The 72089-nt window shown below is 34.8% G+C and overlaps 2 protein-coding genes and 1 pseudogene across 2 annotated transcripts; 1 reads left to right on the plus strand and 2 right to left on the minus strand.

The window, feature by feature from the left end:
* Window positions 1-16575: 16575 nt before the first annotated feature.
* Window positions 16576-21044, plus strand: LOC120165077 (agamous-like MADS-box protein AGL65). Its single transcript, XM_039174663.1, has 12 exons — window positions 16576-16716; window positions 17447-17632; window positions 18142-18201; window positions 18294-18312; window positions 18434-18498; window positions 18610-18625; window positions 18720-18781; window positions 19439-19535; window positions 19669-19716; window positions 19784-19911; window positions 20130-20508; window positions 20922-21044. Exons 2-12 carry the CDS (start codon window positions 17448-17450, stop codon window positions 20955-20957), a joined length of 1095 nt encoding a protein of 364 aa, XP_039030594.1. The 5' UTR covers window positions 16576-16716; window position 17447; the 3' UTR covers window positions 20958-21044.
* Window positions 21045-21356: 312 nt separating this feature from the next.
* Window positions 21357-22534, minus strand: LOC120165078 (chlorophyll a-b binding protein 4, chloroplastic). The gene is made up of 3 exons (XM_039174664.1): window positions 22289-22534; window positions 21777-22192; window positions 21357-21601 (listed from the first exon to the last, which is right to left on the minus strand). Exons 1-3 carry the CDS (start codon window positions 22495-22497, stop codon window positions 21465-21467), a joined length of 762 nt encoding a protein of 253 aa, XP_039030595.1. The 5' UTR covers window positions 22498-22534; the 3' UTR covers window positions 21357-21464.
* A 503-nt stretch (window positions 22535-23037) lies between these two features.
* On the minus strand, window positions 23038-40268 carry LOC120165050 (annotated as a pseudogene).
* Window positions 40269-72089: the final 31821 nt, after the last annotated feature.

The following is a 72089-nucleotide window of genomic DNA, read 5'->3' on the forward strand; positions in this document are numbered from 1 at the left end:
AATTCGTAACTTATCATATATTTTACTAAGTATTATTTATTTAAATTTACATGAACATTGGAACGTCGTGTTACACCATGGACTGAAAAAAAGATAACGAAACGTGTTGTGAAGTCAACGTCATGGAGAGTTGAACCATGTTCAAACACTTTGTTTGAAGTATTGGATAATAACTTAAATGGGCTTGTCGATCTAATTGTAAAAACGTGTAGTTGTATGAAATGGCAAACATCGGGTTATCTGTGTGGCCATGTTATAAAAGTTGCTCTTCATCTAAACCAAGATGATTCAAGCGAATACGCTATGGATTGCTACACTACAGAAGTATATCGACAGACTTATGCCGAGATTGTCTACCCTATTCCACATCCTTCTGAGTGGGACATACCGGATGACTTACAAACAGTTTTGCCACCAGTCATGGACAGCAGGCTACCTGGCCGACCAAAATATCACGATCGTATACCATCTAAGGGTGAAGAGAAGAGGATATCGACATGTAGTCGGTGCAAGGAAAGTGGTCATACAAGGTTGACCTGTGGATCACCAGTGCCATCACAATCATCTTTTCCTCTACCAAAATATGGATCCTCATCAAAATCCAAAGCTCATATGGTGCCAAGAAAAAGGAAATCAAAATCACAATCAAAATCCCAATCACAACCGACTTCACCTTTTGGGACTTATTAACTTAGGTGATTTTTAAATGCAAATGTTGTATTATGTGTATTTTATGTGTGAATGCATACATTTTCAGTTAGACATTCATTAGTAACTTGAGTTTGAACATTGCTATGATCTGTTAAGTTGTTATCACTTAATAGATTGTTGTTTGTTATCAAATTGAAGGTGTTTTCCTTGAATTCTTAACGCGAAAGTCAAATTCACGTTGCGATTTTTTGTTGCGATTGTTGCGAAAGTTAAATTCGCAATGCGAAAATCAAAATCGCAAACCGAAAATCGCAATGTGAATTTTACTTTCGCGTTGCGAATTTGACTATCGCAACGTTGCAAATTTGACTATCACAACGAGAAAATCGCAACACAAATTTGACTTTCGCATTGCGAAAGTATACCTTCAATAGTCTTTTTTGCCTTCAACATAATGCAAATTAAATTTAAACAAATCAACTTTTACAAATCAATGAAACAAGCAAAAAATAATTCTTATTTCCTCATCAATTAAACAAATCAACTTTTACAAAGAGAACAAATCAATGTAAACTTCAATTAAACAAGGAAAAAAAGTGTACCCCAGATAGTTGTTTATGCACAAATACATCAATTTCATGCAGCTCATGTCAGGAATAACCTGCAGAAACCAAACATTTACTCAAACAACACTTTCTACACATTTAAAACAAACAAACAACAAATTATTGAATTCTAGGTACTTAACCAAACATTTTCAAACCAAAAAAGAGTATATGTGTTAACAACACTTGCTCAAACTTACTGCACCTCTATCTCTATCTGTGGGAGGTAGAAGGTGTTTACTTCCTGTCGTCAAACGCTCCAAGCACATACATACAAGAGGACTACAATCCCCTCTGGCTGCCTCTGTTTGTTGTGGCGCTGTATCATCTCTGATCATTATAACTTTGAACTTTTTTGGCTTCTTGTTTCCAAAATTAGTCCAATAATCAATCACGTCCAAGTATTTCACCAAATGAGCACTCCATCACTTACAAATAATATCTCTCAAATCAGACAATGGAATGTAATTCAACATGTTGTCATATACCATTATCTTCAGGTATGGGAGCTGAAGCTCAACGAGAAGCCAATGACGAAGTTCCAAAACAGGGATAAACACCTGCAATCATAAATAATTGCGCACATCAAATAAATTTTATGAAAACCTTTAAAATATTCAAAAAATAAATACAAACCTTATCGACCTCCCACTACGCAGGATAAAGTTTAGCTTTTCCATTACCCAACATATATGAAGCATCTCTCGGATCCTTCAAGTGAGCTACGTGAAAAGACATCGACATAATATTCCATCGAGTATTTCTTATTTTCCTCAATTTCCTTATTATTAGAAGACGTGACACCCATGCATCAATATGATGTTTTATAAAAAAAATACATATATTAGTGAATTTATTAATAAATTTAAAAAAAATTAATCAAAATGCAATATAAGAAGAATATAAGACTTACCACCCCTTCGAGATAGCCATTATCTTCAACCCCTAATAAAATACCCCACCAAGACCGATCAAGAAACAAATGCATAACATCGTCGAGTTTGCATAGGTCAGAATAACACCCCTTGCTCCGCTCATGTATATAAAAATCAACTGCAGTCTTAGCCCAAAGGGTATTATCCGTATTTGTGTCCGGTAATGTTCTCCTCTCCTGCTGAGGAATGGTACTGGCCGGTAACACATACGAAAGCCAACTCCTATCCATCATATCGGGCATGGGAGGGAGTTTATCAATATGTCGACATATGACGCCATATGAATTGGGCTCTTGAACAGCAGGCGGGACCTCTTGAACGATGACAGGGCCCTCTTGAATGGTGGGAAGGGCCTCTTCGATGATGAGAAGGGCCTCTTGAATGATAGGAGACGCCTCTTGAACGATGACAGGTGCATTGGGCTTTTTCTTACGGAGACTTGGCACTAGTGGGGTGAACGGAGATGTAATGGCACATGCACAACGTCTGATGCGTGAACCCCGTCATGCAAGAAAAACCCGACATAAAGCATCTACCTTATCGGGCCGCTGAAAATAAATTAATACATAAATCAGTAAATAAATAAATAAATAATGCCGAAAAAAGGTTATTTGCATTTTTAAACAAATTTACCTCATTGCGTAGAGTATGAACCTCATTCTGAAATGATGAAACAATCTCGCGTAGAGCGGCAACCTCATCATGTAAAGTAGATACCTCACCAAGTTGCGCACCATTGTCATCGCGTAAAAAATCCATCTCACCACGTAAAGATCGAACCTCATCACACCATGCATCATTGTCTTCACGTAAAGTAACGACCTCATGACGCAAAGCACCGACCTCATCACGTAACTCCCGTAGCTCATCTCGTGGAGGTGGAGAACATGGAGATAAATTTCATGGCCTCTTTGCCGATCGCCTATCATGAGGTGATGCTGGAGAAGAGGCTAGATGATGTGATGGAATAGGTGATAGTGGAGGTGGAGAAGAGGCTCAATCAGGTGATGGCTACGGGTGTCGAGCTGTAGAATCGGCCCGATCAGGTGATGGCTCTCGAAGTGAGGGGTGCTCATCATCCGTCCCATCAAAAAACTGCTTACTAGCTTGCCACCAATCAGTGGCAAGCTCAGCCTCTGAGGGTGTCAACCTCTGTAATGGATAGTTGGCCTCCTAACAATATAAAAGCTCAAACAAAGTTAAACGTGTACTAGTAATACCTTGTTTATATATGGTAGTATTTGTATGCTAACTTACATCATTCATCGTCGTATATGGTAGTAACTCTTCCCAATCCAACATTCGGATCCTCTTCCAGGTAATAGCCCTAGGAATATCATTTGATTTTTTTATCGCATATGTTCGGATGCTGGGGAAAGCCTCAAATATCCAAATCTACAAACAATATAATATACAAACATCAGTAATTGTTAAATAATTTATTATAAATTTGAAAACATTATATAGAAATTCTTACCTTAAAGGCCCAAATAAAGCCTGCCAAAGTATATTTAGAACCATCTCCCCGCAAACCTTTTCGGTCCTCAAAGGCAGACGACAACTTCTTCCAGGTAGCTTTCCATAGATATGAACCCCATGGAAACAGGTTCCATGCATTTAGGTCCTCTACCAATAATATTAGGTCCTCAGAAATAGGTTGTCTGCCCTCTTTGCCTAAAAAGTCGGCATACAAAAGTAATAAATGGCATACTCGGACAACATCAAAGTCATACATCTGAGTAAAACCATTTTTAACAAATAATCTCTTCAAGTCGTCGACGTGTAAACTCAGCTTCGACTTTGCCAGCTCAGGAAAAACCCGAGATAACCATGATGGGCGGGAGATATGTCTAATGTACCGGGTTACTTCATCATGTCCGAAGCGTAGACCACTGATTAAGCAAAACTCCTCCCACCCAAAACAAGTATACGACGGAGGAAAATGAAACCATATCTCTTCATCACCACGTTGTATCCTCTCGGGTAGCTCGTTAGTCATGGTATGAAGAAACAAATGTGTTAACATAGCATCTCCACCCGGATGTTGTACTTTCAGCCATGGCTCGAAGCAAGTATCCTCAAACAATTTTCTTTGTAGAGGTGTAAGCGTCGACGCAATTTTAGTGGCTAGGCTTAATTTATTCCTCAAGGTCAATTGAGCCGAAAAAAATTTCTACAAAAACAATAAACATACTAAGTTAGATATACCAAAAACTACAAATTATACACTATAAACAGACATGATATTAAACAGTGAAAACAAAGCCAAATATGTTTCAAACTAGCACGATATTCACCCAAGTCATTATTTAATCATTGTTCACAAATGCATCAGATAACATTCCAGAAGTAAGCACCTATATAAACATTTAAAAGGACAACATATAGGTTTAGTGCAGGTTCAAGGATTACATAAAGAGTAGTAGTGCAGGTTCCAGAATTGAAACTTAAATTCGCAACACTGTGAAGTTAGTATTTGTCTTTGTTTTTTTGTTGAAGTAATGCAATTCATTCAAGTTTCAATTTGCAGAATAAGAGTAGTTTCTGAAACTTAAATTCGCAACGCGAAAATGAAAATCGCAACTCGAAACTAAAATCGTGTTGCGATTTTCATTTTCGCGTTGCGATTTTCGTGTTGCGATTTTCATTTTCGTGTTGCAAATTTTAGTTTCAAAAACTATTTTTCTACAAATTGAAACTTGAATGAATTGCATCTCTTCAACAAAAAGACAAAACAAAGACAAATACTAACTTCACAGGGCAGTATTGGCAGCAACCGAATGAATCTATATATAAACATCGTATAAGGGTTGTTTATTTGCCTGCAAAAATCATTTGTTAATCATGAAGAGTTTAGCCTTACTTGCTTGGGCCCTACTCTTCTGTGCTACTTCTCTATGTTCTTGGCCTAATATTGCTTTTGATTCTGCAGCAGAAGCATCAGCAATCCTCAAATGGAAAGCCAGCCTTCAAAAACATTTTGTTATGCTTTCCTGGAATACTTCCTCAAGACATCCGAATGCGAAAACGAGTCCTTGTGCTTGGTTCGGAATCCATTGCAACCGTGCTGATAGTGTTAGGAGGATTAATCTCACTGGCTATGGTGTAAAAGGTATGCTCCATTCATTTCCATTCTCCTCTTTGCCTAATCTTGCAGAGTTGGACCTTAGCACCAATGAGTTTTATGGCATAATCCCACCACAAATCGGTCAGCTCTCCAAACTCACCTACCTTGATTTATCATATAACATGTTCACTGGACAAATCCCACCTCAGATTGGCCACCTTATACATCTTGAGACCCTCCACCTTGCTGGGAATCAATTGAACGGATCGATTCCTCGAGAAACCGGTCGTCTCAAATCCTTCACCGAGCTTGCCTTGTGTGGCAACCATCTAAATGGTTCCATTCCTGCTTCTCTTGGTGAATTAAGCCAACTTGTTTCCTTGCTGGTAGAATACCATCTGAGATTGGAGACTCACATCAGATAGGAATTCTTGATCTTTCTTCAAATCATTTATTTGGGGAGATCCCAAAGGAAATTGCAAAGTTGACTTCCTTACTTCATCTTGATTTGAATGGGAATCAACTTTCTGGTAGTGTACCCTTGGAACTAGGACTTGTGTCCAACCTTTTGTATCTTGACTTGTCCGAAAACCGATTGAGCAACTCGATCCCTGAAACTATAGGGAACCTGTCCATGTTATTCCACTTGAATCTGTCCTTTAACCACTTTAGCCAAAGAATTCCAATTCAAGTAGGCAAGTTAGCTGGGCTGGTTTTTCTAGATTTGAGTAACACCGTGCTTTCAGGGGAGATTCCGACGCAGTTTCAAAGTCTGCAGAGCTTGATGGTGCTAAACCTGTCTTACAACAATGTACTCTATCGACATTTCATACAATCAGCTGCATGGTCCCATTCCCACCACCCAAGCATTTCGAAATGCTTCGATAGAAGCATTTCGAGGGAACAAAGTTTTATGTGGCAATGCTAGCGGATTACCACCTTGCACGACGTTATCTAACAAGGGTCACAATAACAAAACACTTTATGTAGTCATGTTCCCTCTTTTATTGGTTTCTAGTCTCTCGATTTCATCAATTGCTTTTGTCATAACCATTTTTTTAGGTGGGACAATTAAATGTTGTTTTAAAAACAGTTACGACTTTTAATTTTGGAAAATGGATGATTTGGAATTAATTTGGATAAAATTGAAAAGAGTCGCCATCAACCTTTGGGTTAGGTAGGTTGAATACCTAAAAATGTTTTTTAAAAATAATTTTAAGAAAAATCATTTTTAAGACAAAAGTTGGTCTGTGTTTACCAAATATTCGATTAAAATGGGTTCGGAAGTCGGTTACACGTGGGGAATGATTAGCACCCCCACAACGCCCAAAATTGGTACTATTTTGTTTATACAATGTCATAATGGTGGAAATCCTGAATTAAATATCAAGTTAAAATATGATCCATTTATTACAATTTAATTAATTTACTATCCTCCGTCGAGAAAGTTATTTCAATTATTTCTCATTCGTAAAAAAAATATTCCTTCTCAGTGATAAAACGCGAATCGAATATAAATTAAAAATTGACATTTTACATAAATTAAATTGCTATATAAAAATACATATAAAAGTTTTAATTAGTAAAATAAATTAAATTGAAAAATATATATATATAATAATATATACGCATACTTATATAGAAATAGATCTAGTGCAAATAAGATAATTTTTATTTTATATGTGTATATATATTTATGTATAATATAATAAACCTTAATATGCATAAATATATAAAAGTTTACGCATGTAAGTAATGAGAAGATAAAAGTATAAAATATATTGAACATTATATAATTAATTAAAAACATTATATATATGCTTAGAAATATAACATGGGCTAAAACGAATAATAAAAACAAAACAATATATTCAAAATATGAACAACACAAAAACAAGAGAAAATATATGAAATGGATCAGAATAAAAACAGTAAGAAATCAAAGGCTCAGAACGAAACAATTCAAATTTGATTTAATGACCAAACAACAAAGTTACAAGAGTAACAAGAATCTAAAAACGTAGTTTCCCCTTTTTACCAAAGCAAGGCAATTCTCCAATAGCCAAAATTGTATCGCGTGGGGCTTATAAAAAATCATTTTTTAAGGATTTTACTTCAACCCCTCAAAATAGAAAAAGCGAGAGTTCCAGAGAACTCTTTCAAATCCCCAAACAACCATTGTTACCCCTTTAGTAAAATACCAACATCATCAAAGGATTTTTTTAAGTAAACGCTGCGATTTTGAATAGTTACCTTTGAAGACCGAAAATCTTCTTTCGAGATCGAGATTTTGAAGAAAAGGTAAATCTCTCTCATTTTTAATGGTTTTTGTTTTGTATTCTGGGGATGATTTTTTTTAGTTCGAACGCTATTGTTCTGCTTTTTTTCGAATGCTCCTGTTTGAATCTCCTCTCTCTTATTTGTTCGAGACCCCCTTTGTTTGAATCACGTCTTCCCTCCTTTTTTGCTCGATTCCTCTTCAATTTTATTGTTGAAATCTTCACCTAATCTCCATGGATGCATCTTCATTTTCTTTGTGTTTGGTAAGATATTGACGGGTTTAGGTATGATTTATGGATTTTCTTTTGACTTTGATACAATTTTTATTTGTTTTGTTGTTCGGTTGGCCGACATAATTGATGATGACATTTCAAATTGCTCGAAGGTGACTCGCCTTGGTGACTCGTCGGTGGAGAGGCTTGGTACTGTTGCTGATCTGGGTGTGTTGGGTTGCTGGATTTTGGGACTGGGCCTTTGGATAACTCTTTGTAACTTAGGCCTGAAAAAATGTAATTAATTAGTAATGAGATTAATAATAATAATAATATAGATAATAAAATACTAATATAATTAATAACGTTTTTTCGAGACCCGAATAAAAATGGGTGTTTACAGCTGCCCCTATTTGCACATTCTTGTGTTAACAAGAATAGGGAAAAGACGAAAAAACAACTAATTTTTGTCCAGTTCTCTTTTTTGGTTTTGAGATTTGTTGTTTGATTTGGGAGATAACACGGCTCATACGTACTGAAGAGTTCTGGTCGTCTAAGGGTGATAAGACTCCTACATAATAAGGAAATTTAGTCATGGGATGACACTACTCATACGTGATGAAGAGTTCTCTGCCATCTTTAGGAAGGGTGATAACTCGGTTCCTACGTGATGAGGACGTCTGGTTATCTAGGTTGACATAGCTCCTACATAATGAGGAACTCTAGTCGGGTGACACGGCTCATACGTGATGAAGAGTTCTGGTTATGAAGGATTGATACGGCTCCTACATAATGAGGAGATCAGGTCGGGTGATGACACGGTTCCTACGTGATGAGGACAGTTGAACGTCACTGCTTATACTATGATGAATCTTGGTTATCCAGAGTTGACACGGCTCCCACGTGATGAGGAGATCTGGTCATAGCTGATGATGATTGATTCAATGAAGATATAGGTCTTGAAGATCCTGTAAAAAATATCATATGCCATGATTTCATGCCCTAAAGATGATCTAAATGTATGTGAGTTGTCATGAATATTTAAAGGGTTATGCATAAATCGAGACTAGAAATTGAGTTCTCTCGTGCTCTTTGATCGAAACACATGAAGTTTCTGCCCTTTCCCATGTTTAGGTTATGACTTTGAATTACTTTCTTAACCTCTCGTTCATGAACTTGAATTCTATGATCCACACCGAGAATGTTTATCTTGCTTTGTTAAATCTTTGGCCACTAGTTTATTTTCTGAGAAATTCAATCAAAATGAATGACTTCTCTTGTTGTTCTTCTTCAAATTGGGACTTCTTTGCTTGGGAAAGGTAAGATTAGGTTAAAACTGATTTACTCAATTTAACCTTTCTTTCTCAATGATCATATTTTTGTATGTACTCTCCGATACACACCTGTTTTGAAATCCTCATACTCTGACACTTTTTAGTGTAAAGCATAATAAACAATGTTGTTATTGATCACTGTTTTGGTGATTCTATATAATGAATCAATCTCAAAAAATTCATTTAAAAGAGGCAATGAAAAAATATAATCCTTTAGAATAAGAAACAAGTAAACATTACAGGAAGAACAAAGGAACAAATACAAGATTAGGTTAAAACTGATTTACTCAATTTAACCTTTCTTTCTCAATGATCATATTTTTGTATGTACTCTCCGATAAACACCTGTTTTGAAATCCCCATACTCTGACACTTTTTAGTGTAAAGCATAATAAACAATGTTGTTATTGATCACTGTTTTGGTGATTCTATATAATGAATAAATCTTAAAAAATTCATTTAAAAGAGGCAATGAAAAAATATAATCCTTTAGAATAAGAAACAAGTAAACATTACAGGAAGAACAAAGGAACAAATACAGTGGATATCAAATGTTGAATCACTATATTTCCTTATCCAAATCTTTCTTGAAAGTTGACATGTGTCTCGAAGATTCAAATCGTATAAAAGATGTGTGAGTATGAGAATCTTTCCCTGAACTGTTAGGCTTTCGAGGGAATCTGTCATATCAAATCTTGAATATTCGAGCCGTCCATTATGGATTTTCAACTCGAATCCTCTTTCGGTTTCAAGACACCCATTTTAGGTTTTTATCTTGAACCCTCATTTTTTATTCTTTTTTCTCTTTTCTTTTCTTATTCTTCAAGTGTAATATCGCTTGACTGAATCAGAATTCACAGGATTAGGCATATCTTCTCCATCCATTTCAGTCAAAACCAAAGCTCCTCCTGAAAAGGCTTTTTCTACAATATAAGGACCTACCCAGTTTGGTATCCACTTCCCACGAAAGTCTTTTTGCATAGGGAGGATCTTTTTTAACACTAAATCACCTTCATGAAATTCTCGTTCATGAAATTCTCGAGGCCTGACCTTCTTGTCATAAGCTCGCATCATTCTTTTCTGGTACATTTGTCCATGAAAAATATCTTTCAGCCTTTTCTCCTCAATCAAATTTAATTGATCAAATCTACTTTGTACCCAATCAGCCTCATCAAGTTTTAATTCCATCAATACTCTCAGAGAAGGGATTTCCACCTCAACAAGTAAAACTGCTTCCATCCCATATACCAAAGAGAATGGTGTTGCCCCAGTAGATGTACGAACAGATGTGCGATAAGCAAGCAACGCAAAAGGTAACTTTTCATGCCAATCTTTATATGTTTCAGTTGCTTTTGTGATGATCTTCTTGATATTTTTATTCACTGCTTCTACTGCCCCATTCATTTTCAGGCGGTAAGGAGCCGAGTTGTGATGTTTGATCTTTAACTTTGTGCAGACTTCCTTCATTAAATCATTATTCAGGTTCAACACATTATATGTGATGATCCTTTCTAGTATTCCATATCTACAAATGATTTCTCTTTTTAAGAATCTACAAACTGCTTCTTTTGTGACATTAGCATATGAGGCAGGTTCAACCCTCTTGGTAAAGTAGTCAATGTCCACTAAGATAAAACAATGTCCATTTGAAGCCTTCGGTGAAATTGCCCTAATGACATCGATGCCCCACATTGAAAATGGCCACGGCGCAGTCATTACATGGAGTAGTGAAGGAGGAACGTGTATTTGATTATCATGGATTTGAAATTTATGACACCTTCGAGCAAATCTGATGCAATCTCCTTCTATAGTAGACCAATAATATCCAAACCTCATGATCTGTCTAGCCATTGTGAATCCATTAGCATGTGTTCCATAAACCCCTTCATGAACTTCTTCAAGTATTCTCTTGGCCTCAATTCTATCCACACATCTCAAAAGCAATTGATCTTTGCTTTTTTTGTACAAAATTTCTCCATCGAGGACATACCCCATTGCCAATCTTCTCAAAGTTCATTTATCATTTTCAGTTGCATCAGCATGGTAAGCACGTTATTTTACATACTGGAAAATATCGTAATACTATGGAAGACCATCTTCCTCTTCTTCCTCAATGTTGCAATAATGAGCCGGTACTTCTCTTATACTCATTCGAATGGGCATCATTCGAGATTGATTATCAGCCTTAAACATGGCTGCCAACGTAGCCAAAGCATTTTCCATTTGATTTTCCTCACGGGGAAGATGTGTGAAAGAAATTTCTTCAAACTCTTTGATCAACTCCATCACCAGGTTCTTGTATTCCATCAATTTAGAGTCTCTAGTCATCCATTCCCCGTGGAGTTGATAAATAACTAGAGCAGAATCGCTAAATACTTCCAGGCTTTTAATTTTGCGTTCAATTGCATCTTTAATACCCAGGATACATGCTTCATATTCTGCCATGTTGTTTGTGCATTCAAAGGCAAGCCTACTAGTAAAAGGATAATGATCTCCTTCTGGTGAAACTAGTATTGCCCCAATTCCATGCCCCACAGCATTCGAGGCACCATCAAAGTTCATTTTCCAGGTTTTATGTTTCGGAGCATCTTCTTCCGCAGTGAATATACTCATTAAGTCCTCATTTGGGAAATCAAATTTTACTGGCTTATAGTCTTCTAATGCTCTGCTTGCTAGGAAATCAGTAATAACACTTCCTTTCACCACTTTTTGATTCATATAGACTATATCAAATTCAGACATCAACATTTGCCATCTTGCCATCCTTCCAGTTAAAGCTGTTGATTCCATCAGGTATTTTAGTGGATCCAACCTTGATATCAACCAGGTGGTGTGATACAACAAATATTGTCTCAACCTCTTAGTAGTCCATACTAAGGCACAACACAGCTTTTCAATCGAGGAATATAGAGTCTCACAGTCAGTGAATTTCTTACTAAGATAGTAAATAGCTCGTTCTCTTCTTCCAGTCTCATCATGTTGTGCCAATACACATCCCATTGACTTCTCAAAGACAGTCAAGTGATTGGTGACATTAATACTGGGGCATTAGTCAAATAACTCTTAATTTTGTCAAAACATTCTTGGCAACTATCATCCCACTCTCCTGGGTTTTGATTTTTCAGTAAATGGAAAATTGGATCACATTTCTCAGTTAACTGAGAGATTAATCTAGTAATATAATTTAATCTCCCTAGAAACCCTCGTACTTCTTTCTGCGTTATAGGGGCTGATAGTTCTAATATTGCTTTGACTTTATCAGGATCTATCTCTATCCCATTTTCACTGACTACAAATCCAAATAATTTCCCTGAAGTAGCTCCAAAAGTGCACTTGGTTGGGTTAAGTTTAAGCTGATATTTTCTCAACCTCAAGAAAAACTTCCTTAAGACCTTCATATGTTCTTTCTCAGTTTGTGATTTGTCAATCATATCATCCACATATACTTCTATCTCTTTGTGCATCATATCATGGAACAAAGTAACCATGGCTCTTTTATATGTTGCCCCGGTATTTTTAAGTCCAAAGGGCATCACCTTGTAACAAAAGGTGCCCCATATCGTCACGAACGTTGTCTTCTCCATGTCTTCAGGATCCATCTTAATTTGATTGTACCCTGAGAAACCATCCATGAAGGAGAAAAGAGCATGACCAGCCGTATTGTCAACCAAAGTGTCGATATGTAGGAGTGGAAAATTATCTTTAGGGCTCGCTCGATTGAGATCCCGGTAGTCAACACACATCCGAACTTTGCCATCTTTCTTTGGGACTGGCACTATGTTTGCTACCCATTCAGGGTATTTGGCCACTTATAAGAAACCAGCATCAAACTATTTTTTTACTTCTTCTTTTATCTTTAATAGCATATCTGGCCTCATCCTTCGAAGTTTTTGTTGAACAGTCTTACATTCTGATTTTATCGGTAGCTTGTGTACCACAATGTCAGTATCCAATCCATGCATATCCTGATAAGACCAAGCAAACACATCTTTGCATTCTATTAGAAGGCTTATAAGATATTCTCTCGTTTCTTGTGATAGCGAAGTGCCAATTTTGACCTCATTTCTATCCTCTTTTGTTCCCAAATTTATTGTTTCAGTTTTCTCTTTATGGGGCAGTATTTGTCTATCTTCTTGCTCCATCATTCTAACAAGTTCAGAGTTTAACTCACATTCCTCATCATCTTTATAACCCTAAGATTCTTCAAGACATATGTCATTTTCAAAATTAATTTATGGTTTGGGAATATCATTATTCGAACAGTTGATATATGAGGACCTGCGAATGGAAAAAATATATTTGGCTATGGACAAAACTTTTATTTACTATTTACCAAAAGAATAAGTATCAATAAATAATTAAGAATTTAAATAATTGAATGCAATATTTTCTATGAAGATAAAACACCATTTTATTAAAACCATGACAAATAACAACAGTCCCATTATATTTGGGTTAAAAGACATATTTTTTATTTATGCATTACTCTGAAAAGTGCTTATAGAACACAGGGAGTTCTTCAAAAGTATAGTTGCTTTCCACATAATCAAGAGGACATGGACGAATTGATGTCAATGAGCATTCTCCAATAGAATCATCTGTGATGGCATTGATGCTCAGGCAAAAATTAGTAATGGTACCGATACCATAGGCAAAAATTAGGTTAAATCATCTGAGAAGTATCAATACTGATTCAATCAGTATCGGTACCTAATGAAGTGGTATCAATACCATGGTGAAGGTATCGGTACCGGGTAACATCGAACCTAATTTTGGTATCTATACCATAGTAAGGGTATCGATACCATAGTATAGAGGTATCGATACCGATAGTAAGGGTATTGATACTGGACCACATCGAATCTAATTTTGGTACTAATACTGGTAGGGGGTATCGATACCATAGTAGGGTAGTATCGATACCATAGTAGGGGTATCGATACCTGAGGGCCAGAAATTTCAATTTGTGTTGATATTGTTGTAGAAAAGTTAATAATCAATATTTTGATTAATGTTTAAGTTATAATTGTTAGGAAATACACTAACAATTGATATTACTCATGTATTTAATGAATGTGGGATAGATCGAAATCAAGTTCCTGAGTCGAGTAAGACAAAAAGGCAAGGGCCAAGTTCCGCAGTAATCATCTTCACTTTTGGACTTTGAACAAGGAAAGTCAGGTGAGTACATTTATTGTATGTAATTTAAATGAATATGATTAGAAATTATTTAGAATGATATATTTATATGTTAATGTATATTTTACTGAAATTATCATGTGTTATGGAATATATGAAATTGATGTGTGAATGAGGTTTTAGAGTATGAACTGCTCTAAAATAAATATAAAAGAATAATGCATATGAGTGCATTATTGGCATAAAAGGATGCCATATCTGAAATGTATATGGGTACATTGTCAGCATAAAAGTATAATGCATATGGGTGTATTAGTGGCATGGAAGGATGCCAGAGTTGAAATGCATATGGGTGCATTATGAACAGAAAAGTATACTATAGTTGAAATGCATATGGGTTCATTATCAACAGAAACGTATGCTAGAGTTGAAATGTATATGAGTACATTATCAACATAAAAGTATACTATGGTTGAGATGTATATGGGTACATTATCAACATAACAGTATACTATAGTTGAAATGTATATAGGTGCTTTATTAACAGAAAAGATGTTATAGTTTAAAATGCATAATGATGTATTATAAACATAAATGGAGGTTTCAAACGAAAAGAAAGAATCATGGCAAATGGTTTTGATAAATGGGAAATAAAATATGTTTGAACACCAAAGGTTATTTATTATATCATGACTCATTAATTTATACTTATCATGTGTATTTCCACGTATAGGTAACGACAGATAATCATCAATTAAGGAGTGAAGTTGTAGCCGCAGACATTATCTACTAAAGTTGACTCCTCAATAACATTAGGACTTTAATAACCATTTTGGAACCTGTTTGGCATGTAATCAAATACAACCAAATATTTTGTATTATGTTTTCATAAACCTGTATTTATGATGTTAATTATGTGGAATTAAGTTTGCAACAAAATTTTAAAGGATTTTCATAACAAGTATATAATATTTTAATTAATGTGACATTCGTATACATACCCGTATATAGAATATGGGTATTACAGTTTTACAATTTAGTCCATGATTTCATTATTTCTTCAATTTCTTATTTATTTTAAGTCCACTTTTTACCAAATTTGAACCATATGTTCCTAAACCATTGTAGAATACATATGTACTTTCAGTTCCTCTTTCCTATTTTTTATAACAAATTTTCTAGTTTTCAATTTAGTCTTTCAATTTTTCATAATTTCCTTATTTCTTCAACCCATCCTTTATTTTAAGTCTATTTTTTTTTATCAAAATTGAATCATATGCTCATATACCACAATGAAGTAACTATGTAACTTCAATTCTTACTTTTTTACTAAAAAAAATACTCTATCTCTCTCTTTCTTTATTTAGTCCTTTAATTTTACATTTTACTCAATTTGGTTTTTTGACTACAATTGTTTGCATATTCTTTCTTCCCATCAATTCATTGACTCCTTTATATTATGATCAATATTTTATAATTTTATATTGTATTTAATATATTAAATAAAATTATAGTGTGAAAAAGAATATATATATATATATATATATATATATATATATATATACGGTTAGAGAAAGTAAAAAAATTGAAACAAATACTTGTCATAATACTATAAATAATTATAATAAAATTAGATAGAAACTCGAATGACTCGACTTGATTCGAAAAAATTCAAGTTAAGTTCAAGTTGTAAAATACGACTCGTCAACTTGAAATTTTTTGACTCGACTTGACTCGATCGAATGTTCACCCCTAGGTTTAAGCACCAACGACTGCAGCAGGGTGATTGAGCATTTATTATCAAATGGTTTAGAATATTTAGAATATATACTAATTTGTAATCACCCTAGCTTAATAAAAAAAGACATAATGTCAAAATTAGCTCATAATATCTATTAAAATAATCATTTTGACTCACATTTTTAATATCTTGACTTCCAATGTCTCATTTTAGGAAAAAAAGACTCTTAATGTTTGATTAAATAGTCATTTTGACATTTATTCTTTTATTTTAGAGCATTTTTAAGCCCCCAAACATTTTATTTTAGGATAAAAAGCCTCTATTTTGAAGCGCTAACCCATGGAAAAACTTTTTGTCCCAAAATGATACGTTAAGAGTCAAAATCCTCTAAAAAAAAGAATATGAATCAAAATGATCATTTTAATAAATATAAGAGTTTAATTTTAATATTTTGCCAAAATAATAATCCATAACATTAATTGAAATATTAATCGTAAAAGGACCATTAAATCTGTTGGGGAAAAAGGAGTTGATGGTTGTATATGACGTTAGCACCTCGAACAAAAGAGTGTTGACATTAACTCAAAAGGGGACAATGTTTAGTTTGTTTTAAATGTGTAATTGAACATTTCACCGCTGATTTGCTTGGCTCTCTTCACCGTCTACCTCTCCCCGAAGAAACGAAATTGTTTTCTGGCTGGTCCCCTTCTTTCTATCCATCGAAATCACAGCTTGGCCTCTCCTCCTCCTTTGCAAGCCTTTTCTATTTCTAGTTCCCTTTTTTTCTTTTCTTTTCTTCCTTTTATTCTCTTTCCCCTTTAGCTTCACTGTAAGGATTTCTTCTTTTTGTCTCTCTTATTCAATCCATTACTTTTTTTTTTATTCATTTCTTTTCATCAATGATTTTCTTATCTGTGTTTACTTCATTTCTGTAACTGGGTTTTCTTTTAATTAGTAAATTCTGTCTTTTCTTTTTTGGCCAGTTAAAGGCTTCTCCTTTTGTTGTTATTTCTTAATTTGTAATGCTGTTGTTATTTCAAGTTTGATCATATCTACCCTTAAAAACAATGTCTTTTTGTTGTTTGATAAGATGTGGTGTTTATGTGGTAAAGGGAACGTGATCATGGGTGCAACCAATGCTATTTCCTTTTTTCTTTTTATGTTTATCCTTCTTTTATATTTAAGAATTTTTGTACGAACCAAGCTACTTTAAGGTTAAGGGATTATTTTTACTTTGAGGTCCAAGATGCAGGTGTACGAGCTTGAGAATCTTTGAACAAATAATGTCTTATAATCTCATATTTATAAAAGGAAATTCTATTGAAGATCATATGGTTATATAATGGTGGTGCCTGGAATGGGAGCTTCAGTTACATAACTTTATTTTCTTTGCTTGATTAAATTGAGTAAATGTTGAGATTTCTGAACTTAGAATGAAACACTGGGTTAACAAATGTCGTCGGATTTGTTGAGAGTTTGCAGGATGGGAAGGGTTAAACTAAAGATAAAAAGGTTAGAGAGCTATAGCAACAGGCAAGTTACATATTCGAAACGCAGGACCGGAATCTTGAAGAAAGCTAAGGAATTATCGATATTATGTGACATTCATATTATCCTTCTAATGTTTTCTCCAACTGGAAAGCCTACGTTATTCCATGGAGAGCGCAGGTATTGTAAGAATGAAAATGTTGTTCCATTTTCTTGGATGGCCTAATTTATGCTTCGCAAGATGTTTATGCTTCATTTTGCCGTAGAAGTAGAAGCTATAGTGGTAATTTGGGCATGCTTAAAACTAACTGCAAATAAAGATACAAAATTTTGCAGGTTTTCCCTCACATTTGTATCATTAGGCAACTTTCGTATTAATCCAGCTAGTTAGTAAGCTTGGTGGACTAGGATTTTATTGACGTACCTGTTGCTGTTGTGATCTCTGGACTCGTGCCATATTTGGTTTTTCTTTCTAGTTAGAAGTATACAACTACGTATCAGAATCTGTTACGGTGATTCTGTATTCACCTAGTAACACATAGTTCAGGTGTATATCAAGTGCTTTAAAATAGTCCTGGTTATATGGCCGTCCAAATAATCTTATATTTATATGTTTAGTTATCTATGTTTGAAGAAGAAATAGAGTACGGTTACAAATGAGGCTCATTCTGGTTGTTTGCCTTTTTCAGCAATATTGAAGAGGTTATTGCGAAGTTCGCACAATTAACTCCACAAGAAAGGGCAAAAAGGTGAGCAATCTGATATTTGAACGTCTTTAATTAATTAGTCTGTTCATATGAAATGACATTAAATCTAACTGATTTTTTTTGGTCTGCAACAGGAAGTTGGAGAGCCTCGAAGTAAGCCTCCTTGCAACTCATATTCTCCAATATGTTATGCTCCCTTACTTACAAAGTGAAGATTAAAGTTTTATTACCCTTTCATCATGTTAATTTTTGGGTTTTGTGGTTGTTACTATAGGCACTAAAGAAAACCTTCATGAAGTTGGATCATGATCTAAACATACAGGACTTTCTAGGTGCAACGTACGTAACCTTTATTTTTCAATTTCTTCCAGATAAGTGTTTCTGCTTGAGTAAAATATTAGGACGAATCTGAACTTTTCTATTTCTTTCTTTATTTTCTGCCCCTCGCAGCTGTCGGTCTGTTGAGGTATGAAGTTTTCTGAAACCACATGCATCCATTTTGATCTTTGATTTCCAAGTTATTGTTAATTTTGTTACGTCTGGAACTTACTATTTTTCAGGAAATGACAAATGAAGTTTCAAGGTTTCGAGCTCAGCTAGCTGAAGTACATAAGAGACTGAGGTGCAACTTTGGAACTTTTGGTTGTTAAAGCATTGATTTTTTTTCCTTTCTAGTATTGTTTGTAAAAGGCTAGCAAGGGCTAAGAGTCGCATCTTGCTATTTTTTTGTTACCCGGTTATTATTATTTCATTTCTTAAGTAGCTTCTCCTCATCTTTTAACTCTCCAACCTTTGGACCTTAAATATAATGATTAGAATAGGCAATACAAAATCCTTAGTTGAACCATTGTGAAGTTTCAAAACTAATGCTACACTAGGGCGATAAGCGGCAAGGTTCTTGTTAATTTGAGTGGAGTCAAGATATAGCTGGAATGAACTAGATTCATATGTTAAATTATGATGTATATTATCTTTGGGACTAATAATGGGGAAATTTTAGTCTAAGAAATTTCCTTGGTTAAGGCTTGGTCATCCTGAAACAGAATAGACCGATTTTTTTTTGTATGTGCCTCTTATCTTGTGGATTGTAGTAATTAATGTTTATTTGCTTGTAACTTATCTGCTTTCTAAAACTGTCCCTTTTTCCCTGTTTCCTGAACTTGACCTATATAGTCTGGGCATTGCATGTGCATTAACAAAAATGCATATTATAAATAGAAATAATATGATTTATTTGCTTCTATGGAATAACTCTGATGATATCGTGCAATGATTTCAGCTACTGGAGTAATCCAGATAGAATTGACAGTGTAGAACATCTTCAGCAGATGGAAGATACACTAAGAGAATCCATTGAACGTGTTAGGATACACAAGGTATGCTTTTGTACACCATTGAACATCTTCACCCTGACTGCTTGATTCATCAGACCCTTGATGGAAGAAACTATAGAGTGTCAATTGATTTATTGTACCGATAAATTGCTTATGCATGCTTCTTTCTTTGCAGGAAAATTTTGGAAAGCACCATCTTATGTCATTTGAATGTACTAACCAGGTAGCAAGAATAAGTACTCTCATCCATCCATCCATTGCGGTATCTTACAATTTATGATGGATTACAGTTTCAGATGAGGATACCTTCACCTGTAATGATCAGTGAGGTGCAAGAAGCCCAACCCGTGATGTGGCTTCCCAGCAATGAAAATCAACATATGTTAATGCATAATGTACCAAATCTTCTGTCTCATCGGTAAGATACATATTTCAAATACGATTCCTACCATCTTTTTGGGATATTCAGTTTTACCAAAATAAGTTTCTACTTGAAAATAGCCTAGACTCTCGTGCCTATCTGTGGAGACATGGTTTTTTTTTAGCTTCAACGTTTTATTCAAAAGTAGCATATAAATGCGTTGTGATTTTTGATTTTCCTCAATATCATTGGCTGACTAGTTTGTTCTGCTCCAGAGATGCAGAGTGCTCTACAGATTGCTCCCTTGCTGGTTATTCCGGTTTCTTTGGCTCCGGTAAGCAAACAGAGATTAGCAGTTCGGGTCAAGTTGATAATGTCGTACATGAATGTAATGGCCTGAATGAGTTAGGGAACAATGCTTGCTTAAATTTAGAAGCTGGTGAGCAATATTTCTACCAGCAGTTTAGCGCTTCAAATTTCCAAGATGATGAGAAGTTGAAGACCGATATGGAGGCGAACCTACAAGGAAATCCCACAGTTAACCAAGTTATTAGCAACTTCGATATCTCTAGACCTATGTATAACAATGGTCATCAAGCTTGGGTATCTTCTTCTGGCCCTTGTGGCATTGCAATGTTTGATGGGGATTCTTACCATCAAGTGAGGAGTTTCTTTTGTTCTGTTCTATCCTTCATTCTAGGATATATGTTCATGGAAATTTTTATATTTTATGCATGTAGTAATGCATCTGTTACTCGGATTTCGGTGAGTGTTGGATTTCGGTGATTTTATTCCCTATGTTTATCCATGTCAAATCCATTTAGGTTCTTCTGTCGCATGTGTTGAATCCTGCTGTATGATATTCACATTTTGATTCTCTTTCTATAAAATTATCAGACTCATGTCATGACTGCAAAGATAAATAAATGGCTCGAACAAATTATGTTTATATTATGATTCTGTGGCATCGAATAGCATATGCTCGACTTGTTTTCTCAAATGCTTCTTTTAGTTAAATGCCTAAGAGATTGAATCTTCCAGCAAAAACTAAATCGATTTTCATGAACCAGGCACCTTCATCCGACCAATGTCATGATTTATAGCTGAAGGACTCACAGACATGCACTGGAATCCAACCATTCCATGGATCATGGACGTTTCGTGTGATAGATAGGTGAAACATGCGGCACACGAAAGGTGGACTATCATTGCCTGGTCAGTTTTTGCTGCTGGACATGTTCCTTGTATATTTAGTGTAATTTTGTAATTCACACATGATTAAGTCCTTTTTATACCAACTCTTTTTCTTATCTTTTTAGTAGTATAAACACAGTTTTCATGTGGGGTTTTGAGAATACTTCCCAGTTCCTCAAGATGTAATAATATAAGAAAACATGACCTTTTACTGTAATTAATTTTCTGAGATGCCTAATTTGTTGTTCTGTATTAAATCTGCAGTGTAAATTATTATGAGCAATAATAATAATATAGCTACATATAGATGCAATCTGAAGTTCCACTGTACATTGAAAGTTCCTTGTTTTACATTTAATATGCCTTAAATTTCACTCAGAGTTTTACTGAACAAAGGACAACTTCAAACCCATTTCTTAGTAACCCCTGATTGTGTTGATGATGGTGTTGTGCCATGGATCTGAGAGATGCTGCAACAGGTTCTCAAATGGCCCTTTCCCAGTGGCATTGTGTTGAATTATAAACCCCAAGAATGCCAACATTGCCAATCTCCCTGAACATTCAATCAACACAAAATAATCTTGTGTATGTACATATATGCGTATGCGTATGTGTATGTGTGTGTATACTATTGGCAAGCTCCTTGCAATTCAATCAACAAAAATAATCAGATCCGTGGCAGGTATATGTATGTATGAATGTATGCATGTATGTGTATGTGTGTATACCATTGGCAAGCTCCTTTTCCTTGGCTTCAAGTGTAGGGCCGAAGTTGAGGGGGTTGAAAATGCCACCAGGGTAGCCACACTCGTTGGGGGGCAAGCTGTATTGCTTGAAGATAGGATCCTGGTTCACACAACCAGGGTTCTTGATGTCTTGCCACCTTCTGATCTCCACATAGTGGAACAGAATGAACTCGATAACGAAGAGAGTCGATGACGACGCAAAGTATTCGGCTTTCCCGGCATCATACCACTGAGGAGCATTGATTATCCCAATCTTTGTGAAAACTTCAGGAAGAAGCATCCCTGCAACACCCAACATAGCCCAACGCCCGTTTACAAGCTCAGCTTGCACATACCATTTCAAGTTCTCAGGGTCCTCAGCCAATCCAAGAGGATCAAACCCATTATCACCTGGAAGACTGCACAAATTCTTTACAACTTTAGTCCATAGATATAAGAACTCGGGTTGCCTTTAAAAGGTGATATCTAAGGAGTTTCGGATTTGAAATCCGTACCTGCCATTGAGGTAAGCTGGTGAAGGAAGTCCAGGCAACCACTCCCCTTTCTTGGCTTCAACTTTGAATGAGCTAGTAGTTGATGGAGAAGCCATTGGTTTAAATGACACTTCTCTGTTTAACTTACCGGAGGAACCGGTAAGGAAGCGTGTTTTCGATGCGCATGGCTGGAAAACGGTGGCGGAAGCTTGCATTGTGACGGTGGCCATGATTTTTTCCCGTATGGTGTTAAGTGAATACGGATGTTTTTAGAGCATGGCTTAAGCTTTGAATTTCAACTTCGTGGGGATTCCTGTGGTGGTCATTAGACGGTGGATGCTGATGGTTGGTTTGCTTGATATCGTTGATCTAGCGGTTCAAGTGAATTTAAGGATTATCACGTTATCTAGATGGCATATCCACAAATCTCTTTCTTTCTTCTTGTTGGTTTAGAAATGATCATATGGGACCCTTTCAGATTACATCTTAGCAACTTGTATTCTGCTTGAATCCGAATCATCATTTTTCCTAGTAATTACCATAAATGCGAATTTCAGTAAAATCTTGACATCTCGGTGAATTACTTGGAAAAATGATTTTTTCCAATTGATTATATATCTTTTTGGACCAACTAAATATAGATTAAGCAGAGGCAGAAATGGAAACAATTGGAAGTCAAAGATTACATTGAATGCTGTTATTGTCCAATTGTCCCTTTTCCACAGGAACATTTCTTTCACTGCAATTCCAGATTACATGCAATTGACATTTTATTGAACCGATGCCAAGGTTGGATTGTCATCCTCATGAATCATTATAAAATACAGAATAAAAATCGAGCAGACCGGTAAAATGCTTCCCTCTGTCAAGCCACAATTGCGGAGCAATAAAACTGATTCTTCAAAGAAGCTCGAGTTATTGCCCTGCAACAGCTGCTGCTACTTCCAGTTCTTCATTTGTCAGGAACCTGGTCGAGGGACGGAATTCTGTTTCCGAGCAAGTTTCAATCGCTTCCAACTCGAGAGATCACAACAAAAACTCTGTTCCAGCTGCCTCCACAGTTTTGTCAATGAAAATTGATCTCGGCATTTTAATCCTTCAGTCAGCATACGAAGTCCAAATGGTCCCTTGCTTAAAAATGAAACAGATGGCATGATCTGTAGTAAACCATAATGGCACACTCAATGTCCTAAATGTAGGACATACTTGTCTATTGTCTGCTTTCAAATGTAATAAAAAGGATCCAAATCCGATAGAGGTTGAGGGTTGTGGTAGGGTAGGGAGAAAAGTAGGAAATAAGATGGTTTTTAACAACTAATTATGAATCAACAGTGAAAGAGAAATAGTAGGAGAAAACTCACTGAGTTGGATACGAGTTAAACCAATTTAAACTTCTTTATAAAGGAGACTGAATTTTTTGATAAGACATTTAAACTTCTGTTAACTTCTGTTAGATGAAGTACATGACATGCTGTAACTGTATTAGCTTACGTGTCAAGTATCCGTGCTTCCTAGGCCGGAAGAGGCCTAGGTAGCAAGGAAAATCTTGTGAACCATTTTTCCAGGCAAAACTTGTATATATGAAATACATGAACAACCAAGAAAAAAAGAAGTTGAAGAACTAACAGCTTACCGATCGATATGCATGAGCTCGTTTAGGAAGCTTTAGGTAAGCCATGTTCCGGGCATCTAAGTCCCATAAAAATGATGTGAGGTGGATCCACTTATTCTTGGGATTGAGCATTTCCGCCAAACTTGTGGTTACCGAATACATAATCTAAAACAAGAGATCCCAATGTTTACCATCACAGAATACAAACTTCCTATAAAATGTTGTTTCAGTGATACAACTCCACGAGCAGTCATGAAAAAAGAGTGAGATATATTTGCAGAATTGATTCCATATTTCGGGGTGATTAGTTCATTTTCCATAACGGAACGATGCCATACTGTGCCCTATGGTAGAACTAGACGTCACCATTCTAACCTTTTAAGTGGTTGGTATAAATTCTAAAGTGATCGTTGGTTATCATCATCGGATGATATATAGACAAACTGAGAAGCATGCAGAGGAACTAGAATTTTGCTCTATTGAATCCAACAAAGAACATTTTATCAGAGGCTGTAAGCATATATATCCATGGAAGTTGAATATAGAGAAATTTATGTAATTAAGCAATATTGTAGATTCCATTTCCACAAAGACGGAAATCACCAATTTCTTGAAAAACTTTGCTGTACAAAGAGCTGCTCCAAGACATGATTGGTTGAGGATACGGCTGTAAGTCATGTAACACCCATAGACCGATACGGGTGATCCGATCCGATCCGAGGTGTCACATTAGGGGCCACCGGAGCGACCCACCGTAAAAATCTCCAAAAATTTAAAATTTTTGTTAAAACATGTGAAATCATAAAACAATTTATAAACACAACAGTTAAATTTAACAATATTCATAAATAAAACATATTTTAGACTTGGATATAAAAACAAAATACAAGCTACATGCCCCCTAATCACATGCACCGTACTCCGCAAGCAACGTCGGTGGAACTCCCTTACAGATGTCGATAGTTGCACTCGTTCAATCCTTTTAACCTGAAAATGTGAGTAAAAGAGTGAGCTTTGGGAAGCTCAGTAATACAGTAATACCAAATGATGCTGAAGGACATTGAGATAATAGGCAAGCATAATTTTCCTTATTGGTTCAGACATCTATAGGTTTTCGGAATGAGCTGAGGTTCCATGGATATTTCTTCGAGTAACAGGCATGAAGATTACAATTTAGAGGAAACATTCAGAGAATCAGGTTTAGGAGATCAGAATAGGGTTTATAGTGTATTCCCCAAAACCAGTGAAAAATGTACAGAACTTTTTAAAATAGTAGCAGTTTAAAACTTATTTTAAAAAATCATAGTAAAACCCTCAAACCGAACACCAATATGCAGTTCCCCATAACTGCATCCATAAGGACTTACCCTAGGCCCAAAGGGCGTAGGTGCCAACCTAAGGGAGGACCTTGGGTCCATAAGGTCTTACCCTAGCCGAAGCGTAGGTGCCCACCTGAAGGGAGTGCCCTCAGGTCCATAAGGTCTTACCCAAAAGCACATAGCAGTGGTGCCATCCCTAAGGTAGTGCCTTAGGGTCCATAAGGTCTTACCATTTGGTTCGTTAGGCCCAGGAGCCCTCTCAAGAGTCGCTTTAGGTCCATAAGAAATTACCAGTCGATGCTGAACTTATACAAGGAATTACCAACAGCGACTGAACCTGCCAGTGTCTTCAGTCATACCAGAGTCCCAGAGTGCCCCGTATAAAAATAATTTCAGCCAGTAAATAGAGATATCATTAATCTGAATAGAGATCATAGATCATAACATATTTCAAGGTTCAAAGTAGAAATCAGAGATCAATCTACATTACTGAGCTTCCCAAAGTTCACTATGTTACTCATATTTTTAGGTTAAAAGGATTGAACTAGTGCAACTATAGACATCTGTAAGGAGTTCCATTGACATTGCTTGCGGAGTACGGTGCATGTGATTAGTGGGCATGTAACTTGTATTTTGTTTTTATATCCAACTCTGGAATCTGTTTTATTTCTGAATATTGTTAAATTTTACTTTTTGTTTATAAATTGTTTTATGATTTCACATGTTTTAGCAAAAATTTTAAATTTTCTAGAATTTTTACGGTGGGTCGCTCTGGTGACCCTAATGTGACACCTCATATTGGATCGGTTCACCCGTACCAGTCTGTGGGTGTTACATTTAGTGGTATCAAAGCTGAAGTAATTAGTTATTCCCGGGCTTGGACGTGCTTCGAATCATATTACACTTCAGGGGCATTTCAAATAAATAAGGAGTTTAATCGGTGATTCCAAAATTCCAATAGATCATGATATAAGTTCTCAGGTCGTCTCCATTATCATAGTTATCCATATTCCTTTTTACACTTTAAAGGGTTTTATTGTCATTTCATTCAATTTTGTCACTAATATTACTTTAGATAACTTAGGCTTGAAAGTATTCTAGTTCCTTTAGTGTTCAGAGTACTTTGCTTAATTGGTCACTGGGGTTATTTTCACCATTAGGGGAAGTCTTGGTCCTTTTTCAGTACAAATATTTTCAACATTTAACCTTTAACGAGATTAATCAGAATTTACATGTTATGAGATTGATTTATTTACTGATTAAATCATTGAACTGAAATTTGCTTCCGATCAGTCTACCAATTCCTTTTTCAAGTCGTTAGTCTTATACAGTGTTCCGTCTTTAATTCAATTTATGTCTGAGTCCAAAGATAGTTAACTACCCTAATAGACCAATCATTTTCATTCATGCATTTACATTTATCAGTGAGCCCCGAAAAGCATGAAAAAGGTAATAAAATATTACCTCGATTTTTATGCATGTAATCACTAATTTTAAGCTAACAAAATAGACCTTAGATCTGAGAAGAAAGCCGAATGATCTTCAACTATTTCGTGACAAACGATGCCTCCTCTCACAAAACGGACCTCAGATTTGAGACAAGGAGGTCGAGACGGACCTCCTGGTGTAATTTGGTGGCCATCGGCCACCAGCGGCGGCAGTCGTCGAAGGTACCCCACCGGTTGCTCACCATTTTTCTAGAGAGAGGGGAGACTCTCTCTCTAAAATCAAATTTCAATAAAAATTGAAAAAAAGAAAAAAAGAAAAGAAAATATGGTATTTATAGAAAACTTTAGGGGAAAATTACACCTTAAACCCTTAAGTTTGGCATATTTTGTAAAATAGTCATATATAGGGACTCGTTTCATAATTTCACCATTTATTTTTGTACTTTATAATTTTTGGTTTAATTTTTGTTTAGTCCCTGTATATTAACATATTTTTGCATTTTGGTCATGTATAGTAGCTATTTAATTGTGTTTAAAATATTTAGGGATTAATTCAGTAATTTTACCTTTATTGTTCGAATGTGTGTTTGATGCTAAAATAATTGGAATATTTGGAGAAATAGCCCCTGTATTTTTGCATGTTTGTATTTCGAACCCGAGCGTGTTTTTTATTTAGTTTAATTCGGCTACGTAGTTTTAATTTATTTTAATTTAGCCCATGTTTTATTTATTTTTCATTTCTTGTAATTTTAGTATAGTATATTGAAAATGTTTATTTTATTCAATTTTATATTTTATTTTTGTTTCAATTTTGGCATGATGGTTTATTTTTTGTGTTTTAATCCTATGTTTATTTTATTTTAATTTTTGCTTGTTATTTGCATATTAGTTCATTTTAGTCCTAATTAATTTCGCCTGAAAGCCTCATAAACATAACTCAATCGATTTCATAATTGGATTAAAGATGGTATTTTTTTATTTTAAATATTAAGAAGGGACTGTCTTAAAGTAACTATATGTCATATTTCGATGTTTTAAATTAAATAAATACCCTACTAGAAAGAACCTAAAAATCGAGTATGCTAAAATTAATCAAGTTTGAAGGGAAAATGAAATATTCACTTATTTACACTTATCGAGAAAATTCGCCTAATTTTTTTTTGGATTAAGTCTCGATATTTTTAAATAATTGAACATCCTTTATCTTTTCTATTCGTATATAGTTTGGATTAATGGGCTTAAATTTTATTTGGTTGAATCAAATTATTTTAATCTTGAATTCTTGGGAGAAATTATTATATTCTTTTTATTTCAATTGGAAAGAGAAATATTCATCCTAAAGTATTTTAGGGATTATTTTCTCTTCGATTGGAAATATTAGAATATTTTATATTTCTCCTTAGAATATCCCGTTAAATAAAAATTGTATGGTTGAATTTAAAATAATAGGACCATAACTTAAATTTATATTCGAATTCTTAGATTTCCACTATTAGAGACAATTTATAATCGATTGGGTACCAATTTTGGGCGTTGTGGGGTGCTTATCCTTGCCCACACGTAATCGATCCTCGAACCCCTTTTTTATTACAAAAAAAGAATGAATCTCTAGTTGCATGTAGACTGGTTTATATTTTATAATCGTGTTATCTTAAAAACTCTTTTAAAAGAAAATTGTTTAAGTATTCGACCTACCTAACCCAAAAGGTCGATGGCGACTCCAAAACATTTCAAAACCTTTCCAAAGAAAAACCCCAAAGTCGAACCAAGATTTTCCCCGCCCGGGCAAAAAACGGTGTCGACAGCTTGGCGACTCTACTGGAGATTTAGTGGATCAAGCCCTAAATCGATTATATATTGTCTCTATAGTTGGAAATCGAGAATTCAATTTTATTTAATTCACGATTCTTTTGATTTCTTTCATTTCTTTTATTTTTTTTATTTTATTTTATATCCTTTTATATTAATGTTTATATTTGATCGATTTTCAGAAATTAAAATTTTTGGATTCAATTTAGTTTGATTTTTGTGTGGTTGTTTGTCAAAGGTTTGAGAATTTCTCCTCACACATGACACTTGCATTGCATAATATAAGCTCTATACTCGAGCTTTTCCCCTTTAATTGGGAGTTAAAGCAACGTCTTCGTGAGAATTTATTCTCCATCTCAGACCTAGCAAGTAGCTTTTGGGGTTTATATGCCCTATGTCTTCGTGAGGATTTATTCTCCATTTCAGGCATAGAGAAATGTTCCCTCTCGAATTGAACTCGATCCGCTTAAGCCTATAATGGGTGAGGGTTGAGTGTCTGGCTCGCCTAATGGGGCACCGACAAGGACAATTCGAGTACCTTTACTCCTAGAACCGAAACTCTACATATAGTAAACTATAGAAACCTACCCGGTCTAAGACCATGCTGAAACTCCATCCATATGTACTCAAATAAGTGTACACAAAGGAGAAATGAACTCTAACATTCATCTTTTAATTTTTTTCGATAGATTATTTTTGAATAAATGCATGTGAACTAGCAATTATGCGGTTAGGGTTTTAATTTCCTCTGTGTTTTATTCACTGTATTTTATGGTTCATTTTCGAGTTGAATAAACATTTCCTCTCTTTGATTATTTTTTTTTGTTAATATATTTTTCTTGTCCTATTGCTTTATTTTGTGCATAAACATGCTGTTAATACCTGAGTTATTTATCAAAATTATAATGCTTTTAAAACGACAATGTCACACGAAGGGATATATATTTTTATCTGCTTTGACATGTTGAGACGTTGTGAGTTCTTTAAAAGTTGTTCTAAGATAATTACCTTGGAATTAACACAAGTTTCATACATATCATGTCAAAGAAGGTATTGATTCCTGAGTTAATAGTCGCATTAGAAGGCTTTCAATACGACAATGTCACTTGAAGAGGTAGAATAGAAATGCAAAATGTATCGATAGTCCAGAAGGGTGCTCTAGGAAACAACTGAAGAGGTACACCAAGTCCGAATACATGAAGCTCAAATGATGCAGTAAAATAATTTTTTCAAGGGTGCTACGATGATGTTGATACAACTAGTCAAAAAGAAATAATATGTTTGAAGTCATCAAGCAACAACGATAACCAACACTAGACAATGGATAATGTCAGTCGCAAATGATCACTCAACAAATGCATTTCTGGAAAAGAAGTCAAAGCGTTGGAGTTTTCCATCAAGCCAAGGATAAAAGAAGATTGTTTCCTTACATAGTCGATCAAAATTGAAGAAGTTTAGTAGTATGCAGTGATTTGTAGTTTCCATCTACCTCGGTGTATTGAGACATTGTGTGTTCTTTGGAAGTTGTTTTATGACAATTACTTTGGGGATCAATTCCTTTATTGCATTTACATTTTGTATTTTGCATTTTGCATTCCCATTTTTACATCTTTGCATTTGCATGAGCATCTTTGCATTAGCATCTATACATCGTACATTGCATGATACACATTTCATCTCAACGTGCATTAATCATGGATCCTGGGAGTAACCCACAGAATATTTTGAGATAAATTGAAGTCACCCCTTCGTACTTAAAAAAGAACTAAGAGCTAAAGATGTGATCTTAGTGTCGTCTGAAGTTCGAGGCACATCATTGAGATAAGTGGGGCACCGAAGAGTAGGGTCCAAAATTTGTTTGACCCAGGGGTATTGAATTTTAATGTGTCATGAGACATTATGGGGCCAGTTATCAAGAAATTCTTCAACCCACTGTGAAACCTTGTTGCACTGGTCTTGTCCTATTTGAACATGTTTTTGTTCTTTCCTTAATATATATTTTGTTAATTGAACTTATTTAGTTTTCTAAGGTTATGAGCAATAAATAAAATTTAATCTCGTAATTCTTTGAATATTGAATGCATTAAAGGTTCTTTTACTACTTCATTAATTATGGATTTTTGAAAAGGGGCAAGATTAGACCTTCCATACCCCATCCAAGGCTGAAATAATCACTGTGGGGTTCCGTACCCAAAATAAAACGCATTTACTCCCAAAAGACCAAACTTTGACATCACTTTCCTCTGAAACAACCTTTTCATAACATTACCTTTTTTTCTTTTAGAATTATGACTTTAAAGTCACACATTTCCCTTCATAGAAACAGAACTAGCATTCTTTTCCCAATCTAAATAAAACCTGGAAACACAAAGTACAATATGTCTGTGTGTACGAGAACCATTCCTGCAAGAAGAAATAAAAGATAGAGTGTTGCAGATCAAGTTTTTCCAAGAGAATTCTAATAATTAGGGCATACTATGAGCAAATTGAAGAAAAAATAAAGGGAATCATTGAAATAATTCTATCATACATTAATTACATTGTTTTCATTGTAAATAAGGTTAATCCTGAATACTCGTCCCTCTAGGGATACCTCTTTTACAAGGACTTTCGTGTATGAGATGACGAATGACTTTGTTTCATTTATCCTTTTGAATATATATATATATATCCCTTTTTGTCCCCTTTTGAGTCTATATTTTATTTCTTCTAAATCAACCCTAACCAAGGATCACCCTCCACACTAGGGGGCAAAGGTGAAGGACATCTGCTCGCATGAGTGAAGATTACCAATACAGATTTCGCTACAGAAGCAAGTCATGATGAAATTAATGAGAAATAACAAGATACCGCGAGGTTGACCAAATACGAATCACTCGAAAATCAAATCGTGTTGACGACACAGAGAAAAAGAAGAAAATATATAGAAAAAAAGGAAATAAAAAAGATAGAAAATAAAGAAAGAAAAACTAGAAAAACAAAAAAGGAAAAAAAGAAAAAAAGAGGAAAAAAAGAAAAAAGAGAAGAAAGAAGAAATAAAATCAATCAAATATTTCAAGACGGTGGTTTAAAAATCTAGAATCAATTCGCCAGAAGATCAGAAAACACCAAGGGAAAATATGACGAATAAAAGATGCATGAGCATATTTAAATCAGGCAGAGCAAGATTGAAGATGACAGAACGAATTGATCCTTGGATCGATAACCCATGAACACTTGTTTGGGCCTATTTATCCTTTTCTTTCATAACTGTGAGCCTTAACCTACGTTACATGCCTAAAAAGTCCCTTCTAATCATACATGGATTTCTAAGTGGTGAGATTATCTTCAGATTTCATTCCGTCCCTCAAGGTTTATTTTATTTGCAAAAAATAGTTTTCTAAAATCTTTAATGCATGATAGGGAAAATAATAAAAAGAGGGTTCAAGACGTAAAATTTTAGATGATGGCTCAAATATGAAGATTGTCAACTACTGCACAGAAGATGATCTTATACATCTCTTGATGAAAAAACCGCACAACCCAAAGGCGCTCATGAGGGCTTAGAACCAATGGACATTTCTGAAAGTTAAGCATAACGGCTACTATATCAGATCAATGAACACCATAATTTAGGACGCAAGATGCCAACCATAAATACATTACTTCCCCAAATTAACCTAAAACACATTACCTTCCCAAGTCAGCCTAAGCCTTTTATCATAATTAATCTTTACTTCGAATGTATATAATTTTTGAAGGATTAAAAGAAAATTTGACTTATTTGATATTCAGTGAACTCTTGTTTTACAATTTTTTTTGATTATGAGCCAGAAGAAGATGAAAACAATTTTTAAATTTTATTCAACATTTTTTCACATTTCTAAAATAAAAGAAAGGAGGAAAAAACATTTTCAAACAGGACAATCTCAAGTGAAAAAGGTCCTTGAAGTACGTGAGGCTCATTCTGCCTCAATCAGAGAAAAGAATAAGCAATGTCAGAGTAATGAAGCATTTCACAATCTTGAAATCAAATAGTATGAGAGATAAAAGGGATTGGAGGATAGAACTTCTAACATATCCTTGTGACATTGTCAGTAATCCATCAAGAAGTAGATGACCGCCTTAGTCGAAAGGGGCACATATCTCAGCTAATGGCAAAGATTCAAGACATTTTTATTAGAAGAATTGACCACTTCTTAAATGTACATCTGATTGTAGCATCATCCCTCAAGTTATTTGATAAAATTACTGTTTGGTGATACAAGAGCAAAACCATTCGAGATTAAGATTTTGGCACGTAGAGAGCCACAAGTACCCACATTGGGGTATTACCTAAACCATATGTCATTAAGATCACAAGATTCAAACCAAACAGACTTGGTGAATGACCCCTGTCTCTTGGTGTACCAGAGTCGAAAGATGAACACAAAAAGTGCTCACCTTGAGTTGATCCATTCACGCTGCAGTTAGCTAAGGACTCTTTAGAAACAGTTCTGAATAAAAATTGAGTCAAAGATGTCTAAGGTGTCCAGTCATATACCTGATCGCAACGTGATTTCGAGGAGGAAGTACTTCTTCTAGAATCATGTTGAGGAAGCAAGACAAAAGATAGAAGATAGGAGGGACATAATTGTTCTAGATGATTAGTCTGACCATGCTGATGTTGGGGGTAGACTCCATACAAGAGTGATCAAGTGAAGGAGGACCGAGATCTCTACTTTAAAGCCAAAAGAGGATTAATTATAAACATTTCTGCATACAAGGAAGTCATGCATTACATTTAGAGACATTTAAATGCATTCACATTTCATGCATCAAGGCATATTTTACAGATTTTCCAGGGAAATAAAAGAAAGAAAAGAAAAATCATAGTTCAAGCCTCAAATGGAGGGAAATACATTAATAGTGGTAGAACCTCAAGAATTGAGGAACTCAATACACAGAATATCATCATTTTTGAAGTGGGGCATGTTACCCAGCTAATGTGTTTTTTAGGAACTACGTCTGATTTTCAGAGGTTTCTTGACATAGTATTTTTAATTAGTTTTTAAAGAAACTAAGTCTGATTTTCAGAAGTTTCTTGACGATTTTCAAATGACTTTTTAAAGAAACTAAGTCTGATTTTTGAAAGTTTCTTGATTATTTTTAAATGAGCTTTCAAAGATACTAAGTCTGATTTTCAAAATTTTATTGATAATTTTTAAATGAGCTTTTAAAGAAACTAAGTATGATTTTTAGAAGTTTCATGATGATTTCAAATGAGTTTTTAAAGAAACTAAGTCTGATTTTTAGAAGTTTCTTAACGATTTTCAAATGAGTTTTAAAGAAACTAAGTCCGATTTTTGGAAGTTTCTTGATTTTTCTCAAATGAACTTTCAAAGAAATTAAGCCTAATTTTTAGGGATTTCTTGATGTTTTCAAATGAATTTCAAAGAAATTAAGTATGATTTCAGAGGTTTCTTGACATGATTAATTTAAAAGAAACTAAACTTGATTTTCAGGGGTTTCTTGATGTTTTCAAATGAATTTGAAAGAAGCTAAGACTGATTTCCAGGGGTTTCTTGATGTTTTCAAATGAATTTGAAAGAAACTAAGTCCGATTTTCGGAAGTTTCTTGATTATTTGAGCTTTCAAAGAAATTAAGTCTAGTTTTTAGGGGTTTCTTAATATTTTCAAATGAATTTGAAATAAGCTAAGCCTAATTTTTAGGGGTTTCTTGATGTTTTCAAATGAATTTCAAAGAAATTAAGCCTAAGTTTTAGGGATTTCTTTATGTTTTGAAATGAGATTTTAGAAGCCTGATTTTCATGGGTTTCTTGATTATGATTTTCAATGAGTTTTTAAAAGGAAGGTAAGCCTAATTTTTAAGTGTTCCATAACAACTAAGAAACTAAGCTTGATTTTCAAGGGTTTCTTGATGAGTAAGTCCTTCGGGCCATTAGTAAGTCTTTCGAGTGTGATGCTTAAATCCTTCGGGTAAGCTATAAGTCTTTCGAGAAATATGATAAGTCCTTCGAGCCATCTATAAGACCTTTGGGCAGGATGTTTTCAACATTTCCTTTTCTCGATTCACAACACTTCGAATCAGTAATGCCCCACCAGAGGGTTTACATTTACTATTGCTCGATTCACAACACTTTGAATCAACTTAAGTTATTCGGGCCATCCATAATACTTTCAGGCAGGATGTTTTCAACATTTCTTTTGTTGGATTCACAACACTTCAATCAGCTAAAGTCCTTCGGGTCATCCATAAGACCTTCGGGCAGGATGTTTTTAACATTTCCTTTCCTCGATTCACAACATTTCGAATCAGCAACGCCCCACCAGAGGGGTTAACATTTCATATTGCTCAATTCACAACATTTCGAATCAGCTTAAGTCATTCGAGCCATCCATAAGACCTTCAGGCAGGATGTTTTCAACATTTCCTTTGGTTGATTCACAACATTTTGAATCAGCGACTCCTCACTTGAGGGATCTTCATCTCGATTGAGACAATTTTACTCGAAACAAAATTTTATCTCACTTGAGATTGTTTTTTTAAACAAATTTCGTCTCACATGAGACAATTTCACTCGAAACAAAAATTTATCTCACTTGAGATTGTTTTTCTTAAAACAAACTTCGTAACTTCGTCTCACTTGAGACGATTTTCACTCGAAACAAAATTTTATCTCACTTGAAATTGTTTTTATTAAAACAAACGTCATCTCACTAGAGATTGTTTCCCTCAAAACAAATTTTATCTTACATGAGATAGTTTCTCTTCAAACAAATTTCTTTTGATTCATTTATATCCCTCACAAATGTTGAATATTTGACAAGAAATAAAAAAGGATAGAAAATATTTCGTTTCACAATTCCATGTTGAAGAAAAATATTTCAGCAAAGAATTAGTCCATTTTTCAATCTTTGAAAATGTGGATCTCAGTAATGATTCGATGACCTTTGGGTCAATACCTTCGGTACTTCAAACACCATTATTACTAACATATGATAATCTTTTGTTGGTTTAAAACTTTTCAAAGAGAGGGTAAACCAGTTAATATTTCCTGTGGAGAGTTCATAATGAGAAGAACTCATCCGATGAGGGAGAAGAAGTTCATAATGAGAAGAACTTGTTCAACCTTAACCCGATTCATCGCATATGGAGTTGAATCAGCAACACCTCGCTCGAGGGATTAACATTTCCAGTGAAGAGTTCATAATGAGAATAACTCATCTGATGAGAGAGAAGAAGTTCATAATGAGAATAACTTGTTTAACTTCATCACATATGGATTTGAATCAGCAACACCTCACTCCAGGGATCAACATTTCCAGTGGAGAGTTCATAATGAGAAGAACTCAATTGACAGAGGGAGAAGAAATTTATAATGAGAAGAACTTGTTTAACTCTAGCTTGTTTCCATCGCATAAGGAGTTGAAACAACACCAACATTTCGTTCGATTTCATCACAAAATAAGGTGGATCAACATTTTCATCTTGCTTAAATTCATCGCATAAGGAGTTCGATCAACATCACCTTGGATCAAACATCACAGAAGATAGTGGATTCATATCCCCAGCGAAGAGTTCATAATGAGAAGTCACCGGATAAGAAGAACTTGGGCCTCGAGTGTTTGGCAGTCCGATCAGATGAAAAAATTGATGCTTTACGTCTTTGCTTTATTCCTGTTTCACAACAATGAGCAAAGAGGGGGAGCTGTAATAACCAATTTTAATCTAATAATAATTAAAAGAAGGGACAAAGTTACAACAGTCTTACCTCTGCACCACCAACTGCAGCAACCTTACCTGCTACCCACGTCCACCATGCCCCACGCCATCCCCTGCAACACAGCAAAACCAAATTCAAAGTAATGTAAGAATTTTTTTATTTTGTTAATACCTACTGTAATGGGTTATAAAACCCGATTGAAATGTAACACAAAAGAGAAACAAAATTATCAACAATAAAAAAAGTTCAAATCAATTTATGTTTTATTTTTTTCACTACTTCGAAACAAAGAAAAAAAAACAAGAGAGAATGGATTCTTACCAATTTGGCCGGTGCCGTTAACGATGCTCACGGTTTTGGTTTGAGGATTCAACTATTGAAAAGGAAGAGAAGATGATGTAGAATAACACACTGAAGATTCATGATGATCGGACGGAAGACGGTGGCGGATCGGAGAGAAGAAAGCTAAATGGTCTTTGATTATTTCGCGACGAATGGTGCCTCTTCTTGCAAAACAGACCCCACATCCGGCGGTGTGACGATGGCCGACGAAGGTACCCCACCAGTTGCTAGTCTGTTTTCTAGAGATAGGGGAGACCCTCTCCCTATCTAAAATCAAATTTAAACAAAAAAAGAAAAGAAAAGATGGTATTTATAGAAAACTTTAGGGGAAAATTACACCTTAAACCCCCTATGTTTGGCATATTTTGTAAAATAGTCACATGTAGGGACTCGTTTCATAATTTCACCATTTATGTTTGCGCTTTATAATTTTTGGTTTAATTATTGTTTAGTCCTTGTATATTAACGTATTTTTGTATTTTGGTCATGTATAGTAGCTGTTTAATTATGTTTAAAATATTTAGGGACTAATTCGACAACTTTACCTTTATTGTTCGAATGTGTGTTTGATGCTAAAATAAATGGAATATTTATGGAAATAGCCCCTGTATTTTTGCATGTTTGTTTCTCGAATCCGAACATGTTTTTTATTTATTTTAATTCGGCTAAGTAGTTTTAATTTATTTTAATTTAGCCACATGTTTTTATTTATTTTTCATTTCTTGTAATTTTAGTGTAGTATATTGAAAATGTTTATTTTCGTCACTTGTATATTTTATTTTTGTTTCAATTTTGGCATGATGGTTTGATTGTTTGTGCTTTAGACCTATTTTATTTTATTTTATATTTTGCATGTTATTTGCATATTAGTTCATTTTAGTCCTAATTAATTTCGCCTGAAAGCCTCATAAACATAACTTAATCGATTTCATAATTGGATTAAAGATGGTATTTATTTATTTTAAATATTAAGAAGGGACTATCTTAAAGTAACTAGATGCCATATTTCGACATTTTAAAATAAATAAATACCATACTAGAAAGAACCTAAAAATCGAGTATGTTAAAATTAATCAAGTTTGAAGGGAAAATGAAATATTCATTTTTTTAAACTTATCGAGACAATTCACCTAATTTTATTAGGGATTAGGTCTCGATATTTTTAAATAATTAAACATCCTTTATCTTTTCTATTTTTATATAATTTGGATTAATTGGGCTTAATTTTTATTTTGTTGAATCGAATTATTTTAATCTTGAATTCTTGGGATAAATTATTATATTCTTTTATTTCAATTGGAAAGAGAAATATTCGTCCTAAAGTATTTTAGGGATTATTTTCTCTTCGATTGGAAATATTAGAATATTTTATATTTCTTCGTAGAATTTCCCGTTAAATAAAAATTGTATGGTTGAATTTGGAATAATAGGATCGTAACTTAAATTTATATTCGAATTCTTAGATTTCTAGTATTAGAGACAATTTATAATCGATGGGGTACCAATTTTGGGCGTTGTGGGGATGTTTATCCTTCCCGACACGTAATCGATTCTTGAACCCTTTTTTATTACAAGAAAAGAATGAATCTCTGGTTGCACGTAGACTGGTTTATCTTTTAAAATGATGCTTTCTTAAAAACACTTTTAAAAGAAAATCTTTTAGGTATTCAACCTACCTAACCCAAAAGGTCGATGGCGACTCCAAAACATTTCAAAGAAAAACCCCCAAGTCGTACCAAGTTTTTCCCTGCCCGAGCAAAAAATGATGTTGATATTGCCATACCGATCGACCATTTTAGCTACATTTGATCACCCTATAACTTTAATTCAATGTCCAATAATTCCTCGAATACATAGAAAATAATTTTACGTCAGAAACTGAACTTAATCGGAAAACCATATTGAATTCGAAGGTAAAACATTGAAAAACGGCTTATCGAGTGCGAATTTGGAAAAAACGGATTTTGAATTTAGACTCAGGACATCGAAAAACATAAAATAGGCTTTTCAAAAAATTTGACTTTTTCAGTCAAAGGTCAAATCGGTCAACGGGTCGTGTCGGGTCAAAGTTAACGGTTTGGGTTGAACAGGCCCGGTTCGAACCAGGTTGGGTCGGTCTAGACCGACTAGACCGGTTCTAGAAAGCTTCCAGGGCAGGGGTGAGCACCACGCACACTACCGACGCGTACGGTGGCGGCGGGGAACGAGGACAACAACCGAGCCTTCCACTAGCAGCCAACCACCAACTACAACCCAAAACAATCCAAAATCAACCAAAATCCACGATAATATAGCCGGAAACATTCGAAATTTACCATTAACCAGTGGTAATGGACGACAACTTCGGTTGGGTTAGGAGCAAACGACGATGGGGAACTCAATGGTGGCAGCGGTGAGGCGAGAATGTCATCAAATCGGTTAAAATCAAAGGAAAACCGTATGGCGGTGGGGTTTCGACGATGTTTCGACGAGCTTTCTATGGCGAACGATGATGACTTTTGACAATCGGACTTGGGGGTTTCGGTTGGACAGTCGCGACGCTTCGACTAGAGGCGACGGTGACACTCACCGCCGACCGAATGAGGGGAACCGAGAAGGCGATGAATAACCTTGATTTGGGGTTTGGGAATTTAAGGTTTTATATTTAATTTGGGGTTTATGGAAATTTTGCATCTATTAGGAAAATTGGTAAAAACTTACCAGGATAGATTGGAAAATTTTGAGGCTAAGTCCCTGAACTTCCCACATGTTCTAAAACAAAACTATAACTTTTAATAATTTACATTTAGTCCTCAAATTTTCCCTTATTACGACTTTAATTCAATACTTTAAATTAATAAAAACTAGCCCCTATATTGGGGTGTGATAATTCGAGAACCGTTTTTTTGTTGCATATGAAAGTGACAAATATTGCCTCATGGTTTCCCCTTGAACCTTCTTATGACCGGAACCTGATCGTGCAACATGGATTCAATTTCAAGAAGTTCAGCAGGTTTCCTGTGCAGAATATTTAAGTAGTCATACGAATCACATATGTCCATTATAAGTAGAAGACATCATAGCCCATGAGAGAGTGCCTTATCAAACTAAAAGATATCATTTGGTTTACATCTTATGTTAGTGGGCATCCAAGTGCCATTAACTCAATTAAACTTTGAGAATAGCTTGGTCAGAATCTTCCTACTTCGAATCCTACTCCGTTTTATTATTATGTGTTCAAAGCTAGAAAAATTCCTTTAGCAGTTAACATCTAGCATAAGTTCAGCTAACTATTAATGGCCATTCAAAACTCTACAACAGGGATTTAAATTGCAGTAAAGGTGCCATCCAAAACCGTTATGTCATAACTGCGATACTCACAATGACCACAATGGCGACCGCTATTGCCTCAATCTCGATAAACCGGCTAACCGAAAAGATGACGTCAATTTAAATCTATGTTCAAAAGCACTAAGTTGAATCTACTTTAACACATTAAAGGGCTCAAATTTAATAGGCAAAGAAGGCAAACGAAGCTTAACAAAAAGAATAACGCAAAGTAATAAATATCTTAACCAGAAACACCCATTACAATGGAGGGATCATTAGTTCTATCATTGATTATGCACCAATTGTCTGATGAAGTTCAAAGTAGTTGTTCCTCTATATGTAGTTGCTGTAAAATAGGCAATCCTTTGAATCTGATAAGATTCATTATTGGAAGGCCAATATTTCTGGTCTGAGGGATAAGCATTTTAGAATCGGAACTAGAATTCGGGGTCGGGTTTTTTTCCTGCAAGAAACAGACAGAATAAAGAAACAACAACAACAAAACCCTATTCCCAGTATGCAGTGGGGTAAGGGGGAGGTAGGGTAGTAGGCTGCCCGAACGCTAGGTTGAGAGCAGCTTCCGTGGAAGTCCTCCGATAGTTAGAAAATTTAAAAATAAAGATAAAATACAATGCATGTATAAATAAATGGGATTATCATAATTCCATGTTTTTTTTTCGTTCTTTGTCTCTTCAAATACTAAAGAAGAAAAGTGGGAAACTTGACATGAATGAGAAGAAGACAACTAAGGAGATTTGGGATCATCTCACCAAATTGTACGAGGCCACAACGTTGCACAATAAAATTTTCCTTAAGAGAAAATTGTACACTCTCCGTATGCCAGAATCTATTTCAGTGACGGAGCACTTAAACACACTAAACACTTTATTTTCTTAGCTTACATCCTTAATATGTACAATAGGAGAACAAGAGCGTGTTGAACTTCTACTTCAAAGTCTACTTGATTTGTATGATCAACTCATCATCAAATTTGCAAACAATAATGTCACCAGTCTAGTCTTCAATGACGTTGCAGCTGCTATTCTATAAGATGAAAATCGGTGCAAGAACAAGGAAGACAAATAAGTAAATATGCAACAAGCAAAAGCGTTGACAATGATGAGAAGGAGATCATCTGAATGTGGTCAAAGCAGCAGTGACAAACATGGTAGATCGAAGTTGAGAAGCAAGAAGAGTTTAAAGTGCTACAGCTGTGAAAAGAAGGGTCATTTGAAGAAGGATCATTTGAAGAATGATTGTTGGAGTCTAAATAAAAACTCCAATCCACAAGGCAATACCGCAAACACTTCAGATAATGGAGATGCTCTATGCTGTGAAGCGTCAACCACCGTGGAAGGTAGAAAGAGATATACGATATATGACTCATTGATTCAGGAGCAACATATCACATGACCTCAAGAAGAGAATGGTTCCATCATTATGAACATGTAGAAGCATCAAACCTCAAGTTTGAGCATTTCAAGCCTATTTTCATTCAATATTCATTTTGCTTTCAAGAACACTTTTTGTGCTCAATTGTATTCATCTTTGAGTGTTCTTTTATTTGTTCTAGAATTGTGCAAACATCTTACCTTGTGAGGTTTTCTTGTAAGTTTGCAAATTTGTAATCTTCTCTTTGGGAAAAAGAGTGTTCTCAAGAGTTGGGGTATACTCTTGAGGGAATTGTAAGGTTATCTCTTTGGCCTCAAAAGAAAGAACAAATTAGTGAATTTGTTGGAAAATCCTTAGTGTGGATAGATAAGGTAGTGGACGTAGACTTTATTTGAGAAAGTTGAACCACTGTAAATCGCTGTGCAATTACTTTCAATTTTCTGCAAAAGCTTCCACAAAAATTTTAATTGCCAATTCACCCCCCTCTTGGCCGATTCCGTCAATCGATTAACTCAACAATTGGCATTAGAGCCTAACTCATTTGAAGGTTTTATCGCCTCTTGAGTCGATTCGGGAAGAGTTATATCGATTATTAAAGTCACCAATGGCCTCCGCTTCAAACTTCGACTCCGGTCTTGATTCGATGCCCGTCAACAAGCCTCCTTTCTTCAATGGAGCTAACTATGCCTATTGGAAGAATAGAATGATGTACTTCATTCAAGCAAATGACATGGGAGCATGGAATGCTGTAGAAGAAGGATACATCAAACCTCTCACTCATCCAAGGTTGTGGAGTGAAGGAGAGACAAGAATGTTCCAGCTCAACTCCAAAGCCATCCATATTATTTTTTGTGCTCTTGGACCAGATGAATACGAAAGAGTTTCATCGTGTACAAACGCCAAAGAAATATGGGACAAACTTCAAGTCACACATGAAGGTGCAGATGAGGTAAAGAAATCAAAAATTAGTATTCTAACGCATAGCTATGAAAATTTCAGGATGAAACCAAATGAAGACATCAAAGCTATGACGGATAGATTTTCAACGATTGTCAATGGTCTCAAATCATATGGAGAGATCATCTCAAATGAAAAGCTTGTGAGGAAGTTAGTCTACTCCCTCCCAAAATCATGGCAATCAAAGAAGACGGCAATCATCGAGTCTAAGGACCTATCGTCCTTAACTCTTGAAGAACTTATCGGTTCACTCCTCACTCATGAGATGATGCTCAAAGATGAGGTGGACTTCGATAAAGTTGAAGAGACACCAAAGGAAAAGGAGAAGAAGAAAAATATTGGAGTTGCTCTCAAATCCACAAAAGATGAGAGTGATTCTAATAATGATGATGATGACGAGGAAATGGCATTGTTTGCCAAACGGTTCAGAAAAATGATGAGACCTTACCAAGGAAGAAAATTCAAACGAAACGAATGCCTCAAAAATGAACCAAAAGAGAAGGACCCAATCATTTGCTATGAATGCAAAAAGCCGGGGCATGTCAAATATGATTGCCCACAATTGAAGAAAAAGGGTCAATCAAAGAATAAGCACAAGGCTCATGTGGCTACATGGAGCGATGAAGAAGGTTCCGATGAAGAGGAACAAGAAGTAGCAAACTTGTGCTTGATGGCATTCGGGGAAGATTCTAAGGTAACCTCTAACTCATCCGATTTTGATGATTTATCTTATGATGAGTTATTTGAGGAATACAATGGGTTGGCTTCGGATTATGAGAAATTGTTTTTAAAATATAAAAATGTTGTTTCAAAATTGAAAAATGAAAACAAACTCATATCCAAAACCAACAACGATCTTGAAAGTAAAATCAAAGATTTGCAAATCAAACTAGAAGAGTTTGAAAAGAAAAATTTAGATTTGCAAAATTTACTTTCAAAGATCAATGATGATCATCAAAAGAAAATTGATGATCTTAAAACTTATTTTGATAAAGTTGGAACAAAACATTTTGAAAAAGGTGGAAATTCAAAATCCAACTTTGTTAGAAAAAGTTTTAGAAACTACAATCATAGAGGTCCCCAAAGAACCTCTAATGGAAAAATCATTAGAAGTATATGGGTTCCTAAAGAACTCATTACTACTAAAGATAAAAATATCCTACACAAATGGATACCTAAGGGGACTAGGATTTTGGAAACTAATGAATATGGACCCAAAAGAATTTGGGTACCAAAAATCAAAAATTAATCTATGTTTGTAGGGAAAAGAGCATTGCTACAAGGCACGGGAAACAAATTCAAATTCATGGTACCTTGATAGTGGATGCTCAAGACATATGACCGAAGACAAAAGCCGGTTCATTGAGCTTAACGCCAAAAATGGAGGAGAAGTGACTTTTGGAGACAATTCAAAAGGTCACATTGAAGGTATTGGTACAATAGGTAATACCTCTTCCATACAAATTAAGAATGTTTTATATGTGAATGGATTAAAGCATAATCTATTGAGTATCAGTCAATTATGCGATAAAGGATTCAATGTCTTATTTGAAATTAATGGTTGTAAAGTCATTGACATTGCATCTAATCGGATTATGCTTGTTGGTCATAGAATAGGAAACATTTACATGGTGCATTTAGATTCTATTGATATGACTAATTTATGCCTAGTTGCTAAGGATGAGCATGATAGTTGGTTATGGCATAGGAGACTAGGTCATGCTAGTATGAGTGTTTTGCAACGGTTAATTCAAGGAGACTTAGTAAGAGGGTTGCCTAAGCTTAAATTTGATAATGATAAAATCTGTGATGCTTGTTCTAAAGGAAAACAAAAACGAGTTTCTTTTAAATCTATTAATGATGTATCAACTAGTAGAGTATTACAATTGATCCATTTAGATCTTTTTGGGCCAACTAGAACTACTAGCTTGGGAGGAAAACAATATGCTTTTGTCTTGGTAGATGACTATTCTAGATACACTTGGGTTCTATTCTTAAGTACTAAAGATGAAGTATTAGAAAATTTCATCACATTTTCAAAAATAATCCAAAATGAAAAAGGTTACTCTATCACTAGTGTTAGAAGTGATCATGGAACTGAATTTGAAAATCTTGGATTCATTGAGTTTTGTAATTCTAATGGTATTAGCCATAATTTTTCAGCACCTAGAACCCCTCAACAAAATGGAGTTGTTGAGAGGAAAAATTGAACTTTAGAAGAAATGGCTAGAACCATGCTTTGTGAAAATAATTTGCCAAAATATTTTTGGGCGGAAGCCACAAATACCGCTTGTTATGTTGTAAATCGAGTAATGATTAGGCCAATTTTAAAGAAAACTCCATATGAAATTCTCAAAAATAAAAAGCCTAACATTAGCTATTTTCATCCTTTTGGATGTAAATGTTTTGTTTTAAACAACGGCAAAGAAAATCTTGGCAAATTTGATGCTAAAAGTGATGAAGGAATTTTTCTGGGTTATTCCTTAAATTCTAAAGCTTATCGTGTATTTAATAAAAGAACTTTAGTTGTAGAAGAGTCTATACATGTTGTTTTCGATGATAATCCCCTTCCGAGGAAGGATTCTTCTGTTAATGATGATGTAGGTATTATACAAGCAAATGACGTTAGACATGACGTTGGAGAATCATCATCAAAGGAAGAAACAAAAGATGAGGAAACTCATGATCCCCTCGAGAATCCAACCATTGAAGAAAGGGAAGTATCTTTTCCAAGAGAGTACAACTATGTCAAGGATGGTGAAATTATAGGTGATCCATCAAAAGGGGTAACTACTCGATCTTCTCTTAGAAATATCTGTAATTATGTTGCATTTATTTCATGCATAGAGCCTAAGAACATCAAAGAAGCATTAAAAGATGAACATTGGATTATGGCTATGCAAGAAGAATTAAATCAATTTGAGAGAAGTAAAGTATGGACATTAGTTGAAAGGCCTAGTAATAAATCTACTGTAGGTACTAGATGGGTTTTTAGAAATAAACTTGATGAAAGTGGTAATATAGTGAGGAACAAGGCTAGACTTGTTGCTCAAGGCTATACTCAAGAAGAAGGCATAGACTATGATGAAACATACGCTCCCGTAGCTAGGATGGAAGCAATTAGAATGTTATTGGCATTTGCATGTTTCAATGAATTTAAATTATATCAAATAGATGTTAAAAGTGCATTTTTAAATGGTTTTATAAAAGAAGAAGTGTACGTGGAACAACCTCCAGGTTTTGAAGATTCAAATTTTCCGGATCATGTTTTAAAATTGACAAAAGCTCTTTATGGTTTAAAACAAGCTCCTAGAGCTTGGTATGAAATATTGTCAAATTTTTTAATTGAAAAAGATTTTTTAAAAGGAAAGGTTGACACTACATCGTTTTTAAAGAGAAAAGGTAAAGATTTATTAGTAGTTCAAATTTATGTTGATGATATAATATTTGGTTCTACTAATGATGTTCTTTGCCAAGAATTTTCTAAGCTAATGCAAAGTGAGTTTGAGATGAGCATGATGGGGGAGCTCTCATTTTTCTTGGGACTCCAAATCAAGCAAAGAAAAGATGGCATCTTCATTAATCAAGCTAAGTACGTCAAAGATATGCTCAAGAAGTTTGGACTGGAAAATGGGAAACCTCATAACACTCCAATGAGCTCTTCAACAAAGCTTGACTTAGATGAAGGAGGTAAATGTGTAGATGTTAAATTATATAGGTCAATGATTGGCTCTTTGCTTTATCTAACTGCAAGTAGACCGGACATTATGTTTAGTGTTTGCTTATGCGCTAGATTTCAATCATGTCCTAAGGAATCACATTTACTAGCTGTTAAGAGAATCTTTAGATACCTTAAGGGCATTCCTAGTTTAGGACTTTGGTATCTTAGAGACTCTAGCTTTAGCTTGCATGCCTTTTCTGATGCGGATTATGGAGGATGCAAATTAGATAGGAAAAGCACCTCCGGTACTTGTCAATTCCTTGGAAATATGTTGATTTCTTGGTTTTCAAAGAAACAAAATTGTGTTGCATTATCTACCACTGAAGCGGAATACATTTCAGCCGGTAGTTGCTGTGCACAAGTTTTATGGATGAAACAACAACTTTTTGATTATGGAATTGAAGTAGGTACCATTCCTATCAAGTGTGACAATACTAGTGCTATTTGTCTCACTAAAAATCCCATCCAACACTCTAGAACTAAGCACATTGAAATAAGACATCACTTCATTAGAGACCATGTCACTAAGGAAGATGTAGTTCTAGAATTTGTTGATACTTTGCACCAATTAGCGGACATCTTTACAAAACCCTTAGACAAGGAAAGATTTTGGACACTTAGGAGAGAATTAGGTTTGACCAATCTATCTTCACTTAGTGTTTAAAATAATTTTAGCACTTTTAATAAATCTTGAAAAATGCTTATAATAATAATTTTTGATTGCATTCTTGCTATTAGTTAGCAGGAGTTTGTGATTCTTAATGAAAATTAATTTTATGTTCAAAAATCGATTAAAGATTAATTTAATTGTTTGAACATAATTAATTTTTGATATATGAGTTGCCAATACCACTAGAAAAGATTAATTTAGCATTTTGTGCTTAAAAAAATCGGATTTTAGCATTTTGGTGCAGAGGGAATCGATCCCCCCCTGAGGGAACCGATTCCCCCTTTGAAGGGGAACTGATTCCCCCCACAGGGGAATCGATACCCCCTGGGGTTCTGTTAAAATCGGACAGAACCTTCAAAACACCCAAAACCCTCTTTTGTTTTTTCTCTTCCGCCGTTTCCTCTCAACTCTTCTCAAATCTCCATTTTTGCCTCAAATCAACGATATCAATTGGAAATCACTTCAAATATCATCTCCTAAACTTGCAATCATCATTAAAATCGTGCAAACAACATCTAAATCCCCTCAATCTTCATCTTTCAAGGTAAATTTTTCTAAACTCTCTATTTCATTGTTTTTGAACATAGGATTAGTTTCAATTAGTTCTAGGTTGAAATAGTGATCGGGCATTGATTATTTAGGGATTAGAAACTAGATGTTACAACTAATTTCATCAAAAACACACAAGAATTTTTCAAAATTTTTTAAATTTTCGAAATAAAAAAAATGTTATTTTTCAAATTATTGTGTTTTGATTAAATTATGTTGTTGTTATGAAAAACTATACATATATTGTTTCTCAAAACCATATTTTTCAAAAGTTTTTCAAAAACTTTGCCCATTAGGATTGATTTAGAGAATCTTGAAATATTGAGGACTCATTTGAGTTTTGGGATTAATTGAATTGCATACATTTGTTTTAAAATTGCAGGTTATTCTATCTATTCCGATTTCCTTCACCATGTCAAATCCTAAACGTCCTAGGTCTTCATCTAGTCGTTCTAGTCGTCAACCAAATCCTCCTCCCATTCCTCAAAATCCTATTCCAAATCTTGATCCTAACTTGACTATCCAAAATTCTTGTTTCAATCAACCAGGTCCTAAAGATTATCGTTATTGGTTTTACCAATATTTTGACTCGTATAAGATTAGGGAAGAACGTATCCCATCTCTTCAAACTATGGTTGATATTAACTTTAAATATCTCCCTATCTTGCACGAATGGAAATTTGATAAACTTTTCGAACTTGAACCCATTGTCTATCATCAACTTGTTCGTATCTTCTACTGTAATGCCGTTTGTATCAAAAATCGTGACAAAATCAAAACCATAGGAGTGTGTTCCTACCTCCTAGGTCAATATTTCCATCTTGATCCGGATTACATAGCCAATGCCTTAGGCTTGGACAATGGAGGTTTATCAAACGAAAAACAAGTTTTAGGCTCTCGCTATAAACGGAATGATAGTGCAAGTGTTTTAGATCTCCATGAGCGTTTCCTTCATCTCATGATCACTTGGTGGTTTCGACCATCCGGGGGTCGATATTCAACTCTTAGAGCTTTAGATCTTTGGTGGTTGCACTGTTTTGAAAACAATATAAAAATAAACCTCTCCGAGATTATCTTTGCTGAAATTGTTGAAACCGTTAACCTAGTGCCAAATAAGAAACTCTGTTCTTCACTAGTTTACGGTTGTATCCTTAGTAATCTCTTTTCTAAAGCTGAACTCCGAGTTGGTCTAGATGCCTCATTTCCTCTTAAGAAACAAATCAATCTTCTTTCTTTAACAAGAGCAGGATGGGTCAAAAATAAGGAAACCGGTGCATGGGTTTGATCTTCTACTCCGGGAGCTAGTTCTTCACAAGCTCCACCCGAAGCTGACGAAGATCCCGAGTTTGAACAATTAATGAGGGATATTGATGAAACTGAAGAAGAACCTGAACAACCCGAGGAGCACGCACAACAATCGACTCAAATGCCTCCATATTTTCAATCCTTTATGGAGACATTTGATTTACGTTATGCTACAATGGATTCGCGCTTTTCCTCTATAGAGTCTCATTTATCCACAATGGGAGCTCAACAATTAGAGATTCTTCAGGAGATGCGTACAAACAATGAAGCAACCAATGCTCGTATTAATGAACTAACTCATGAAATGGCTGCTATGCGAGCCCGTTTTCCTCCTACCGATCCGGACACTTGATTTTGTGTTTAGCTTTACAACTTTGAACAAAATGAATATTGTTTCAACATTTTGAATTGTTTGATTTTGTGGATTGTTGGATTTTGGATTTATGAATAGTGTGAACTTATATGTTTTATTCATTTTTGCATCATCATTAGCAATATGACCAATTTTGCCATATCACATTATTTATGAATATTGATTTATGAAACTAATGGCTAACCTCTCTGTTGATTGTGATCTTAGCAGCTTAAGCTTATAATTAATAAATCAATTGGCTAAATGATTTCAAAACCTTGTTTTACAATGTCTTTTTGATTTAACAAAAAGGGGGAGAAGAATAGGTGTTAAATGATTTACATAATAAATTGAAGAAGTGTTAAAGTAAGGGGGAGTAATTTCAAAACTTGATTTCAAAAATCTTAAAATTACTAAAAATGTTTTGTTATATCAAAAAGGGGGAGATTGTTGAAACATTTTGATATTTCGATATAACAAATTAAGTTAAATGGATTTTAAGATTTTCCAAATGATTTTCTAAGTATATTCGATATAACTATTCGAATATCAAAACATTACTCCAAATATTTCAAAAATCATTTTTAATCCTTACTTAAGTGTAAAATTAAGTTTTAATCATAAAACAATTTCAAAATAATCTTACAAAGTATTTCGAACCAATTCAAAGCCAAAAATTACAGATTGTTCAGAGGGAACCGATTCCCCCCTTTAGGAGGAACCGATCCCCCCTAAATGGTTTTGGCCCCGAGATTTCCAGAATGCTCGGAGGGAACCGATTCCCCCCATAGGAGGAACTGATTCCCCCCTAAACAGTTTTGCTCTGAGAATTCCAGTATGCTCGGAGGGAACCGATCCCCCCCAAGGGGGTACCGATTCCCCCCTTGTACAACGGTCGAAATATTTGAATTTTACACTTAGGAACTGATTCCCTTCAAGGGGGAACCGATTCCCCCCACGCTCCAAGCTATTTTATTAAATGTTTTCACACTAAAACGGCTATAATATCTTCTCTAATCATCCCCAACGTTCAGAAGTGATCCAAGGTGTATTTAAGCAAGCTTAGAAGCCATTGATCAAAACAAGAAACATCAAGCAATTAGAATCAAGAGAGAATCAAAGAGAAAGCATCAAACCTCAAGTTTGAGCATTTCAAGCCTATTTTCATTCAATATTCATTTTGCTTTCAAGAACACTTTTTGTGCTCAATTGTATTCATCTTTGAGTGTTCTTTTCTTTGTTCTAGAATTGTGCAAACATCTTACCTTGTGAGGTTTTCTTGTAAGTTTGCAAATTTGTAATCTTCTCTTTGGGAAAAAGAGTGTTCTCAAGAGTTGGGGTATACTCTTGAGGGAATTGTAAGGTTATCTCTTTGGCCTCAAAAGAAAGAACAAATTAGTGAATTTGTTGGAAAATCCTTAGTGTGGATAGCTAAGGTAGTGGACGTAGACTTTATTTGAGAAAGTCGAACCACTGTAAATCGCTGTGCAATTACTTTCAATTTTCTGCAAAAGCTTCCACAAAAATTTTAATTGCCAATTCACCCCCCTCTTGGCCGATTCCGTCAATCAATTAACTCAACACAGGAGGATCAGTGTATAGTTGCAATGATCATTCCTTAGAGATCGTTGGCGTGGGAACCATCAAATTGAAGATGTATGAAGGAACAATTAAAGTTGTTCGAGATGTGCGACATATGAAAGGCATGAAGAAAAATTTATTATCCTATAGATTGTTGGATAATAATGCAAGCAAGATTGAAACATGGAAAGGAATCATGAAGGTGTTCCGTGGAGCGCTTGTGGTGCTAAAAGGCGAAAAGATAGCTGCAAACTTGTACATACTGAAGGGAGAGACTTTGGTAGAAGCAGAAGCCTCTGTTGCCTCATGTAGTTCAGATCCTTCAATGCTATTTCATCATAAACTTGGACACATGTGAGAACAAGGAATAAAAGTCATTGTGGAGCAAAAACTACTTTCATGCTTAACAAAGGTATCACTTACTTTTTGTGAGCATTGAATAACAAGTAAGCAGCACCGGTTGAAATTCAACACATCAAATTCTAGAGGCAAAAGAGTTCTAGAATTGGTTCACTCTGACGTATGGCAAGCACCAGTTATATCCCTAGGCGGAGTAAAATACTTTGTCTCATTTATTGATGACTACTCCATGAGATGTTGGGTGTAGCCTATTAAAAGGAAGTCAGATGTGTTTTCAACTTTCAAAAACTTCAAAGCGCGGGTGGAACTTGATTCTGGAAATAATATCAAGTGTTTCAGAACAGATAATGGAGGAGAATACACAAGAGAAGAATTTGATGACTTTTGCAGGAAAGAAGGCATCAAAAGATAGTTCATTGTGGCAAACACTTCTCAACAAAATGGAGTGGCAGAGCGGATGAACATAACCTTGTTAGAAAGAACAAGAGCAATGTTGAGGGATACAGGCGTAGAAAAATCATTCTGGGTAGAAACAGTCAATACTGCCTGTTATTTGGTGAATCGAGCTCCATCAACTGCAATAGAGCTGAAGACACCAATTGAGATGTGGACTGATAAACCAACTGATTATTCAAACCTCCATATATTTGGAAGTGTTGTGTACGTGATGTGCAACTCCCAAGAAATTTCAAAGTTGGATCCAAAATCCAGGAAATGCAAATTCTTGGGGTATGTTGATGGTATAAAGGGTATCGCTTGTGGGATCCCACTGCCCACAAAGTGATCATTAGCAGAGATGTTATCTTTGTAGAAGATAAGCTACAAAGTAAAGAAGACGATGATAGCATTGAAAAGTCATAGACTACACATATACATGTGGAAAAGGAGTTTGAACAAGGAGACTCTTCTGAAGCAGAACCAACACATGATGAACAAGAACCAGAGAGTTCTGAAGCTCCAACAACTCGTCAATCAGATCATGTGAGAAGACGTCTCAATTGGCACTCAGATTATGTTATAGTAGGTAATATTGCATATTGCCTTTTAACAGAGGTCGGTGAGCCATCAACATACCAGGAGGTAATAAACAGCTCAGATGCTTCACTGTGGATGATGGCAATGCAAGAAGAAATCGAAGCCCTTCATAAAAATAATACATGGGACCTTGTGCCACTACCACAAGGAATGAAGCCAATTGGTAACAAATGGGTCTTCAAAATCAAGCGAAATGGTGACGATCAAGTTGAGAGGTATCGTGCAAGACTGGTGGTCAAAGGATATGCTCAAAAAGAAGGTATTGATTTCAATGAAATATTTTCTCCTGTAGTTCGACTAACAACAGTTCGAGTAGTTTTGGCAATGTGTGCTACATTGAACTTACATCTAGAGCAGCTAGATGTTAAAACAGCTTTTCTTCATGGAAATCTTGAAGAAGAGATTTACATGCTCCAGCTTGAAGGTTTTGAAGAAAAAGAAAAGAAAAACTTGGTTTGCAGGTTGAACAAATCTCTATACGGTCTAAAGCAGGTGCCGAGGTGTTGGTATAAGAGATTTGATTCCTTCATTATGTGCCTTGGATACAACAAACTTAATGCAAACCCTTGTGCTTATTTCAAGAGGTCTGATGATAACTATTTTGTTATATTACTGTTGTATGTGGATGACATGTTGGTTGCAGGACCCAACAAAGATCATATTGACGAATTGAATGCACAACTAGCTAGGGAATTTAAAATGAAGGACTTGGGATCAGCAAACAAGATTCTAGGGATGCAAATTCACCGAGAAAAAAGTAATAGGAAGATTTGGCTTTCACAAAATAATTACTTGTAGAAGATCTTGTCACGATTCAGCATGCAAGATTGTAAACCAATTTCTACACCTCTTCCTATTAACTTCAAATTATCCTCCAATATGAGTCCTAGCAGTTAAGAAGAGAGGATGGAGATGTCTCGAGTACTGTATGCATCGGCAGTGGAAAGTTTAATATTCGCTATGATATGCACAAGAGCAAACATTGCACAAGCAGTGGGAGTGGTTAGTCGGTACATGACGAATCCAGTCAAAGAGCATTGGAATACATAAAAGAGGTACAAGGTAGAAAGAATGGTGTGAAGATATGATTGCTCCAATCAAATCTTCAATGGGAGAATATTGAAAAGTCAAGTGTAATGCACCGAAAGTGCATGGCATAATTTGTCAAATTTAAGGGGCACCGAAAAGGGTAAGTAAATTGTTGATTTTTGGACAATGATAAAATCACAATTTAGTCATTGTACTTTAGGGTATTTATAAGATTAGTCCTTAAGCTTCAACTATAAATACCTTAGCTCATTTAGCTTCAAAACCATCCCAAATCATTCTAGCTTTCTCCCAATACTAGAGAATTTAGAGAGTTTTCTTGAGAGTTGTTTTCTCCTTTTTATCAAGAGAGAATTATCATTATTTTATCCTTGGTAGATTGAGAGAAATTGTAATTCCTATTTTCTCATAGTGAAATTATTCTACCGTTACCCGTGATTTTTACTCTATATTATTTAGGGGTTTCCACGTAAATTTTGTGTTTTCTTTATCTTCATTTTTTATTTTCTCAAATTATCAGTTGCGATTTTGCTCTATCCGATAGCCGTCTTTCACAACAATAATTCTATGTTTTTTTCGTTCTTTCTCAATGCAAATACTAAAGAAGAAAAGTGGGAAACTTGACATGAATGAGGAAATGGGATTCATTGTTTCTGATCAAATAAAAAAACTTCACAACTAAATTGGGTCAGAATCATCATCTTTGAAAACCCAAATTTGTTAATCATTTAATGACAAAAACAAGAACATTTGCAGAATAAAATAGAAAGAAGTTCGTTTTCTTTAAAAAGTGGATTTTAACTTTGAAGAATTTAACTTTCAAAATTTCAAGAAGCGGCTTTTCGGTTTCCGTTGATGCTGGAAGCAAAAGGAGTAATTTTCATGTTTGGTTGCTGGGAAATAATAGTAAAATAAAAGGCTTAATAGCAGGTGACATCCCCAAAGTATCAGATATTATAAGAAGATCCTCCAATTTTAAGAAAAGTGCCAAACAAGTCTCAAATCATCAATATTGTTCCAAGTAAATCCTTTTGCATGCTATTTTGTTAATTTTTTGATATCAACTGGTTACATGTGTTACCAAATAACTATTACACAGGTTCATGTTTATATATATATATTGCTGATAAAAGATTAGGTTTTCGAAAATAGACAGTTCATCTCTTCTATATTCTTACTGATAATTTAATTTAATAACTTTTAAAATTTTATAATTTTATACTTTTATTTTTAATTGTCAGGGATGATCATAAGGTAGTATTTGTTCAAAATTTTCTTAATCAATCGACAACACACAAATGACCTATAGGTGTAATTTCTCAAACTCAAAACTACTAAAAAAATAATACTGCCTCTGTCCCACTTAAACTGTCCACTATTGACCCTTTTTGGTCATTTTTTAAACTTTGACTATTATTATTTATAATTTATCATTGATAAAAGTATAAAAAATATATATTTTATAACCGCCAATTAAGTAGTTTTGAAATATATATTTTTTTAAATGTAATTTTTTAAATATTTAAATTAATTGTGGTCGAAGTTTTAAAAATTTGACTTTTAAAAAGTCAATAAAAACAGTTTTAATGGGACGGAAGTAGAATTTACTTTGACCACTTCATAAACTTTGACCACTTCATAAAATCAATACTAATAACTATTTTGCAATAATATCATTGTATTTCTAACAATAATAAGCTCAAAGAGGAAGTACATGTTTGTAGTTTTGGCTCTCTTTTGAGTGGGAGATGTCACTATCACTCCCATTACCCACTTGATATGCTAATGTCCATTACCTCTTTTATTTGGTAGAAAAATATCAATTATTCTATTAATTCCCATCAGAGCTGTAAATAATAAGAGTTGAGTTTGAGTATTGTTGAATTTGACTCGACTCGAAAACTTTAAAATTAAGTTTGACTTGACTCGACTTGAAAATTCATGAGCCTAAAATTATCAAACTCGACTCGAACTCGAACCTAAATCTTAAGTACATAAAAACCTTGTATTGTATTTAAAAAAACAACATATAAATATTAACATTATTAATAATATAATTAAAAATATAAAATTTCATATTTATTTTTTTCGAGTTACTCACAAGCTTTTTCGAGTTGAGTATCAAGTAACTCGCTCCAACTCGTTAAGAATTCGAGTCGAGTTTGAGCTTGAATCGAGTTCATCCGATTCGAGAATTGACTCAATTTTAACCGGATCGATCTTAAATAACTTACGATCTATCTCATCTCATTTATAGTACTTATTCCCTTTATTCCTTTTGTTTGGTTGAAGAATATCAATGGTTTCGTGAATTATAATATTTAATGTACGATTAATAAGTAAAAAATTAAACATTATCATAAAATTTAAAAATTAAATTTATTTTAAATTGGTTATCATCACTTAATTTGTTAAGTATATATAAAATTACATATTATGAATAGATCAATTTCATTTTTTGACCCAAATTTCATCTACAAACTACTAAAAATTTCCACTTTGTTTTGCACTTGCGCAAATAGGTGCAAGAAATGCATGAATAAATAGTCTTTTACATCAGTAGTGGTCAAGAGTAAGGGTCCTTAGCAAGTCGGATAACGAGTTAGGTAGTGTTTGACTCGTATCTGTTAAAAAAATTGTTATCCAATTGGATTGATTGCTAGTTAAAATTTTACTCTAATACATTAAAATAACAAATTTAAGGTCTAAACTCTAAAATAACAATCCATAAATACATTAAAATAATAATTATGGTTTGATTTTTAGGTGTCGTAAAATACTAATTATTAATTAATAATTTTTTATTTTTTTATTATTTATTATAAAATGAATAGATTAGTAATTTATCATCCTTTTTATTATCTATTAGTAAATTAGTATTTTTTTAAATAAAATATTTTTTAAGATAACTACTAAAAAATTATAAAAATTAACGAGTTGCTAGTAAACTTATCGAGTCGAGTGAACTTTGCTCGACTCAACTCGTTAAGGTCTCGAGTCGAAATTGAGTTCGAGTCTAGTCAACCCAAATTGAATTTTTATCAATTTTTGATCGAATCAAACTTGAACTACTGACAAATTACTCAACTCATTAGACACCCATGATAGTGGTGAGAAATATATATCTTTCCTAACTCAAGTTCAATATCTAATTTAATAAAAAAATATTATTTAAAATTACGTGAAATTCATATGCATATTCATTAAAGTGGTGAACTAAACATAACATACAACTCAATTCGAAGATCAATTGAGTTGATATTGATTCGATTCGATATATGATCTATTTTAAAATGATCTAACTCAAATCAAATTTGACCCAATTCAAATCTAAACTTGAAGTGACTGAACACAAAATGATCCGATCTAAACCCTATCTAAATGATCTGTACCACCTCTAGAACAAACAGAGACGGAGAGGAAACCATATTTCCTGTGTGAATGACCATAACAAGTGGGAGATGTTGGGGAAACCGGGTTATTTCTCACACGAACGTAGTTTCAAAATTGACCTAAAATGTCAAGATAAAAACCATCAAAGGTTGCATAGCGGATAAACCCGTCAAACTATTAAATATTGAAACACAATGAAAAAACCGAATAAAAAACAATAAATGAGAGAACACACCAAATTTACGAGGTTCGACGAGAATATCGTCTACTCCTCGGGCACCACACCGGATGATAACTTCACTATCAACAAATATTACAACAAATGGATTCTTTAGAATTTCCAAAGTGAGAGAATGAAGAAAACAATAAGAAGAGAGAACTTGTTTTGGGATGATTTCTAATGAAATACTTAGGCCTATTTATAGTTGAGTTTTAAGGACTAAACTTATAAATAACCTAATATTTTAGAAAACATTATGAATTTTCCAATAAGTTGGCCACCAATCAAGATGAAATTTCCAATAAGTTGGCCACCAACCAAGATGAATTTTCCAATTTGCAAAATTTGACAATTTACAAGCCAAATATAACAAATCTCCACCTTGTCTTGAAATGACCAAGCCTACTCAACTTCTTCAACTCCCCAAATTTGATGTTGTGCCTCTAATTGCGCTCACAAGCGCCATACATCCGAAGGTGCTCAAACTTTCAGGATCTAAATCAAGTTCAAACAATGATTGAACTTGATTATTGTTACCACCTTGGTCATCATATCTGCAGGATTTTCTGATGTCACAATTTTCTGAAGTAAAATCTTTCCTTCTTCAAAGATCTCCCGCACAAAGTGATACTTCACGTCGATATGCTTAGTCCTTGAATGGTAGACTTGATTTTTCGCTAAGTGAATAGCGCTCTGACTATCACAATAGGGACTAATGTGACTTTGAACAACTCTCAAGTCTTCCATCAACCCGTTAAGCCAAATTGTTTCCTTCACAGCCTCTGAAACTACCATGTATTCTGCCTCTGTAGTAGACAAAGCCACTGTAGATTGCAAAGTAGACTTCCAACTTACTGGGGCTTTAGCAAGAGTAAACAAATACCCAATAGTTGATTGACGCTTATCCAAATCACTATTATAGTCAGAATTAACATATCCAATAACACAGTGACCAAGTGTTTCATCCTATTCAAAAATAAAACCAACATCCACGATTTGTTGGAGATACCGTAGAATCCATTTCACAGCTTGCCAATATCCTTCTCCAGGATTATGCATGTACCTACTTACAACTCCAACTGCTTGTGAAATGTCAGGACGCTTACACACCATTGCATACATCAAGCTTCTAACTGCATTAGCATATGAAACTTTTTCCATATAGTCTCGTTCTTCGTTATTTTTAGGAGATAACTGAGAACTAAGTTTCAAATGAGAAGCTAGTGGGATACTTACATGTTTGGTATTTTCATTCATGCCAAAACATTGTAATATCTTTCTCATATACTTCTTCTGAGTTAAACAAAGCTTCTCTCCCTGTCTATCTCTGCTTATCTCTATACTAAGAATCTTCTTGGCCTCACCTAGATCTTTCATCTCAAACTCATGATTCAACTGAGTCTTTAATTTGTCTATCTCCTTTTGACTATTCGAAGCGATCAAGATAACGTCAACATACAATAGAAGATAAATGAATGATCCATCTTTGAGTTGTAGCAAATACAATGATCATATTTGCTTCTAGTGTACTTTTGCCTCCTCATAAAGCTATCAAATAGCTTGTACCACTACCTCGGAGATTACTTCAATCCATATAGTGATTGTTCAACTTACAAACTCATTTCTCACAACCACCATCTTTGTATCCTTCTGGCTGAGTCATATAGATCTCATCTTCTAAATTACAGTGCAAGAAAGCCGTCTTTAAATTAACTGTGCTACCAAGGCCAACAATATTCTAATGGAGGAATGTTTTACAACAGGGGAAAATACTTTATTGTAGTCGATTCCCTCCTTTTGAGCGTAGCCTTTAGCTACCAACCTTGCCTTGTAGGAAACTTCTTTCTTGCTATGAGATTCATCTTTCTTTGCAAATACCCACTTGCATCCAATTGCTCTTTTACCTTTCGGTAATTGTGCCAGTTTCCAAGTGTTGTTCTTTAGGAGAGATTGTACTTCTTCATCCATGACACTTTTCCACGTATCACTTTTCAAGCTTTGTATTGCTTCTTGGTAAGTGATAGGGATATCATCATCAAAAACTGGAAGAGCATAGGCCACCATATCAATAAATCGAGTAGGTCTACGAATTTCTCTCCTTGGCCTTGTAACTGCAAGTGGTTCTGGTATCTCCAATGGTTCTTGGGTTTGAACCTCTTCATCTTCTGATTCTTCTATTGGATTTGAAGAATCAGCTGCATCAACTTCTGGGATCATCGTCTGCTGAAACTCTATCTGTTTTGGAGTATGCTCCACCTATTTCAGAGTACTACTTGTTTGGACAGCTTCATTTGTTACCTTCTTTACTAGGGCAGATTCATCAAAGGTAATATCTCTTCTACAAATTATCTTCTTGGTGCCTAAACATAAAAGGCGGAATCCCTTCACTCCATGGGTGATTCCCATAAAGAGAGTCTTCTTTGCTTTCAGATCAAGCTTGGATTCCTTCACATGATAATAAGCAGTGGATCCAAATACATGTAAGGAATCATAATCAGTAGCAGGTTTTCCAGACCATACCTCCAATGGTGTTTTTCCTCCTATCGCTGATGATGGCAAACGATTGATGAGATGACCAGCATATATCACAGCCTCAGCCCAAAATACCTTACTTAACTCAGCATTAGACAACATACATCGAAATTTCTCCAATAGTGTTCAATTCATACGCTCTGCTACCCCATTCTGTTGTGGTGTATTTTTAACAATGAAGTGTCAAACAATACCATACTCATGGAAAACGTCAAAGAATTGGTCACTTTTATATTCCCTTCCATTATTCGTCCTAAGACGTTTGATCTTTCTACCAGTCTGGTTTTCGATCATATTTTTCCATTTAAGGAAAATTCGAAGCACTCCATCTTTAGACTTCATCGGATACACCCAAACTCTTCTGGAAAAGTCATCTACAAAAGTTTCAAAATAATGGTTTCCTCCCAAAGACGATGTCTTTGAAGGACCCCATACATCTGAGTGAATATAATCCATAATACCTTTTGTATTATGTATAGTGGTGCCAAACTTCACTCTCTTCTACTTTCCTAGAACATAAAGCTCGCAAAAGTTAAATTTGTAAGCCTTTGTACCTTTTAACAATCCTTTCTTTGCCAAAATTTGCAAGGAATTCTCTCCTGCATGTCCCAACCGCATATGCCACAATTGGGATGTGTCCAAATCATCACCTCCGAAAGCTGCTACAACTGCTCCAATAATTGTACTACCTTGGTAGTAATACAAATTATTTTTCCTGATGCCCTTCATCATCACAAGTGCACCAGATGTGACTTTTAAAACTCCATCTGTCATAGTGACTACTGAGCCTTTGAATTCCAAGGCTCCCAACGAGATGAGATTTTTCTTCAAACTGTGCACGTATCAGACATCAGTCAGAACTCTGGTTGATCTATCTTAATTCTTCAATTGAATTAAACCTATCCCAACAGTTTTACAGGCATTGTCATTGTCCATATAAACAACACTTGCATTTAGTTCTACTAAATCGGAGAACCACTCCCGATTAGGGGATATATGATAGGTGCAACCCGAATCTAATATCCATTCATCTGAATGGAATGTTGTTGATGAAGCAACCAATGATATGTTAGAGTCATTTGTATCATGCTCTGAAACACATGCATCTGGAACAACTTTTTCCTTCTTCTTCAGCTTCGGGCAATCTTTCTTCCAATGTCCTTTCTTATGACAAAAGGTATATTCATCTTTTCCCAGTCTGGACTTCGACTTTGATCCACTTTGGCTTTTGACTTATCGAATGACCTCTTGCCATCACGGCCTCCGCTGATTCGTACTTACTCTCCTTCTTGGTTTTCTTTCTGAGATCATAATTATACAAAGCAACAGTTACATCTTTAAGGGTAACATTATCCTTACCATGAAGTAACGTTGTCTCAAGGTGCTCAAATTCATCTGGAAGAGATGACAACAACATCAAATCCAATTCCAAATCTTTGAAGGTTTCATCCATGCCCAATAAGTCTGCCACTAGCTCATTGAACATAGTGATGTGTTCATTCATACTGGTGCATGGTTGATAATCAAATCTGAACAATCTTTTCTTTATGTGGAGACGATTCTGAGAGCTTTTCTTTTGGAAATTTTCCTCCAATGCTTTCCACATCTTACTTGCAGAAGTCTCATTCTTGTAGCCGCACTTCTGCTCCCTGGAAAGACAAGATCGAATCGTGCTGCACGTCAAATGATTTATTGTTCCCATTCTTTCTCCTCCATATAATCGGGCTTTTCTTCCTCAATAGCGATGTCTAGACATTGTTGGAATAAAGCGTCTAAGACCTCTCCTTGCCACATGCCAAAATGACCGGATCCATCGACCAACTCCACCGAGAAATTTACATTTGACATCCTCCTCCTCACTGGTTCAGATGAAGAGCTTGATGTCTCAACTGATCCGTATTTTGACATTTAATTCTAACGAACAATATTCAATAGCACGAACTGTAACTTTTCACCAACGGGACCACCATGATAACCTCAATCGAAGCTCTGATACCAATTGTTGGGGAAATTGGGTTATTTCCCACACGAACATAGTTTTAAAATTGACCTAAAATGTCAAGATCAAAACCACCAAAGGTTGCGCAGCGGATAAACCTGTCAAACTATTGAATTTTGAAATACAATGGAAAAACTGAATAAAAAATAATAAAGAACACGCCAAATTTACAAGGTTCGACGAGAATATCGTATACTCCTCGAGCACCACACCGGATGATAACTTCACTATTAACAAATATCACAACAAATGAAATTCTTTAGAATTCCCAAAGTTATTTTTTAATTGTCTGGGGTGATCATAAGGTAGTATTTGTTAAAAAATTTCTTAATCAATTGACAACACATAAATGACCTATAGATGTAAATTCTCAAACTCAAAACCTCTAAAAAAATAATTATACATCATTCCCACTAAATTGTCCACTATTAACCTTTTTTGGTCAATTTTTTTGAACTTTGACTATTTATTATTGATACTTTATCATTGATAAAAATATAAAAAATATTTTAAAAACCTCCAATTAAATAGTTTTGAAATATATGTTTTATAATTTTTTTAAATATTTAAATTAATTGTGGTTGAAGTTTAAAAATTTTAACTTTTAAAAAATTAATAAAAAACAATTTTAATGGGACAGAAGGAGGATTTACTTTGCCACTTCATAAAATCAATACTAATAATTATTTTGCAATAATATCATTGTATTTCTAACAATAATAAGCTCAAAGAGGAAGTACATGCTTGTAGTTTTGGCTCTCTTTTGAGTGGGAGGTTCACCAGCACTTCCATTACCTACTTGATATGCTAATGTCCATTACCTATTTTATTTGGTAGAAAAATATCAATTATTCTATTAATTCCCATCAGAGCTATAAATAATATGAGTCAAGTTCGAATATTTTTGAGTTTGACTTGACTCTAAAACTTTAAAATTAAGTTTGATTTGACTTGATTCGAAAATTCACGAGCCTAAACTTATCAAACTCGACTCGAATCTAAATCATAAGTACATAAAAGCCTTATATTTTATTTAAAAAACAACATATAAATATTAACATTATTAATAATATAATTAAAAATATAAAAAAATCATATTGATTTTTCGAGTTACTCACGAGCTTTTTTGATCTGAGTATCAAGTTACTCGCTTTAACCTGTTAAGTATTCGAGTTGAGTTTGAGCTTGAATCGTGTTCATCCGATTCGAGAATTGACCAGATTTTAACCGAATCAATCTCAAATAACTTGTGATCTATCTCATCTCATTTATGATACTAATTCCCTTTATTCCTTTTGTTTGGTTGAAGAATATCAATGGTTTCGTGAATTATAATATTTAATGTAATATATAATTTTATGTACGATTAATAAATAAAAAACTAAACAGTATCATAAAATTTAAAATTAAATTTATTTTAAATTGGTTATCATCACATAATTTGTTAAGTATATATAAAATTACATATTATGAAAAGATCAATTTCATTTTTTTACCCAAATTTCATCTACAAACTACTTCTAAAAAATTCCACTTTGTGTTTGCACTTGCGCAAACAAACAGGTGCAAGAAATGCATGAATAAATATTCTTTTACATCAGTAGTGGTCAAGCGTAAGGGTGTTTAGCAAGTTGGATAGCGAGTTAGGTAGTGTTTGACTCATATCTGTTAAAAAAATTTCTTATCCAATTGGATTGGTTGTTAGTTTAAAACTTTACTCGAGTTTTGCTCGTTAAAAAAACTTGTTGCTCGTTAAGTTCACCGAAAATTTTATCTTATTTTTTTAACTATAGAGTTTAATATAAACACAAATTAATAAGTTTAACTAAAAATTATCAAAAGAGCGTATGAAACAAATTTAAAGTCTATACTCTAAAATAACAATTCACAAATACATTAAAATACTTTTTATTATTTATTTGAAAATGAATAGATTAGTAAATTATTGATTTTTGGACAATGATAAAATCACAATTTAGTCATTGTACTTTAGGGTATTTATAAGATTAGTCCTTAAGCTTCAACAATAAATACCCTAGCTCATTTAGCTTCAAAACCATCCCAAATCATTCTAGCTTTCTCCCAATACTAGAGAATTTAGAGAGTTTTCTTGAGAGTTGTTTTCTCCTTTTTATCAAGAGAGAATTATCATTATTTTCTCCTTGGTAGATCGAGAGAAATTGTAACTCCTATTTTCTCATAGTGAAATTATTCTACAGTTACCCGTGATTTTTACTCTATATTATTTAGAGGTTTTTCACGTAAATTGTGTGTTTTTTATCTTCATTTTTTGTTTTCTCAAATTATCAGTTGCGATTTTGCTCTATCCGATAGCCGTCTTTCACAACAATAATTCTATGTTTTTTTGGTTCTTTCTCTATGCAAATACTAAAGAAGAAAAGTGGGAAACTTTACATGAATGAGGAAATGGGATTCATTGTTTCTGATCAAATAAAAAAAACTTCACAACTAAATTGGGTCAGAATCATCATCTTTGAAAACCCAAATTTGTTAATCATTTAATGACAAAAACAAGAACATTTGCTGAATAAAATAGAAAGAAGTTCGTTTTCTTTAAAAAGTGGATTTTAACTTTGAAGAATTTAACTTTCAAAATTTCAAGAAGCGGCTTTTTGGTTTCCGTTGATGCTGGAAGCAAAAGGAGTAATTTTCCTGTTTGGTTGCTGGGAAATATTAGTAAAATAAAAGGTTTAATAGCAGGTAACGTCCCCAAAGTATCAGATATTATAAACAGATCCTCCAATTTTAAGAAAAGTGCCAAACAAGTCTCAAATCATCAATATTGTTCCAAGTAAATCCTCTTCCATGCTATTTTGTTAATTTTTTGATATCAACTGGTTACATGTGTTACCATATAACTATTACACAGGTTCATGTTTATATATATATATATATTGCTGATAAAAGATTAGGTTTTCGAAAATAGGCAGTTCATATCTTCTATATTATTTCTGATTGTTAAAAAACTGTATATGAAAAGGAATATATTCAATACTTGCTTTAACAATGACTGATACATCACTTATATAGCAAACACTGCTATTCTGTTAAGCTAACAGCCTCTCTAACTAACTAACAACTTTTGGCGCCCAATGCTAACTAAATTGTATTATGCACATTAATATCAAGCTAACATTCTCCCTACTCTTTTCATTTTCTTCTTTAAGCAACTCTACACCCCTGGCATCACACAAATATTGTGACGAAACTCCTCAAACGCAGATTTTGAGAGAGGCTTTGTAAAACCATATGCTATTTGATGTGCAGCTGGTATGTAGTTAATCTTCAACAGACCTGCAACCACCTTCTCTCGGACAAAGTGAATGTCAAGGTCTATATGCTTCGACTGAGCATAGTACACAGGATTAGCACTCATAGCCACTGCTCTTGTATTATCACACCAGACCACTGGCTCCCTCCGTTGCTGAATCCCCAGGTCTGCAAGCAAAGAACTTGTCCATGCAACTTCAGCTGCTGCATCAGCAAGAAACTTGTATTCTGCCTCCATAGTAGAACGAGACACCGTTTTCTGTTTCTTTGAGCTCCACGCAACAAGGCATTTGCCAACGAACACACCATAACCAGAGATTGACCGTCGATCATCAATGTTTGCTCCACAGTCTGCGTCTGCAAAAGCTGACACAGACAACTCTGTCTCATCTGCTCGGAACAGTAATCCATAATTCACAGTTCCAACTAAGTAACGAAGTATACGCTTGACTGCAAGCCAATGTGTTTCTCGTGGTGCATGCATGAATTGTGCCACCTTTCCAACACTGTAGGCTAAATCAGGGCATGTATGGCACAAATAGAGCAAGGAGCCAACTATGCTGCGATATTCACTTGCGTTTGACAGCAGTCACCAACATCTTTTGACAACTTCGACGCCATTATCATTGGTGTGGAACATGCAGCTGCACCAGCCATACTAGTTTTCTCAAGTAGCTCCAGCACAAACTTTTTCAGATTTAAAAACAAAGAGCCACGAGAGCGATGCACTTCAATCCCCAAGAAAAAACGAAGTGCACCAAGGTCCTTGAGAGAAAACTTCTCACTACGCAACCTCACTACTTCTTGAATCTCACAAGATGAGTGTCCAGTGATGACTATATCATCAACATAGACCAATACATATATGTCACCAGCACCTCGTTTACAGACAAACAACGATGAATCTGCCCGAGACGCAGTAAAACCAATCTGCACGAGGTTGTCCCTGAGTTTAGCATGCCAGTTCCTAGGTGCCTGGCGCAATCCATATAGCGCCTTCTGAAGCTTGCAGACAAGAACAGACCCATCTTCAGCAAGTTGCACAAACCCTGGTGGTTGTTGCATGAACACATCTTCAGAGAGGTCTCCATTGAGGAATGCATTATTAATATCAATGTGCCTCAACTCCCAGTCATTTGATACCGTTAGTGTCAACACAACATTAAGCGAAGAAAACTTAACAACTGGGCTGAACGTATCAAGGAAATCATACCCTGGAACTTGCGAGTAGCCTTTTGCAACTAACCGCACCTTATAACGATGTATGGAGCCATCTGGATTTCGTTTCAACTTAAACAACCACTTACAACCAATTGGAGTACGCCCTTCTGGTAGTTTCACCAACCTCCACGTGCCGTTTCTTTGAAGAGCATCTATCTCAGCTTGAACTGCCTCCTTCCAATTAGCAGATTGCAACGCCTCTTGAACTGTGGAAGGTGTGTCATTGTCGAAATGAGTAGAGTACGCCTTAGGCTTAAAAACTCCACATTTACTTCGAGTCATCATTGGATGAAAATTCTCCCTAGATGGTAGATTAGTTGAAGTACTCTGTACATTATTGGCCCAGTCTAATTCTTCTATCACCTGCGTAGTGCTTGCATTATTCAAATTAATTGCATCAATATTCACGGCCCCAGCAGCGTCCATCATGTCGGGCAGTGCGGCCCCAACATCATTGTCGCCCGATAAGGTAGACATTTCTCCCAGTTCACGCGGTGTGGCCCCCAAACTATTATTATAATGCATGGTCCCAACTAAAATATTACCATGCGTGACTTCAATATTCTCAAAGGCACTATCACGAGCTCCACTATTATGTGCACCATCTCCAATATCATGAGTTGTCCCAACGGTAATGTTGTTTGGACTTTGCGCACCGATAACATCAACACAAGTGGCCCCAACATCATGCATATTATTGTGGGTGTGTATGGCTCCATGATTATTATAATGCATATTGGTCCCATGCGTATTATCATGCGCATTATGAGCATGTATTATTCCAAAAGGCGTGGCTCCATGATTGACTTGCACATTGGTCTCATGCGCATTGTCATGTGCACTATCTCGGTCGCCGGTTGAAGTGGGGTGTGGTGTGGCCCCGGGAGCATGACTATATGCATTAGACACGGCTTCTTGTCCCACATTATGCGCATTGTCTCGATTAACGGTTGGTGCAGCGTCTCTAATCCATCTCCTCATATCTGCAACAACTGGAATATCACGTGAACGAGCAACTTTTGTACGTGGGGAACAAGCTGTAACTTTATCTGCAAAAGGAAAATCTTTTTCATTAAAAACAACATGTCTAGAAATATAAACTCTGCCATTTCTTGCCAGACACTGATAGCCCTTGTTCTGAGGACTAAACCCAAGGTATGTACAAGACTGAGAACGAAAGCATAATTTGTGCTTCTGAAAGGGTCTTAGATGCGGGAAACACTGGCATCCAAAGACCTTGAGTGAGGCATACTCTGGTTTTTTTTGGAACAACTTCTCGTATGGAGTCAATCCTCCCTACACCACCGTAGGAAGACGGTTGATCAAATGTACAGCAGTCATAATTGCATATGACCAGTACTGCATGGGCATGGATGCTTGGGCCAGTAGAACGAGTCCTAATTCAACAACATGGCGATGCTTACGCTCAACAACCCCATTCTGCTCAGACATGTGAGGGCAAGTCAGCCGATGTACTATCCCTGACTTTGCAAGCAATGCAGAAAACACTCTGTACTCTCCACCCCAATCTAACTGAAAAACTTTGATTGAACTGCCAAATTGGTTTGCTACCAGTTTGTGAAACAAGTGGAATGAATCAACAGCTTGTGCTTTGTCTTTTAGAAGATAAAGCCAAGTAAATCGGGTAAATGCGTCCACAAAGGTTACATAATAGCGAAAGCCATTGGAAGCAATGTGAGGAGGTCCCCACAAGTCTGAAAATACAAGTTCAAAGGGTGCAGTATACTCAGTATTGGATGCAGAAAAAGGGAGTTTATGACTTTTGCCCATAAAGCAAGCCACACACGTTTTATTAACATCAATATCCAATTTAACATCAAGTTCTTTTGTAATTTTACTTAAAGCAAAACTAGCTGGATGTCCCAACCGTCGATGCCATAGCTCAGACTGAGTCACATCTGTTGTTGCAAGATGAACTGCAGCACCGCAACCTTGTGAAGCCATATTACTAAGCGAAAAAGTATAGAGTCCTCATTTCTCTTCACCTTGCAGAAGAATCGCCTTAGAGAATTCATCACGAACAAAGTACTTCTCAGCATGAAATTCAAGATAGACCTTGTTATCCCTAGCAAGCTTAGAGACCGAAAGCAGATTCTTGGTTATGTGAGGCACATGCAATAATTCAGTCAAGATTAGAGTTCTTGAAGAAGCAGAAGAAACAACCGCATTACCAACATTATGAATATCAATAGAAACTCCATTGCCAACAGTAAGTTTACTGGACCTCTAAACTCAGCAGGATTCGAGACATTCGCAGCATCTGGTGTGATATGATGCGTAGCTCCAGAATCCACCACCCAATGATCACTGGATCTGGAGACCATATTAGCTTGCAAATTACCTGCTGTCTGAGAATGGCCTTTACAGCATTCACATCCCAGGTTTGAAGTTTCAGTAGCAGAGTAGTGTGCATTGGCAGACTGTCCTTTATGAGCTTGAGACTCAGATGTAACACACATAAACTCTTCATCATAACGATGCCAGCATCGATCAACCAAGTGGCCGAATTTGCCACATAGCTGACATTGAATTTTAGTTCGTCCTCGACCTCGGCCGCCTATCCTGTTTGTAAACGATGAGCGTGAAGATTTATAATCATGCCGTCCATTAGCAGAGGAGTCATGACCTTCTACTCTCTCAGCAACATTGGTTGCCATAGGAGCATAATCAAATTGCTCATCAAACCCGGCCAACTGTGCTTCCGCATCTAGAAGGACGGTGTAAAGGCTGTCCAAGGACAGTGTTTCCTTCATCGTAGTGATAACCGCCATAAACGGTTGATACTCCCTGGGCAATCCTTTCAAGATGCTGGCAACATGTCCAACATGCGAGACTGCACTACCACACGAGGCAAGTGCGTCACATACCTCTTTTACATGAGTGAGATACACTCGCATGCTATCATTGCCCTTTCTTAACGACTGCAACTTACAGTGCAAACTCATAGCAGCCGTCGTGGATCTGCTGGCAAAGAGTTGTTGCACAACACTCCATACTGCAGCTGCAGATTCGGCACCAACAAAATGAGGAAGAAGATGAGGGCTAATGGTTGACAGGAGCCACGAAGCAAGCGCACTGTCCTGCGCAACAAAATCCTCAAATGCATTATTGACACGAATCGCATCGGTATCATCAAGAATCGTCTCCGGTGGTGATTGTAGAGCTCCGGTCAACAGGCGTTCAAGACGGTGACTCCTTACTGTGAGCATAATTTGCTGCTTCCACAGAAGGTAGTTCATCTCATCAAGAACAACGCTGATTTTCTTGTGAGAGAAGCCCGTACTTGTGGACGAATCCATTGAAACACCAAGCAAGAATCGCGCAGCAAAAGTTATTCAAGAAACCCCAAGACTAATGGCGAAAGATACCATGTTAAAAAACTGTATATGAAAAGGAATATATTCAATACTTGCTTTAACAATGACTGATACATCACTTATATAGCAAACACTGCTATTCTGTTAAGCTAACAGCCTCTCTAACTAACTAACAACTTTTGGCGCCCAATGCTAACTAAATTGTATTATGCACGTTAATATCAAGCTAACACTGATAATTTAATTTAATATCTTTTAAAATTTTAAAATTTTAGTTTTAATATAGTTTCTAAAAATTCATACCTTCTAACCTAAAAGACTGCATTTCAAGGTATGATGGAAAACTATTAGGAAGAAGGTTGCTTTGTCATCTCTTTTATATATCATAGTCTAATGATTGGTTCTCTCACCTGAAATATTATAAATTCGAATAAAATTCAAATTCAATCCGATACTCAAATTAAAATTTTTAAGATAATAATATTTCTTTAACACAATTAAATTTTATCTTAGTTATTTTTTAATTGTCTGAGGTGATGATAAGGTAATATTTGTTCAAAATTTTCTTAATCAATTGACAACACACAAATGATCTATAGATGTAATTGCTCAAACTCAAAACTATAAAAAATAATACTACCTCCGTCCCACTTAAACTGTCCACTATTGCCCTTTTTTGGTCATTTTTTTTGAACTTTGAATATTTATTATTTATAATTTATCATTAATAAAAATATAAAAAAATATATTTTAAAAACATCCAATTAAGTAGTTTTGAAATATATATTTTATAAAATTTTATTTTTTAAAAATATTTAAATTAAATGTGGTCGAAGTTTAAAAAGTTTGACTTTTGAAAAGTCAATAAAAAACAGTTTTAATGGGACGGAAGGAGGATTTACTTTGCCCACTTCATAAAATCAATACTAAAAACTATTTTGCAATAATATCATTGAATTTCTAACAATAATGAGATCAAATAGGAAGTACATGCTTGTAGTTTTGACTCTCTTTTGAGTGGGAGATCTCACCAGCACTTCCAATACCCACTTGATATGCTAATGTCCATTACCTCTTTTATTTGGTAGAAAAATATCAATTATTCTATTAATTCCCATCATATCTATAAATAATATAAGTCGAGTTCGAGTATTGTTGAATTTGACTCGATTCGAAAACTTTAAAACTAAGTTTGACTTGACTCGACTAGAAAATTCACGAGCCTAAAATTATCAAACTCGACTCGAAATCGAACCTAAACATTAAGTAAATAAAAGTCTTATATTGTACTTAAAAAAACAACATATGAATATTAACATTATCAATAATATAATTAAAAATATAAAAAAAAACATATTTATTTTTTCGAGTTACTCACGAGCTTTGAGTTCGAGCTTGAATCGAGTTTATCCGATTCGAGAATGACTCGATTTTAACTGAATCAATCTCAAATAACTTGCGATCTATCTCATCTCATTTACGGTACTAATTCCCTTTATTCCTTTTGTTTGGTTGAAGAATATCAATGGTTTCGTGAATTATAATATTTAATGTAATATATAATTTTATGTACGATTAATAAATAAAAATTAAACATTATCATAAAATTTAAAATTAAATTTATTTTAAATTGGTTATCATCACTTTATTTGTTAAGTATATATAAAATTACATATTATGAATAGATCAATTTCATCTACAAACTACTTCTAAAAAATTCCTCTTTGTGTTTGCACTTGCGCAAACAGGTGCAAGAAATGCATGAATAAATATTCTTTTACATCAGTAGTGGTCAAGCGTAAGGGTGCTTCGCAAGTCAGATAGTGAGTTAGGTAATGTTTGACTCGTATCTGTTAAAAAAATTTATTATTCAATTGGATTCGTTGCTAGTTTAAAACTTTACTCGAATTATGCTCGTTAAAAAAACTTATTGCTCCTTAAGTTCGTTACTCGTTAAGTTCACCTAAAATTTTATCTTATTTTTTTAAGTTTAGAACTTAATATATAGAGCATAATATAAATCTAAATTAATAAGTTTAACTAAAAATTATCAAAAGAGTGTGTGAAACAAATTTAAAGTTTATACTCTAAAATAACAATCCACAAATACATAAAAATAATATTAAGGTTTGATTTTTGGTGTAGTAAAATACTAATTATTAATTAATAATTTAGTATTTTTTTATTGTTTATTAGAAAATGAATAGATTAGTAATTTATCATCATTTTTATTATCTATTAGTAAATTAGTATTTTTTAAGATAACTACTAAAAAGTTATAAAAAATTAACGAGTTACTATTAAACTTATCGAGTCGAGTGGACTTTGCTCGACTCAACTCGTTAAGGTCTCGAGTCAAATTTGAGTTTGAGTCCAGTAAACTCAAATTGAATTTTTATCAAGTTTTGATCGAGTCAAACTTGAACTACCAACAAATTACTCAACTCATTAGACACTCTTAATAGTGGTGAGAAATATATATATCTTTCATATCTCAAGTTCAATATCTAATTTAATAAACAAATATTATTTAAAATTACGTTAAATTCATATGCATATTCATTAAAGTGGAGAACTAAACATAACATATGACTCAATTCCAAGATCAGTCGAGTTGATATTGATCCGACTCGACATCTGATTTATTTTGAAATGATCTAACTCAAACCAAATCCGACCCAATTTAAATCTAAACTCGAAGTGACTGAACACAAAATGATCCGATCTAAACCCTATCCGAATGATTTGTGCCACCTCTAGAACTAACAGAGACGGAGAGAATCCATATTGCCTGTGTGAATGCCCAGAACAAGAGGGAGATTCTATCATCACGACCAACGTCCATAAAAAACCAGTTGACTGCTTAACATCAATGGGCCAACAAAAATTAATGGAAGACAAAGGCTTAGATGCATTTTCAATAATTATAATAATAGAAGACAAAGACTTAGATGCAAGTCAAGTCAAGGCTGACGTGAAAAAAACGAGCCATAGACCTGCAACAGTGACTTCATATTTTTCCACATCTACAATTTACACGAGATGATATAAAAGCAATTGCTTTTGTGAATATGTAAATGAAAAGTGGCAGTGTATCGTACGATTGGTCTAAACTTGATGACTTTGGCTGCAATACCATCAATCTCTGTAATACAAAGACTTGGATGCAAGTCACTCGAGAGTGAAAAATGGTTTGAGATTTGGGCGTATAGGACACTGCAATTAACCTTTAAATTCGAATTAAATTCAAAATCAATCCGATACTCAAATTATTATTTTTAAGACAATAATATTTCTTTAACACAATTAAATTT

The sequence above is a fragment of the Hibiscus syriacus genome, unplaced genomic scaffold (assembly GCF_006381635.1).
Source record: "Hibiscus syriacus cultivar Baekdansim isolate YM2019G1 unplaced genomic scaffold, ASM638163v2 tig00111566_pilon, whole genome shotgun sequence".
Classification (NCBI taxonomy): Eukaryota; Viridiplantae; Streptophyta; class Magnoliopsida; order Malvales; family Malvaceae; genus Hibiscus; species Hibiscus syriacus.

What these genes read in the sequence shown, in the direction of transcription:
- LOC120165077 (XM_039174663.1), top strand. Translation starts at nt 17,448, where the DNA reads ATGGGAAGGGTTAAACTAAAGATAAAAAGGTTAGAGAGCTATAGCAAC. An exon ending in GAAGTACATAAGAGACTGAG is followed by an intron (nt 18,782 to 19,438) that starts GTGCAACTTTGG and finishes CAATGATTTCAG; the next exon opens with CTACTGGAGTAATCCAGATA. An exon ending in AACGTGTTAGGATACACAAG is followed by an intron (nt 19,536 to 19,668) that starts GTATGCTTTTGT and finishes CTTTCTTTGCAG; the next exon opens with GAAAATTTTGGAAAGCACCA.
- LOC120165078 (XM_039174664.1), bottom strand. Translation starts at nt 22,497, where the DNA reads ATGGCCACCGTCACAATGCAAGCTTCCGCCACCGTTTTCCAGCCATGC. An exon ending in CCAGCTTACCTCAATGGCAG is followed by an intron (nt 22,193 to 22,288) that starts GTACGGATTTCA and finishes GAATTTGTGCAG; the next exon opens with TCTTCCAGGTGATAATGGGT. An exon ending in GGAAAAGGAGCTTGCCAATG is followed by an intron (nt 21,602 to 21,776) that starts GTATACACACAT and finishes TTGAATGTTCAG; the next exon opens with GGAGATTGGCAATGTTGGCA.